General features: G+C 48.3%; 1 pseudogene across 1 annotated transcript; it reads left to right on the top strand.

Annotated features, from left to right (window-relative positions):
- The first annotated feature begins 14,765 nt into the window (after nucleotides 1-14,765).
- LOC309361239 (inositol polyphosphate 5-phosphatase OCRL-like) lies at nucleotides 14,766-29,484 on the top strand (annotated as a pseudogene). Its single transcript has 8 exons — nucleotides 14,766-14,810; nucleotides 16,643-16,746; nucleotides 18,157-18,291; nucleotides 18,790-18,900; nucleotides 19,366-19,531; nucleotides 20,351-20,559; nucleotides 20,939-20,962; nucleotides 29,428-29,484. The product of its transcript is annotated as an inositol polyphosphate 5-phosphatase OCRL-like (transcript).
- Nucleotides 29,485-71,375: the final 41,891 nt, after the last annotated feature.

A 71,375-nucleotide genomic window follows, 5' to 3' on the forward strand; every position in this document is an offset into this window, starting at 1 on the left:
TTTCCTTAATCTGAGCGTAGTGTAACCAGTCTCGCACTTTATCCTTCATTTTCTCCATACTCTGCAATTTCCAATTATCTCCGTCTTTTTCTAACAGTTCCCAATATTTTGGCCAGTAGGCTTCCATATTGGGTCTTTTCCAGGCCTTAGCTTCCAAAGGTGAGAGCCACCTTGGAGTTTTATTTTCCAGTAAGTCTTTGTATTTTGTCCAGACATTAAACACTGCTTTTCTGACAATATGGTTCTTAAAGGCCTTATTGATCTTAACTTTATCATACCACAAATATGCATGCCAACCAAAAGCATTGTTATAACCTTCCAGATCTAACACATCAGTGTCTTCAAGAAGTAGCCAATCTTTTAACCAGCAGAAAGCTGCGGCTTCATAATACAACCTTAAGTCTGGCAGGGCAAAGCCCCCTCTTTCCTTTGCGTCTGTTAGTATCTTAAACTTGATTCTGGGCTTTTTGCCCTGCCAGACAAATTTAGAAATATCTCTCTGCCACCTCCGGAAACACTCTGTTTTGTCCACAATTTGCAATGTTTGAAACAAGAACAACATCTTTGGCAGCACATTCATCTTAATTGCAGCAATTCGGCCTAACAAAGAAAGCTTCAGTTTTGCCCAACTTTCCAAGTCTCTCTTAATTTCAGACCAACATTTTTCATAATTATCCTTAAATAGACTCAGATTTTTGGCTGTTATATTAACCCCTAGGTATTTTACCCTTTTCACCAATGATAATTCTGTTTCTCTCTGAAACCGTTCTGACTCTGTGTCTGTCATGTTTTTCCCTAACACCTTCGTTTTTTGCTTATTTAGCTTAAATCCTGCCACCTGACCAAAATCATGTATCAGTTGTAATACTCTTTTCGTACTAGATTCTGGCTCCTGCAATGTCAAAACTAGGTCATCTGCGAAAGCTTTAAGTTTATATTGTTTCGCTCCGACCTGAATCCCCTGCACCAGCCGGTCACCTCTAATCAAGTTCAGGAGCACCTCCAGAACTGAGATAAATAACAGAGGGGAAATCGGGCAGCCTTGTCGTGTTCCTTTTTCAATTTTAAATTCTTCCGTTACCACATTGTTAACTATCAATTTAGCTTTTTGTTCTGAATATATTGCATCAATCCCATTTTCAAAACCCCGCCCCGCTCCCATTTCTTTTAAATTTCCCTTCATAAATTTCCAAGAGATGTTGTCAAAGGCCTTCTCCGCGTCTATAAATATCAGCACTGCTTTAGTGTTTATATCTGTTTGCAAAAGTTCCAAAATGTCAATAATGTTCCTTGTGTTTGCAAACATATGTCTACCTGGGAGAAAGCCAGCCTGGTCCTTATGAATTTCTTCATTCAGAACTTTTTTAAGTCTGCCTGCTAAAACATCAGCAAATATTTTGTAATCCACATTTAAAAGGGAGATGGGGCGATAGTTCTTAAGTTGTGTCTTTTCAGTTTCTGATTTTGGTATCAACGTGATAAAAGCTTCCTTCCACGATTCCGGCGCCTTCTTTCCCTCCAGAATTTCATTGCTGACCTCCATCAAAGGTTGAATCAAATAATCACTCATTGTCTTGTAATACTTGGAGGTCAGACCATCTGGTCCTGGAGATTTGCCCAACTTCATGTTCTGAATGGCATGTTCAATTTCTTGTCGTGTTATTTGACTGTTCAGGAGTAGTCTATTTTCTTGTGTAAATTTTTTAAGACTGTTTTTTTTCAAAAATTGTTCAATCTCAACCTCATTTTGCGGCCCTTGAGTATATAGTTTCTTGAAATATTTCTGAAAAGATTTCCTGATTTCCACAGGGTTCTGAATATTTCTTCCTTCAATTTCTAAATTTGTTACTGTATTCAACTTTTGTCTCTTCTTCAACTGCCAGGCCAGCAGTTTCCCACATTTATTTGCCGATTCAAACGTTTTTTGTTTCATTGACTTAATCTTCCATTCTATTTCCTGATTTATCAGTTTAGAATATTGTGCCTGATGGAGTTTAATTTCTCTCAGAATCGGCTGCGACTTCGGGTTTCCTCTTAGCTTCTTTTCTAATTCTTTTATTTTTCCCAAAATCTTATCTTTCTTTTCATTTTGTTTCCTTTTCTTGATAGCATTCTGTTGTATTAAGAACCCTCTCATCACAGCTTTGCTTGCGTCCCAAATTGTTCTTTTTTCCACCGTTGTGTTCAAATTTATTTCAAAATAGTCTTTCAAAACTTTTTGGGCCTTTTTAATAATCTCCTGATCTCTAAATAAATTGTCATTCATCTTCCATCGAAAGGTGCCGGTTGGTAGTAATGTCAAATCCATTTTCAAAGCGTTATGGTCGGAGCAGGTCTTTGGGCAGATTTCCACTTTTCTGACCTTAGGTGCCAGACATCTAGTAATCCATATTTGGTCGATTCTTGTCCAAGTCAGATGGGCTTCAGAGAAGAATGTTCCTTCCTTTTCCAAGGGGTTTCTCGTTCTCCAAATGTCAATCCAGTCCATGTTGTCTGTCATTTCAAAAAAGGTCTTTGGTAGTCTGCCATCTTTGGTAACTTTTTGACTTTGCGACTTATCCATGTTAGTTGATACAATCCCGTTCATATCTCCCATCATGATGATGTTGTCAAAGTCCAGATATTCCAGCATGCTCTCATGCAACTTCTTATAAAATTCCGATTTCCCTTCATTTGGTGCATAAATTCCTAATAACAAGATTTTTTCTCCATTTCGACTGCCAAAATTCTGCCTTGTTCATCTTTAAATAATAATTTGGGTGAAAGGCTCTCCTTTGCATATATCACCACCCCTCTCTTCTTTACTCTGTCTGAAGATATAAATTCCTGGCCGAGTCTTTTATTTACCAGAATTTTTCTGTGGAGCCTAGTCACATGTGTTTCTTGCAAGCAAATAATGTCCAATTGTTCCTTTTTTAATATGTGAAAGATTTTCTTCCTTTTCTCGGGAATGTTGCAGCCATTTATGTTCCAGCTCAGAAGTTGCAGAGACATCCTGTATAAATCTGGTTATTTTTCAGGGGGTGGTACTTTGTCATCCAAGGGTGCCGGTTCCTTTGGTGCTCCAGGCTCCGGCAATGATCCAAGTCCTTTATGAAGGTCTTCTCCGTACTGGTTCAGAAATTTGTCTCTGTCTTCCAATGTTCTGATTTTAATCTTCCTCCCTCTAAAAGTAAACGATAATCCTTGAGGGAAATCCCACCTAAAGATGATTGAGTTGCTCCTCAATAGTTTTGCTAATTCCGAGTATTCGGATCTCAAATCCAACAGCTGTCTAGGAATATCCTTATAAATTTCAATTCTTTTACCCAGAATGTCCAGTGAATTTCTGTAATGTAGGCCCAAAATCTTGTCCCTTTCCTCCTTTGATCTCAATGTTATCAAGCAATCTCTGGGTTTGTCTTTTCTTATCAATCTTCCCAGCCTAAAAGCTGATGTAATTTTAAAGTCTTTTTCCTCAAGTTTCCACTGCACAGAAAATATTTTGGTCAGGAACTCAGCCAGTTTGTCTTCTTCTACTTCAGATACAGATCTTATCCTTAAATTAGTCTCCCTATTCTTCAATTCAATCATCGAAAGATAGGTCTGGTGTTCACCTACTTGTTTGTTGAGTGGTCTTACCTCTTTTTCCAACTGTCCAAGTCTTTGGCTAGTGTCTTCAACCAGTTTCCTGTTTTCCCCTGCAGCCTCCTCCAATTTTGCAATCGATTGAGTGTTCTGTGCCACTTGCCCAGTTATTCTATTTAGACATTCTGTGTTCTGATCTATTTTCGCAGTTTGCTCATCAGCCTTTTTGTCCAAAGATTCCACTCTCTTGTCCAAAGATTCCAATTTTTCATAGATTTTTTCTAGAATGGAAGAGGCTGATCCTGAAGCCATATCCTCCAATTGTAAATCCTCTGTCTCTCCTCCCCCTGCCTGTGGCAAGGAGGCAGCTTCTTCCTCAGAGTGTAAGATAGGCACAGACGATCTACGTTGCTGTAAAGTTGAGGCTAAAGTTGTTTGTCTCGTTCTTGGTCTTTGTTCTTTTTCCTTAGTCTCCTTTTTCTTTGCGCCACTCATTCCAAACTTATCTAATAGTCAAGGTCAAGCTGAGTTGTTCCCATGAGAAAAAGACGGCCCAGGTGCAGCACTCAGCCAGCAGGCCAAGAAATGGAAAGTAAAACAATATCACTGCCGTTAAGTCCAAAAACCTCTAGGGGGAGCCTAAAATGTCTTCTCAGGAAGGATTACCCAGAAATAAAAGTTAAAGTCCAAAAACCTTCCAATGTTAAGTTTTTAGCAGAGTTGGTATTATAAAAACACAATGTCTCAAAACAGTGCTTGCTGGTACTTCAATTGATGTTATAAAGTAACAAAGTCCAAACCTCTCAGGTTTTCCCAGTTTGTGTATCAAAATGCTTGGGTCTGCAAACTGATTGCTACTGTTACCAGGCAGTTCCAGCCCTGGTTTCCTTCTTTAAATTGTAACTTCAGCAGAAAAAGATTTCAAAGTCCATGCTAACACATAATCCAATGCTTAAACTCCTTTTCTGTCTTTAAATACAGCTCAGTAAATGCTCAGATCCAGTCAATAAAAAAATTACTCACAGCCTCCACTCCTCCAGCTCTTTGCGTTCAAGTTCAATGGCGGCGGAAGACGGACTTCCTTTTTCTTTTTCGTCCTCCGCTTTCAGCCAAATTCAATTACTTTGGTCTCAAATTGGTCTCCAATTGATTGAAAGTCTCTATTACTCACGGATTGCTGTCTTTTAAAAGCCAAATCCAGGAAGAAAGGTCGGTGCTCACCGGCAACGGCTTCGCGGCTTCTCTCCGCCGATTGCGGAACGACCCTCAACACCGCTGCCTCCTCCGCGATCCGGAGCCCCTTACGGGGTTCCTTCAACGTTTCGGGGGCAGCTTCTGGCGCCCGCCGGGTCCCAAGGCTGCAGGCTTCTGCCGCCTGCAGTTTTCCGGTGTGGGTATCCGCTTCGCCGTAGCGGACGACCCGTTCTCGGACGGAGCACCCTTCCCAGTTAGGAAAGGGCAGCCATTACCCTTCGCGCCACCTCCGGAAGTGACTACCACTACAGTTTAGAGCAGCTACCGGCAGCAATGGACACAATGGTTTTAAATGTTTTAATCGCTTTTAATTTGCAGCACTTTAAATAGTGGTTGTTGTTTTTTTTTTTATAATATTATATTATTTCATTACTTTATTTTTGCTTGGGGTGGGATAAGCATTTAGTCAGGGCTATTGTTTCTTGCTTTGTTTTGTTTTGTTCTGTTCTGTTTTGTTTTATTATTATTATTATTCTGTTAAATTATTATATAGTTTGTATTTTGCCTTTTAAGGGGAAGGGTCATGGCTGCCTGGGAGTGGGCCTCAGCCAATAGATTGGGTGGGGCAGGTTCCACAGGGGGAGATGTATTGGGACACCCGATCTCAGTGATCACGGGCAGGAGGAGGAGTTATGCTAAGACCAGACCATGTCATTACCGAGGAGGCAGGTTTAGTCGTTGTTTGAGGACTATCCCTGCCTCCAGGTCTGGTCCTGACCGGAAGGATACAGTAATCAGCAAGGGAAACCCACATGACCTGAAAGTGTTGCTGTGCAATGCCAGGTCAATGATGAATAAAACCACTGCCATCCACGACCTGATTGTGGATGGAGGATTTGATCTGGCATGTGTGACAGAGACCTGGTTGGATGAAGCAGATGGGCCTGTCCTTGCCGCTGCTTGCCCACCAGGTTTCTCTTACGCACAGCAACCCAGGTCATGTGGGCGGCGGGGGGGGGGGGGGGGTTGCAGTGATTTTTAGGAAGTCATTAGTCTGCACCAGGCGTCCTATTGGGAAGACCCAGTTTTCTGAGTGCATGTTCTGGAAGTTGGGCAATAGGGGCAGTACAGGATTCCTACTGGTGTACCGACCTCCCCGCTGCACCAAGGATTCCCTGCCCGAGCTGCTTCAGGTCATGGCGGATATGCTCCTGGAGACACCTAGCTTGGTTGTCCTGGGGGATTTTAACATCCATGCCGACACGACCTTACAAGGGGCAGCTCGGGACTTCGTGGAAAGCATGGCCTCCATGGGGCTGTCCCTGAATAAGTCTGGCCCAACTCATAGCCACGGACATGCCTTAGACTTGGTGTTTACCTCTACGGATGTTGGTGATCTGACATTAACTAAAAGCGAAACAAAAGAAGTGCCATGGTCAGATCACTTCCTGGTGCAACTGGACTTCTCCGCAACCCTTCCCCTACGCAGGGAGGTGGGACCGATTCGGATGGTCCGCCCCCGCCACTTAAGGGATCCAATTGGCTTCCAGAGAGTGGTAGGGGATGCTTTATCCCAAGTTGATGGCCTTTCAGCTGATTCCCTGGTGGCACGCTGGAATGCGGAGTTAACCAGGGCTATTGACTGTCTGGCTCCGAAGCGCCCTCTCCGATTGCATGGAGCCCGGACAGCCCCGTGGTTTTCCCCGGAGCTGAGGGTGATGAAACAATCGTTGAGACGGCTAGAGCGCCGGTGGCGGAAAACTCATTCTGAATCAGACCGGACACGGGTTAGAGCTCAACGTCGAGCCTACCAAGTGGCAATGGCGACGGCGAAGAGGGCCTTCTTCGCCGCCTCCATTGCATCTGCAGAAAACAGCAGCAGGAGACTTTTTCAGGTGGTTCGCAATCTATCAGAACCACCTGTACCACCGGGGCCTGGTAGGGACCCCAAGACCTCCTGCAATGCTTTTGCAAAGTTTTTTGCGAATAAAATCGCTCAGATTCAGAAGGAGCTAGACTCCACCGTGGGAGCAGGGCCAGGGCGGGAGAGTGCTAGAGTTCTGTCTGGTCCTGTTACATGGGATCAATTCCAATCTGTTACCTCTGAGGATGTGGACAGGCTGCTTGGACGAGTGAAACCGACCACCTGTCTCCCTGATCCTTGCCCATCCTGGCTGATAAAAGCGAGCCGGGAAGGGCTGGGCGATGGGCTCTGCGGGGTGGTGAATGGCCAACTATCGCCCAGTCTCAAATCTGCCATTCTTGGGCAAGGTGATTGAGCGGGTGGTTGCTGAACAACTCCAAGCACGCCTGGAGGAAACGGACCATTTGGATCCCTTCCAATCGGGATTCAGGCCTCACCATGGGACTGAAACTGCCTTGGTCGCGCTGGTTGATGATCTCCGGCGGGCTAGGGACAAAGGTGAGAGCTGTTTCCTAGTTCTGCTGGATCTCTCAGCGGCGTTTGACACCATCGACCATAACATCCTTCTGGACCGTCTAGAGGGGCTGGGAGCTGGGGGCACTGTCATACAGTGATTCCGCTCCTTCCTCCTGGGCCGTGTTCAGAAAGTGGTGGTGGGGGGTGAGTGTTCAGACCCCTGGGCTCTCACTTGTGGGGTGCCTCAGGGTTCTGTCCTCTCCCCCATGCTTTTTAATATCTATATGAAGCCGCTGGGAGAGATCATCAGGGGGTTTGGACTGGGTGTTCATCAGTATGCAGATGACACCCAGCTCTACCTCTCCTTTAAATCAGAACCAGTGAAGGCGGTGAAGGTCCTGTGTGAGTGCCTGGAGGCGGTTGGAGGTTGGATGGCGGCTAACAGATTGAGGTTGAATCCTGACAAGACAGAAGTACTGTTTTTGGGGGACAGGAGGTGGGCAGGTGTGGAGGATTCCCTGGTCCTGAATGGGGTAACTGTGCCCCTGAAGGACCAGGTGCGCAGCCTGGGAGTCATTTTGGACTCACAGCTGTCCATGGAGGCGCAGATTAACTCTGTGTCCAGGGCAGCTGTCTACCAGCTCCAACTGGTACGCAGGCTAAGACCCTACCTCCCCGCGGACTGTCTCGCCAGAGTGGTGCATGCTCTAGTTATCTCACGCTTGGACTACTGCAACGCGCTCTACGTGGGGCTACCTTTGAAGGTGACCCGGAAACTGCAATTAATCCAGAATGCGGCAGCTAGACTGGTGACTGGGAGTGGCCACCGGGACCACATAACACCGGTTCTGAGAGATCTGCATTGGCTCCCAGTACGTTTCCGAGCACGATTCAAAGTGTTGGTGCTGACCTTTAAAGCCCTAAACGGCCTCGGTCCTGTATACCTGAAGGAGCGTCTCCACCCCCATCGTTCAGCCCGGACACTGAGATCCAGCGCCGAGGGCCTTCTGGCGGTTCCCTCATTGCGAGAAGTGAGGCTACAGGGAACCAGACAGAGGGCCTTCTCGGTAGTGGCGCCCGCCCTGTGGAACGCCCTCCCATCAGATGTCAAAGAGATAAAGAATTACCTGACGTTCAGAAGACATCTTAAGGCAGCCCTGTTCAGGGAAGTTTTTAATATGTAATGCTGTACTGTTTTTAACACTGATTGGGAGCCGCCCAGAGTGGCTGGGGAAACTCAGCCAGATGGGCGGGGTATAAATAATAAATTATTATTATTATTATTATTATTATTATTATTATTATTATTATTATTATAACCTGTATCAGAGTTGGGGCTGGAGAAAGCGACATCTACATGACAGCTTTATTGTTGGGTGCCAGGCAAAGTCTGTCCTGTTCACTCAGGCCACATGGGTGGGTAATTGAAAGTATTAGTTGTGGTGGGCAATTTCCCTTGGTGCCACATACTGAACCGTGGCTTCATATTATGAGCAGGACGGCAGCCTCTCCTCCAGGTTTGCACACCTCTCCCCCACCCCAAGCCTATTGGGAAGCTTCCACTTGGATTTTAAATTAACCACAGTTTGGTGTGTCCAGATCCTAAGGTGGTTCATTTGACCAGCTTTGTAAACCCACGATTGGAAATGGGCTTGTTTCAAGGAGCCATGGTTCAAATGAAGCGGTTTGTGCAGCTTCAGACATTGTGACAAGATGCAGTTAATCCAAAACTGAAGCAAAACCTTTGGAACTCCTCCTAAAAGCTGTGCTGGAGGAAAGGGAGGTGTGACACCCCCCCCAACACTTGGTGTGGGTCATCCTTATAATGCTAAGCTTACTACTTCAAACAAAGTTTTTGAGTTTTTGCTTTGGTTATTTCCTCGTACTGTTAGTAGTAAGGTAAAGTTAAAGGGACCCCTGACCATTAGGTCCAGTCGTGACCGACTCTGGGGTTGCGGCGCTCATCTCGCTTTACTGGCCGAGGGAGCTGGTGTGCAGCTTCTGGGTCATGTGGCCAGCAGGACTAAGCCGCTTCTGGTGAACCAGAGCAGCACACGGAAATGCCGTTTACCTTCCCGCCGGAGCGGCACCTATTGATCTACTTGCACTTGGACGTGCTTTTGAACTGCTAGGTTGGCAGGAGCAGGGACCGAGCAACGGGAGCTCACCCCGTCACGGAGATTCGAACCGCCGGCCTTCTGATCTGCAAGTGCTAGGCTCTGTGGTTTAACCCACAGCGCCACCCGTGTCCCACTGTTAGTAGTACCCAGTGGCCATTTGTTTTTCATGTCTCCTTTTATGATATGTTTATCAGTATGTGGTTAGCAGCTTCAGATGCTACTGTTTTACAGAGGCTGTTTAGCTTGCTCTTTTTACCCCTTTACTAGACAGGCTGTATTTCTGTGCTGTTTTCAGAGTCGGGAATGCCCATTCCTTCATGGCCAGCATGGAAACACAGAAGGCTAGCCTTTTAGGAGGTTTGCAAAGAGGACAAGGGTGTTACGGGGTAATCTTCTAGCAAACAAGCTTGGCACAACAGATCTGAGAGGTGGTTTTCTGCTCCCGGAAAGCCAGCCTGGAAACCAGGTTGCCAGGTGAAGGAAGAATGGAGAGATCAACCAACTCACTTGCCTTCAAAGAATTTCTGGTTGCCTGTGGCTACTGGGATAGTGCTTAGATATCAGGCTGGCTGACACATCTTAAAAAATACAAGGGAAAAGCTTTTTTTCTTTCATTAGCAAAGCTCCTTTGGCGCCCCGAATAGCTAAGCTGAGGAAGAAGTGGCTGGTATTACTTGTTTGTTCTTGGTCCTGATCTTGCCTGCCCTTGCACACTCCTGTTGTCTTTGCATATTTGACCAGCACGTCTGTTCCGATTGGAGTCCTATTCCTGCACTTCCACATCCTTCTCTTTGGCACTTGGGCATTCGGTTCCAGGAGCTGGACCTGAGCACAGAGGCTTTCTTCTACTTGGACTCGACAAAGGAGCAAGAGTGGCTGACAGCTGTGGAAAAGGCTTTGCGTTCCAAATCCAAGTACAAGAAAGTAAGTCCAACCCCACCCATTTCTTCAGCAGCCAGACAGCTGTCAGGAGCTGGAGTGAGGAGGAGGAGGAGGAGGAGGAGGAGGAGGAGGTCAGCAAGAAAAAAACACCTGGTGTCAGTGGTGTTTTATTCAAAAGAAGCCAACATTCTCTATTCAAAGAAACCCAAACCGTGCAGGCCTCGTGATCACAGAAACCTTTCCCAACAGGTCTTGCCCCAGTGAGGTAGTTGTGAAGGCTGAAGGTTGCTACCCACCCACCACTCTCTGAAGTCTCCTCCTCCCCCTGGTCCTTCCCAAGCATCCTGAGACTCTGACACCTTGCCTGTCTTTGCTCCCTCCTCTTAATTTCTCTGTGTTCTGGGAGACCAGCAGGGAGGGGAGCTGATCGCAGCAGGATGGGGAGACCCCCTGGCTTCTTCAGCAGCCTGCCTGATCTCTGCCTCTTGACCCCCGCCTCCAGCCTCCACTTCTGCCTCGGATTCTGGGCTGCTGTTTGCCACAGAATCTTCCTGCCCTCCTGCCTCTTCAGTTTCCAACACCTCCTCTTGCTCACAGTCTGCTCCCTCTTCTCCCTCGGACGACCCCCCACCAGTTCCCTGGCTCTGAGCCTTCTTCCCTTGGGGGATCCCCAGTTGGTGCCACCTGCCACTCCTATCTGCATCCAGCCGGCCCAGGACAGCAAGCAATGAACAGAGCTGGTAGACATCCCAGTACCTTGCATCTTCTAGGTGCAGCTGGTGCTCATCTTTGTCAGGAAGGACCAGCTCAGGCGCATCAAGGAAGTGATGAGGGAGACAGTGGCCACAGGCATCATGGGGAAGATGGGGAGTAGACCCTGACAGCGGAATTCCCTACGTCGATCTTTCTGTCTGTCTGTCTGTCTGTCTGTCTGTTTTTCTAATCTCTGCCAACCAGTTCCCCCTCTTTCCTGCTTGCTCACTAACAGCCATCTTTGCTCCGCCCCTGCAGGGTAACAAGGGGTGTGTGGCCGTGAGGCTTGTCTGCAACAATACCAGCTTCTGCATGGTCAATTCCCACCTTGCTGCCCACGTGGAAGACTTCGGGCGCCGAAACCAGGATTACAAGGATATCGGTGCCCAGATGAGCTTCCTGCCCCCTGACCAGGGTCTGCCGCAGCTGACAATCATGAAACACGAGTGCGTTTCGAGGGCTTGGAGGGAGAGAGCCTTGGCTGATGTAACTTGCTGGTCTCCGCTATCTGGAGAAGCAAATTGAGTCACGTTTCTGTAACTTTCCTGCCTGTGTGTAGCTCAGGGTAGGCAGCATTTGTTGTTGTTTAGTCGTTTAGTCGTGTCCGCCTCTTCGTGACCCCCTGGACCAGAGCACGCCAGGCCCTCCTGTCTTCCACTGCCTCCCGCAGTTTGGTCAAACTCATGCTGGTAGCTTCGAGAACACTGTCCCACCATCTCGTCCTCTGTCGTCCCCTTCTCCTTGTGCCCTCCATCTTTCCCAACATCAGAGTCTTTTCTCTTTTTAAAAGAAATAATTATTAAAGTTTTACAAAAACATAAGTACAAAAATACATGAAAAAATAAAAATAAAAATACAACATACAAAAGACAAAAGACAAAAATAAAATAAGAAAAAATAAAAACAAATCTGTTTTTTTATAACTTTAAACTCATTTGCTTGTTTCCTTGACCTCCTCTCACCTCCCCTTTTTGTATCCCCTTTACATAATCAAATCAGCAAATCCTTACCCTCATTCATTGTCTTATCTCTATATCTTAACATATTATAACTCTTTATTTCCAACCATTATCAATTCATTTTTGCATATTCTTAATAACTTTGTTGCTAATGCCACTTATTTTCAATCCAACATCATTTTAACATTCGTTAATTTTACAGTGTTTCTGCAAATAGTCTTTAAATTTCTTCCAGTCTTCTTCCACCAACTCTTCTCCCAGGTCTCGGATTCTGCCAGTCATTTCCGCCAATTCCATATAGTCCATCACCTTCATCTGCCACTCTTCCAGGGTGGGTAAATCTTGTGTCTTCCAATACTTTGCAATAAGTATTCTTGCTGCTGTTGTTGCATACATGAAAAAAGCTCTATCCTTCTTTGGCACCAATTGGCCGACTATGCCCAGGAGGAAGGCCTCTGGTTTCTTCAGGAAGGTATATTTAAATACCTTTTTCATTTCATTATAGATCATCTCCCAGAAGGCCTTAATCTTTGGGCACGTCCACCAAAGGTGAAAGAATGTACCTTCATTTTCTTTACATTTCCAACATTTATTGTCGGGCAAATGATATATTTTTGCAAGCTTGACTGGTGTCATGTACCACCTGTATATCATTTTCATAATATTCTCTCTCAATGCATTACATGCCATGCCATAAATTTCATACCGGTGGTCCACAATTGTTCCCAGTCAGCAAACATAATGTTATGACCAATGTCTTGTGCCCATTTAATCATAGCAGATTTAACCATTTCATCCTGCGTATTCCATTTTAACAGCAAGTTATACATTCTTGAAAGTATCTTAGTTTTGGGATCTAACAGTTCTGTTTCCAATTTTGATTTTTCCACCTGGAAGCCATTTTTTTTGTCCAAATTATAGGCCTCTCTTATTTGGTAATAATGAAGCCAGTCTCGCACTTTATCTTTTAATTTCTCAAAACTCTGCAATTTCAATTTGTCTCCTTCTTGTTCCAATATTTCCCAATATTGCGGCCATTTGGCCTCCATATTGAGTTTTTTCTGAGCCTTTGCTTCCATTGGTGACAACCACCTTGGGGTTTTATTTTCCAGTAAGTCTTTGTATCTTATCCAGACATTAAACAATGCTTTCCTGACAATATGGTTTTTAAATGCTTTATGTGCTTTAACCTTGTCGTACCACAAATATGCATGCCACCCAAAAACATTGTTGAAACCTTCTAAGTCCAAAATGTCTGTGTTCTCAAGAAGCAGCCAATCTCTCAACCAGCAGAATGCTGCTGATTCATAGTAAAGTTTAAGGTCTGGCAGGGCAAATCCACCTCTTTCCTTTGCGTCAGTTAGTATTTTAAATTTTATTCTGGGCTTCTTGCCCTGCCAGACAAATCTAGAAATGTCTTTCTGCCACTTCTTGAAACAGTCCATTTTGTCCAGAATTTGCAATGACTGAAACAAAAATAACATTTTTGGCAATACATTCATCCATCAGAGTCTTTTCCAGGGAGTCTTCTCTTCTCATAGAATCATAGAGTTGGAAGAGACCACAAGGGCCATCGAGTCCAACCCCCTGCCAAGCAGGAAAGACCATCAGAGCACTCCTGACATATGGTTGTCAAGCCTCTGCTTAAAGACCTCCAAAGAAGGAGACTCCACCACACTCCTTGGCAGCAAATTCCACTGTCGAACAGCTCTTACTGTCAGGAAGTTCTTCCTAATGTTTAGGTGGAATCTTCTTTCTTGTAGTTTGGATCCATTGGCCACTCATGAGGTGGCCAAAGTCTTGGAGCCTCAGCTTCAGGATCTGTCCTTCCAGTGAGCACTCAGGGCTGATTTCCTTCAGAATGGAGAGGTTTGATCTTCTTGCAGTCCTTGGGACTCTCAAGAGTCTCCTCCGGCACCAGAATTCAAAAGCATCAATTCTTCGGTGATCAGCCTTCTTTATGGCAGGCAGCATTGTGCTCTCCAAATGTTGATTGACCAAAATTCCCATAATTGCTAAGAATTGGCCTTGCTGACGGGCTCATGAGAGTTCCACTTCAGCAACACCAGGAGGGTGCAGTGTCGGCGATCCCTGCTGCTGCAGCTGCACCACTAAGGTTTCTACTAGAGCAGCCAGGAGAGAGCAACATAAACCGAGTGGCAGAGATGTATTAGATGAGATTATAGCAAATGTGGGCAACTTCTCCAGTGATCGGGGTGGGAGTTGCAGTTTGTTAAGGGCAGTAACGCGAAAGCAGAGCGGCCATTTTGCATGGAGAAGGTTCCCGGCTCAGTCACCAGTGTGTGCAGCTAGGGCTGGGCATGATCTCTGCCTGAAAGCTGCTGCCAGTCCATGTAGTCCGTCCTGAGCTTGATGGGTCAATGGTCTGCCTCAATATAAGGTCGCTTCCCATGTTCCTGTGTACTACAGCAGGGTTTGGAGGGCCACAAGCGCCCTGCCCATGAATTCAAGAACCAGGGGAAATTCTAAAAGTCTTTGCTGAAAGGACATCAAAGCAGGGGCCAGGTGAACCTCTTTGGGAGATTATTCTGAAAGGTCGGGTGCCATGACTGAAAAGGCCCTGCCATGCTTGAAAGAGCAGGAGTTCCCTGGGAAAGGGATTCTAGTCAGTGGAGAGGCAGTGCAAACATAAGTGGGCCTTCTTCTGGTACCCTTTCCCCAAACCTTGAAACACTTGAAAGGCCAAAAGGGATGCTCTGAATTGGGCCTGGAAGCAGTTCAAGAGCCAGTCTAGTTCACAGAGCACTAGCCTAATATGATCATACTGCCCAATCCTAGTTATCAGTCTTACTACATATTGCAGGAAGTGGCAGCAGGCTGCCTCCCGACCCCCGACCCCGTGAGCTAGCCTGTAGCTGTGGTTGCTTTGCTTTTTTCCAGCATTGTCATCTGATCACTAAAAATGAGCTTCAGAGACTTCTGACCTACGACCAGGTGAGAGACATCTTTGTGTTATATGTGGTGGTTTAGGATATTGCCCTGTTTATTTCCTTTGTCTGGGATACCCCAGCCTAGGCTAGAGAAACCACTTTCAGGCAGTTAGGAGCAAAGTGTAGCTATAACATAGGATGACTGCGACTTCTACAAATGCTTTTTAAGGTTGCCGGTTTGTGCAACCTGAATTAGAAGCAAGTCCCAATTAAGTTGGAGGGTTGCCTTGGAATAAGTAGGACTGCTCTGCCGTTTCCCAGTTAGAGGGCTTTCCTAGCTCAGCACACGCTCCAGATGTTGTTGGACTCCCATCAGCCCCAGCATAGCTGCTGTCCAGCAATATCGAAAGGTCTAAGGTTTCCTGCTCTAGGTTTTGCATCTGTCTGGAAAATCTGCGTTGCTCACATGTTCTTATCAGCAGAGACTTCCATTAAGTCCAATTAAATTGCTGGTGCTTTTTGTTTTACATTTTTCTCTCCAAGGTTTGTGTGTTCATCATGTTGACGACCTTTCTCCCACTTGGCATAAGGAGCATTGGTATTTTGTGTTGAAACAGGCCTGATTGCTGCACCTTACGGTGGATTTAAACTCTGTGAGCGTAGTCGTGCCTTAGCCCTTTGAGAAGGATGCTGCAAGGAAGGCAAGGGGGGGACTTCCAACATATGCAAAACCATCATAAAACATTAAAAACTTCCCTAAAGGCTGTATAGTTACTTATCTCCTTGACATCTGACGGGAGGGTGTCCCACAGGGCAGGTGCCACTACTCAGAAGGCCCTCTGCCTGGTTCCCTGTAACTTCGCTTCTCACAGTGAGGAAAAGGCCAGAAGGCCCTCGGTGCTGGACCCTGATGCCTGGGCTGAACAATGGGGATGGAGACACTCTTTCAGGGCTGAGGCCATTTAGGGCTTTAAAGGTTGGCGCCAACACTGAGAATTGTGCTCAGAAACGTCCTGGGAGCCAACGTAGGATGCAAAAGGGTGGTTTTGCAGTTGCTCATAGTGTCGGGGGTGTATTCTGGTGGTTGTTAACAGTTTGTATGGATTATTGGTACATATAAGATTGTCTATTGGAGGTATAGCTAACCTGTGGTCTGCCGGATGTTACTGAGCTGCAATTCCTGTTGGCTCCAGCCATCATGGCCAGTAATCAGGGATGATGGGAATTGTAGTTCTGCAGCATTGTGAGGGCCACGTGTCTGCTACTCCTGAGTTAGAGGATTTTCCTGTCGTGTGATGCAGCAAAGTAATTTAAGATGACATGGGGCAAAAATGCACAAGCATCCTGTACCTTTAAGAATTGGGTATAAGATAGGATCTCAGCAGGTATACCCCTTTTTTGCACTTGGCTAACCTACTAGTAGGGACGCGGGTGGCGCTGTGGGTTAAACCACAGAGCCTAGGGCTTGCCGATCAGAAGGTCAGCGGTTCGAATCCCCGCGACGGGGTGAGCTCCCCTTGCTCTGTCCCTGCTCCTGCCAACCTAGCAGTTTGAAAGTACGTCCAAGTGCAAGTAGATCAATAGGTACCGCTCCGGCGGGAAGGTAAACGCTGTTTCTGTGTGCTGTTCTGGTTCACCAGAAGCGGCTTAGTCATGCTGGCCACATGACCCGGAAGCTGTACGCCGGCTCCCTCGGCCAATAACGCGAGATGAGCGCCGCAACCCCAGTCGGTCACGACTGGACCTAATGGTCAGGGGTCCTTTTACCTTTACCTTTAACCTACTAGTACTTCACCTTGGTCTTCCAGCACAACAGTGGCTGTTAATAGACTCCATTGTCAGGCAACAGGGGGTCTTCTGCTTCTCTGCTGATAAGCGATTTCTTTTTGGCTTTAGCTAAACATTCAGCGTACCCAAAAGACAGCTTTTGCTGATTTCACAGAGGGAGAGATCAAGTTCATCCCGACGTACAAATTCGACTCTAAAACAGATCCTGCTTGATAGTTGAGCCTTTGTAAGTAAGTCCTCTCAATCATTCTTCTGCAAGGCTTGTTTGTTTTTCCTAGTCTGCTGAGATGCTAGTAGTGTCCTGCCTTTCCATCCTCCTGAGCAGGCTAGTAAAACATATATTTTAAACATGGCTTTCTGCTAAGCAAGCTGTTGGAGGAGGGCTAGAGTTGAGGGCTGGACGGACTTCCTTTCCTCTGCAGCCAGAATGGACACCAAGCCACGGAGGAAGAGAGAGATCCAGCTCTCCTTCACCTGCTCACTTTGCTTGCATGGAATTCCCGGTTGCCAAAGGCTGCTAGGCGAGTTGTGAAATGCAAGGCTGTGATATGTTGTCTTCCTCAAGCCATCCCTGCTCAAAGTCTCTGGAAATGTTTTGGCTCCTTTTCCACAAGCAGCCTTTCCCCCACATTTGTCCTGATAATCAGCATCCTGTTTCATGGCGTGTTTAAGCAGAGAATCCTGTTTGTGTCAAGGAAGTCTGGGAATGAGACTTGGTGCTCTCTCAAGATGAGTCTGCCAGGGCATAAGAGCATGAGAGCAGCCCTGCTGGATCAGGCCATTGGTCCATCTGGCCCAGCATCCTGTTCTCACATTGGCCAATGAGATGCCTCTCAGGGAGCCCACAAACAGGACCTGGGTGCAACAGCACGCTCCCCTCCTCCAAGCCATACTGCTTCTCTTGGTGGAGTATGTTCTCTGGCCATTATGGCTAGTAGCCATTGAGCCTCACCATCCAGGATGTGGCATATTCTTGTGGTTCTTGACAACTGTCAGAAGCCACCTAGGCCTGCTAGTTTCATTGCTCTTGCTGTGGTAATGGGGAAATCAAAAGGACAGGCGGAACATGTAGTGACGAAGCCGGAAAACGGCAGGCTCCTTTGGGCAGCATTTCAGGTGCCAGAAAGGGTCTTTTGGATCACTGAAAAAATAGTGTCTGAACAAGAATAACGGGGCCCCTTGCTTTGGGGAAGGATCATCATTTGGTGGTGTGCCATATGCTTTGTATGCAGAGTCTCAAGTTGAAAGGCACCTCCACCTGAAAAAGGATTGGGCCACAGAGAGCTGCTGCCAGCCAGAGGAGACTTAATTAATGAATTGTGGGGTTGGAAGGGATCACGAGGGTCATCTCGTCCAACCCCCTGCAATGTAGGAATCCAAACTGGGGGAGGTCAGAAAATCATTCTGACCTGGTAGAAGGCAGCTTTTGATTTCCTGACAACTCTCTCCATGAGGCAAAATGCCTGCACACCTGCAAGGTCCGCCCCTTCAGAAGTTGGACTCCCAAGCCCCATCATCTCCAGCTCTTGACCGTGGTCAAGATCACAGGCCGTGTGTGGAGCCAAAGTTTGACTGTGTGAGCCTTGTGTGTTGCCTCAGCCAGTCCAACTGTCTCCTTGCAGTGGGAAGTGCTGTGTGCCAGCATGGTGTGAGCCAATCCTCTGGCGAGGAGGCAGCGTGAATCAGCTCAGCTACCGAAGCCACATGGAATTGAAAAGGAGCGACCACAAGCCCGCCAGCTCCCTCTTCCTCACAGGGTAACACCTGCCCTGGCCAGGGCTATCGTCTATTCAGGCTTTTTAGTTGCCTGCTATGTGGCACCTCCTCGAATCTGGGCAGGCCCTGACCAACAACCAGGCCCCTTTCCACAGAGCTCCTCCTTGGCCAATGACTTCCGGTGCAAGGAGTGGGCAGGTTTTGGCTCTGTTAAATCCCTAGGCTTCCATTCTCCACTGTTCTGAGTACACGCTGCTCCTGCAGGCATGGCAGACCACATGGGCTGAACTGTATACCTTAACCGTTGGCTCCATTCATGCAATGGAGCTTCTGTGGTACTTGGCTTGGAGCATTGGGCTTCAGCCCATTGGCTCTGGAAGTCACAGCCGCTGCCATCCTGGGGAAGCTCTCAGAGTTACAGTACTTGCCTCTTTCAGGGCTGGGAACAGGGGGTGCATCAGGCCTTTCTGCTCTTAACTCATGCCCCCCCTTTTTAGTCCATAGCCCCAACAAATGTGCTCTGCCCCCCCCCCCGATAGGTGAAGGTTGTGGATGACCGACGGTACCGGAAAGTGATTGAGGATATTGTTCAGTTGATGGACAGGATGGAGAACGAATTCCTTCCCTCCCTGGAGGGAGGTAAGGACGAATAGGATCCTCTCCAACCCCTTAAAGAGGGTTTGCTGCAAAAAGACCAGGGGGGAAAGAAGGCCTTGGCCCATCTAGCTCAGTCTTGAGCGGTTCCCCAGGATTTCCGGGGGATCTCTCCCAGCCCTACCTGAAGATGCTGGGGATAGAACCTGGGACCTTTGCATGCAAGGCAGATGCCCTTCCACTGAGTGGCAGCCTCTTCCTCTTCCTTGCAGGCAAAGACTCCAGGGGTCGCCAGCGTGGTGCCCTCCAGATGCTGGACTACAACTCCCATCATCCCCAGCCAACATGGCCAGTGGCAAGTGCAGCAATATCTGGAGAGCCCCACGTGGACCTGTTGCATGTGCAGTCCCCTAAATGAGAGGCCAGGGCCAAGGACAAACTTCCCCCTGGAGCATGTTTCCTTGCCTCTGCTGAAGGCAAACACTCTCTTTCCTCCCCCCCCCCCCCGTTTTGCTCTGCAGTTTCCGTTTGAGAATGTGAAGTTCCGGCAGCTGCAGAAGGAGAGGTTCCAGATCACAAACAACGGGCAGGTCACCCTCCACTTCTCCTTTATCCCCAAGCTCAGTGACAGCCAGTATTGGAAGCCATGGCTTCGCGCTGAGCCCTGCGAGGGATACTTGGAGCCCTGCGCGTCTCTCTCTGGAATCAGAGAACTGTAGAGTTGGAAAGGGACCCCAAGGCTCATCTAGGGAAGGCCTTCCTTTTCCCCTCCTCTTCCCAACCCTCCTCCCTCAAACCTTGGGAGTTTGGTAGAGCAGGGGAGGCTTAACATTTGTGGGCTGCATTGCCCCATGCTCAAGCCTCCAAGGGCCACACGTCAAAGCAGCTGAGCCCAAAGTGTAAAAGTGTGTGTGACCAGCTTTAAACAAAGACACACAGACAAATGAATTGAAGCCAAGCAATGCTGGAGGGTCCCCAAACACCTTTTGGCATCGCAGGGAACCAGTGAGAGCAGTCCGTCCAAAAATTACTTTTTTAAAAAAATAATCGTATTTTTATGTTGTGGAGGCACAAAAATATCTTGGGGAACATATAGAACTAGCCAAACCTTTAAAAATTCGATGAAATGTAAACTAAAAAAGAAAGTTACATTGGGGGCGCAAAAATCCTTTCCCTTTTGATATTCTTTTGTTAGGATCACTTTCTCTCACCCCCCAGTATCCTGTCACCATCTTCTGTGCAGCTGCTGCTTTGGAGGACTAGAGAGGAAAGTGGGGTGGGGGTGGGGGTGGGAACTGAGTCGCTTCTTCTCCTAATTCTTGAAGTTAAGGTTTGCCCCATACACCTGTGAGAACAGGATGCTGTACTAGATGGGCCGTTGGCCTGATCCAGCAGCCTCCTATTGTGTCCTTCTGTTCAATTCTTCACCGTCTTCACTTTTAATTTACAGACAAGCCAACTTGGCTGTGCCCAAGAGTGTATCTACCTGACCTCCTCCCGTTTTAGGTGAGACGGTGGACATTTCCCTGGATGTGTACGTCAGCAAGGAAGAGAAGATTGAGGCTATCTTTGTCCTTCACCTTGACCCTGGCAAGGACTATTTCCTCATCATCGGTGGGAGCTACCTACCAAGCTGCTTCGGGACCTCCTTGGAAGCCTTGTGCTGGATGAGGCAGCCGCTTGGCGGAGTTCCCGTCACCAGACTTATTGACCTGGTAGGGAAAGGGGTTGATTTACCTGGCAGGTTCATGTGCTGGATGTCTACCCTTCCCACTCTGCTTGCCTGCTTGGAAAACAGCTGCTCTTCCACTCAGCAATGTGGGGGCTGGGGGTCCTCCGCTGCATTCAGCTTCAGCTTCTGTAGCTGTGCATCCGCTTCCTGTGTGCTGTTCATGCCCTTTGTTTGCCTTGACTGAGTCATCCCAGGTTCTGGTCCTCCCACCTGCCCTTTCGCAGGGCCACTGAACCGTGTGCATTTCCCTGCCATCTGCCCAGATTCTGTTCAGCCAACGGGCTGTTTCTTTCTCTTCTCAGGGCCTGTGCCATTAACACCCTTGGTTGTCTGTTGCTCTTGCCTTCCTCCTCTGATCTCAGGGAGAAGACGGCTTCCTAGAAAAGGTAACAGTTGGTTTGCTATCCTCTAGATGTTCTTGTAGCGGGCTCAAAGCAGGTTTACACGGGGGTTGCGTTCCGAGGTGCCGTGCGTTTAAATGAAATTGCGTATATTGGGGGCAGCATTGGAAAAGCCTGCAAACACCCTCTAAACTCCCGGAAGCCCTTTTGAAAGGCCTTTTGAAAACCAGCAGCCTCCCTGCAAAACTCCTTGCTCCAACTCTCCACAGGTCTGAAAGGTCGGTGCCAAAGCTCCTGGGAGGGAGTCGAGATGCTGTTTCCATGCCACTTTGCCGCTTTTGTGCTCTTGGGGGGGGGGACATTTTTGCCCCTTCCAGTGCCCCTTCCAGCTCTGCGGCAGTGTGCATGTGCCTCGAAGGCACGTAAATGGAGTTGCCCTTGTCAACGATCAGCAGCTGCTCCATGCAGTGGCAGCTGGTCCCTTAGGGCAAACCAGGCACTACCCCACCAACCGGACTTTCCTCTCAGGTACCCACACCTGCCTGCCTTCTGACTCAAATCCAGTCCAGGTGGTGGCTCTAGCTCTCTGCTTTGGTCTCTCCCCTAGTCTCAACGTGGCCCTTGTAGAACTCGGCAGAGGAGAACGGAGACGAAACCAGAATTTGCCATCGCTGCTTGACTCTGGGTCCGCTTGCGATTGGCAGCACGGGAGGCAGAAAGCCCAGTCTCATGATGCAGGCGCCAGCCCCCTCTGGCCCCAAGAGCCAGTTTTCTCCTTGTCTCTGTGCTCAGCAACTGCTGCACAGGCTGTGCCACTCTGGCTTACTCTCACCACCTGAGCACTGGCATTTGGGAAGCGGTAGTGGCTGCTTTGGGGTGGCTCAGGGAAATGTCACTCCTCTCGAAATCAGATCAACTTGGGTGTATTATCCTAGCCACAAGGAGACCGTGGTGACTGTCAATTTGGACAGCTGTAGACATTTAGAATCATGGAGGATATGTTGATCAGTGGCTCCGGTCAGGGCTATTTCTTGCCACTATTATCACAAACCACATGCTTTTGATTACCAGTTTCTGGGGAACATGATGGACAGAGTGCTCTTGTCCCCGTGTCCCTATGGACTCCCAAGGGCATGTGGTTGGCCATTGTGGGAACAGAATGCTGATCTAACCCAGCAAGGCTCCTGTGTTCTTTAGCATGCACCAGCTACTCTTGCACTAAGACTCTGATACAGCATGTGTCATTCCCCACACCAATACTCTCTCTCTCTCTCTCTCTCTCTCTCTCTCTCTCTCTCTCTCTCCAGGGGCGGGGAGTATTGGCGGGGGGGGGGGAGGGGGGATGAACTGGGTCCTAATCAACAGCTGCCCTGGGGATGAGGGGATCAAATTCTCCATCCTTGCCAACTCCTTTCAGTGATGGGCTGCTTGCCACTGCTGTGCTCCTAAAGCTCTCTTGCTCCCCCTCCTCTCTTTCTCTTTCTCTTGAATGTGGTAGCTTGAGATAGAAATAACCACCCTGAACATTCCTGGAGAGGAAGATGGGAAGGAGGCCAGAGGCATTGTTCACCAGCTGCTGTGTGCTGCATTGCCCAGACAAAGTCGTGGGCTGGGGCTCCAGCTGTTGCTCAGTTTCTACCCCTGCCTCTGCAACGTGCTCTAGACAAGGGGTGGTGAACATGTGACCCCCTCATCTCATCATGCTGGCTGGGGCTGCAGCCCATCAACCTATGAAGGCCCATCCATGTTCTGTTGCTGTTTTTGTTACTTATTTCCTGCCCTTCACCCTAAGGTCCCAGGGCAGGTTCCAACAATTTAAATAAAATGTTAGCCAAACCTCATGTCCACAGCTGCATATTCAGTAAGCTTTTGGGTGAACTGCACATCCGGAGTGGGAGGATTACTAGCTGCATATTAATAGGGGGAGGGGGAGCTTGGATTTGGGGTGCGAGCAATTAGTTTTTTGTTTCCCCACTTGAGATGCTTGCTGTGGCTAGGGCCGGGCGATATATTTTCAAATCAGCTTGAAGTCTAGATAGTGAGACTGGTTTCATAATTTCTGACCTGGCAATATATTGCGAATCATGATGTGTGTGTGTGTACTATGCAAAAAACACCATGTGGGGGGAAACTGTGAAGCCAGACAATGCTTCTTTAGATTCCTGCAGCCCCTGTGGACTCTGCCGGTTCAGCTTTCCCCTGCCCTCCTGCAGGGGGCAGCCGAAATCACAATGCGGGGGAAACCGTGAAGCCAGCCAATGCCTCTACATAGCTCCATCTTATTTCAGACATCGTGATATATTGGTGTATTGCAATGTTTAGCTAGTGATATATCACCGTGTTGAAAGCCAGCTATCGCCCAGCCCTAGTTCTGGCCTCAGAGGGCAAGACTTGTCCACCCAGCTGGAGCAAGGAAAGAATGCATACAGGCACACATTCTGTCAGGCTCTCATGCCAGTCCCCCTTGTCATTGGACCTCCAGGAGAAGCAGTTTCTGGATATCGTACCCCAGGATGGTGATGACTCCACTGAGCGGCCAAGGAGATCTGGCTTTTGGTGGACCACCTCTTCAAGAATGCCTGCCACCAGGTGAGCTGAGGGGGAGGGTACCATTGAAAGGATGGGTGTGGGCTGGAATCCCGTACCAGTTTTGGGGTGTGCAGGTTCCAAACGTCCCAATTGATTTATATCTTAGCTACCGACTCGCTCTTACGAGCTCCTGCTGTGAGTATAGTGGCACCTTGGTGGAGCGCAGCGGGTGGGACATCCAGCATACGGTCTTCCTTAGAGCGGCTCAGAAGAACCCAAGTGTTCCCAACCATTGTCTGTCTATCCCTAGCAAAGCGGCTCTCTGAGACTCGCCACTAGAAGACGCGGGGAATGATTTGACTCTCCCATTGCCCCAAATCAGGAGAAGGGTAGTAGGAATGCTACTGTGGAAAGCAGGCGGGATACAATTCTCAGCCCTTGTGCCAGCTCTCTTGGTGAGGGGCTTCTCTCCATTGTGGCATTCCTCGACCTCACGTTATGCACCCCAGGGCTGGATTGTTCTTCATGCTATCCAGGATGTACCTCATCCCATTTGGAATGGCCCTTGAGAAAGGATGGTCTGCCTATAGTCAGCAGCTTACCATCTTGTTGTTTGTTAAACACTTGAATAAAAAGCATGCTTAAAATAAAACAGGAAAGATGAAATTTTGCTGGCTTCTTGAGAAAAGAATAATGCCTCATTATTTGTATCTGCTTTTAAATGTTGTTTCTCTTCTCTTTGTAATGAGTTTTACTGGGTCTGGGGTCATTTTAAGTTGCTTACCTTCACTAAAATATATAAATCTACTCGACTGGAAACTTTTATTATCCAAATTCAAACCCACTTTTCTTTCTTGGAATGTCCTCCATGGAAATGAGATGAGCAACTGGATAGCAAAATTCCTGGAGTGGGGAGGAGGGTTCAGTGTTCTAATAGATTAGATATGGACAGTCCTTCAGTACAGCAAAACTTGACACTTTGAAACCTTTGAGTCCTTTCCAAAAGGACTTCACCCACTATTTAGGGGGGAAGTATGTCAGAACTGACCTTCTGCAGTACTGATTCCACATTCTTGGACTCCTAATCTTACACGTAAATTAGAGCTGGAACCATCTCAGGCCCTATGGCTCTTGAAATGACCATGACCTATTGAGCAAAACCACAGACTCCACCTCTCTGGTGACTAAACCCTACTTGCTTTTACAAAATAAATTAACAAGAGAGGAAAATCATGGAAGAAATAAAATGGCTTTTGAAATTAACAAAGGCGATTCCTTTTATCCACATGTATTACGGGACATGTTCAAAGCGCCCCTCAGGAGAAATTCTGTAAGCAAAGGTAGCAGGCTTTGAAAAGCTTGTGCAGATACACAAGGGCACATTGCTAAAAGAAACAAAGGGATTTGGAGGGACCATGAGTGAACAGGTAGTACCAGAATGTACAGAATTGTACCTAGAAAAGGGTTACAACTGGACTACCTTTTTGTAAACAAAAACAACAACAACCCCCAAAATAAAACTCGGAAGCAGCAGGACTCCTTAGCAACTCTTCAAAAAACAAAACACAAAACTGCATATCCCTACCTAGTCACCAAATGTGAGGGGAAACGTAAACCAGCGTCTTACACTGCTTTAAATGATAGCCAGATTCTGCCATTTTTTACCACACCAGAAGTAAAAGCACGGGGCATTAATAAGTTTTTGAAAAATCATGCACTTCATTTGTAGGCAAGGGGAAGCTTTCTGAAATGTACACACAATCTGTTGAAATGACCAGGCAGCGGACGAGATTCGGGGACAGTGGTGTGCCGCCTGGGGAAATGTTCCTTTCCATTCACCTTAAGCAAAGATGTGGTGACCTTGTGCATCCATAAATAACTTTCAGAAATGTATTTCATTACTTCCCAAAGCTTCTCACTGGGCCACCAAATGGCATTTCTTTCTATTTTGGATGAAACTGGGGAAGCAGCTTGAGAAGAAGGGGTTGCTGACATTCACTGGCCTGGAGAACACCTGATGCCAATATGATGGCAAATTGTGGGTGGTGCATTGATGGAGAAACTAAGGCAACAAATGGGGACATGACGCCACCGGTGTTCTAAAGATACATTTCATGTAAAGATTATGATGGGCTTCTTCAAATGCCCATAGCCTCTTACAAGCAGAGGGTTTAGATCAATTTTCTGTAAACCTCTGTCATAAATAGTTGTCACTGGAAATACGACCCAACAATGCAATGCTGGACTCATCCCTCCCGTCAGCGTGCCTGGAAAGCACGGGTCCCAGTAGGTTCCGCCTTACTCTGCTCCTTTCTCTGTGAAAGCCTGCTCTTTCGCTTTCACATGGGAGCAAACCTCAACCCACCCCCTCCCAAAGAAACCTTTTTTATGAGCTCCCCTACTCTGCGTGTGCTTTCTTTGGCTCCTGTCTCAATGAGCAGAAATTGAGCACATGAATTTTCCAGCATCAGGAGTTTCCCCCAAGACAGTGTCGAGATCAGGCGTGTTTGTGTGGCTCCACGCTTGCAATTCTTGGGGCTTTGGCTAAGAGGAGTGCATGCTAGCTAGACAGTTTACCTCCCTTTGCTACAGTTTAAATTTCTGCATGCCATCTGCTGTTGTGGAACAAGTCATCCCCATGATCCCTCTAGCCCAGTGGTCTCTAGGGCGGCCCACAGAAGCTCTCAAGGGTTTCAGACAAAACATTTGTTCACTTCAGCATATAGCAGTCCAAAGAAATGTATGCTCTAGAAGGTCACAGGCTCCCCCGTCTTTGGGGTAGAGCTTTGACGTCTGAGACTAGATCTGCAGGACTCATAAACATTTCACTCTGTAGAGATGAGTAGTCGGCACCGTCCGAGTATAGGAGGAGGGGGGTGGGGGTGGAATACAGGGCTGAGAACTAGAAGAATGCGTTCAATCTCCTACACGAAGCCAGAGCCAATTATGAAGATTGACCAGTTGCTTATAGATCAAATGCATGGATCATGCAGCTGCAAAGAGGTCTACCCAGCCGCTCCCACAGGCAACATGGAATTCTTCTGTGCAATTTACTGTGTTGTTGTTGTTGTTGTTAAAGATGTAAGACAAGCCTATATTGCACTTCATTAAAAATGCCAGGTCACTTCACAACAATCTACTGATGGACTCAGTAGAATCAGCAAGGGCCAGAGGTCAGCACCCTTTTTCAGCCGTGGGCTGGTCCACCGTCCCTCACAGCATGTGGGGGGCTGGACTATATTTTGGAGAGAGAAAATGAACGAATTCCTATGCCCCACCAAGAACCCAGAGATGCATTTTAAATGAAAGGACACATTCTGCTCATGGAAAAACACATTGATTCCCGGACTGTCCGGCCCCCGGGCCTTCGCTTGCCTACCCCTGCTCAAGGCAATCACTTCCTGCACTTCACGTTAACGCAGAAGACGGCCCAGTTGTGCTCAGATGCTCAAAATTCCCTTTTCACCTTTGGAGGGTCTGTTTCAGTTGGCATCGGGACAGCTCACCTAGCAGTGCAGCTGCCTTTATTGCAGAGGCAGGAGGTTTCCTTCCTTTCATATTCAGGATTTCTGTACTCACATAGAAATAATAAAATGGTTTCTGCTGTTTGTTAAAAGTCATGAATGAACTCTCACAACTCGTTGATAAGGTAGCTTGCTTGTGTCTCGAGAAATCGTATAAGAGGAGCATTCATAGGAAGTTGCACTTGACAGAGTCAATCTAGCCTAGCACTGCCTACACTGACTGGCAGCAGCGCTGCAGGGTTTTCAGACGGGGGCAGTCCCAGCCCTGTCTAGTGGAGATCCTGGACTGAACCTGGGATCTCCTGCATGCAAAGCAAGGCCTCCCTCAACTCGGGAGGCGTGAGTTCTCTACTGTATTTCAGCAAATGCTTTCACTTTATCATTTCATTTTCCTCTGTATATTTTGTGCACCTATTTTCCTGTATACTTTAGACAGAGAGGAGTCGCAATAGGGTTGGAGGCAAGGTTCACAGTTAGTGTTGTGTGAGCATTTTAAAGCAGTTGAGTTTAAACAGGAGGGGATTTCAGCTGAAGAGATGGCCAGCATCGTGAATCTGTAAGTAGGATGTCTTCTGCTTCTTTCTTTTAATCTTCTGGGGCGAGGGCTTGGGGTTCCCCACACGGCCAGCATCCCCATGGAATTTAACCCCTTCCTGAACAGCTTAACTTCTCTTCCCACCCGCCTTCCCATTCTCCCTCCAATCTCATTGCAGCTCAGCTGGTTAGAGGGAGCTGCAGATAGCACCAAGGTTGCAGGCCCGATTCCCAGAAGGTACAGCTGCAGATTCCTGCATTGCAGGGGGTTGGACTAGACCTTCCATGATCATTATTTGGGGATGCTTTTTATTACATTCGTAGCCCACTTTTCATCCAAGCAGTTCAAGGTGGCATTGATGGCTTGCCTTTCCCCCTGTTTCTCCCCTCACAACAAACCTGTTAGGCAGGCTAGGATGAGAGTGACTGGACCCAACATCAAACAGTGCACTTCATGACTGAGTGGGGATTTGCGCTCGGATCTCCCAGGTCCTCCTAGTCCAGAATTCTAGCCACTATACACCCCCCTCTCTCTACCCCTTCTCCGTTTCTCAACTCTTCAGCCATCAACTGCAACAGACAGGGGTTCTGTCAGTCTTCCTGTCAGTCACTCTGACTCCAAGAGAGTTTTCATTGCATTCTTTGGCTCATCTATGCCTTGATGCTTTGACGACCTTCCTAGCAGCCCCCTTCGCTCTCCAGGCAGGGCTGCTGTCCTAACAGCATTGTGCTGAGGGCTCTTTTAAATGCTGGAAATGCTTCCCTTATCTTTCCTTTGCTGGGGATGGGGGTGGGGGGAGTGTTGGAATCCCCCCCCACATACATGAGATGCACCACTGTGTTCCTGTGGAGAGCCGTTTGGGGTCTGTGGGTGCATAAAAAAACAAAAAGAGCCCTATTGCGTGGCGAGTTCCCGCCCCCCCCAGGGGAAATAAAGACACACGACACAATTATTTCAGGTTAATGGGCTAAATATGGCCACAACTTTATTGGTTACAGGTGATGAGTGGCATTGGCTTAGGCATTGGTCCTAACCGACTATCCGGCTTCAGCCCGTCCGCTTGAGGTCCGGGAAGGGTTAACCACCAGTAGGGGGAGTCCTGCTGATGCACGTCAACTCGCACCCCCCTCCCTGGGGTCACCACTCAGGGGCGTGCCTTAGGCCCTCACCTCCATAGGCTTCGGACAGGGCCACGCCCCCGGAATCCTTTATCGGACTACCCTTCAATATGCGGGGCAGGTGATGGCGCTTCCTCCCCTCTTCCATCTACAGAACAATACCAATACCAATGCCTAACCGCCAATACCCAGAAAGTTGTGACGATTTGCTACGAGGTAGGCGGCGATAAATAGGGCTGGTCACGCCCCCTGAGCCAGCCGATTGGCTGTCCAGGGGCTGACGCGGCCGGGGATTCCCTCAGTCGCCCGCAACTCCACCTCCTTTGTAGGCGGAAGTGGCTTTGCTGGATCAGAGGAAAAGCCCATCTAGTCCAAACTCACAAGCAGTAGCCCACTCCTGCTGCTTCTCCTCTAGCTGTTGGCTTCAGAGGTAGAGTGCCTCTGTTCCTGGAAGCTCTATATTGCTATGTTGAGTGATAATAAGAGACGCTGTTGTTCTCCTCCAACGGAATCGTGGGTGACCCCAAGGCTCCACAGGCAGCAGTACCGCCTCAGGCAGAGTCCTTGGAGTTGAGGCTTTCGGGGTTCCGGGGTCATAAGGAGGCACTGGAACCCGAAGATCAAGTTCTTGGAGGGGTGGTTTGAGTCCGTGTACACATTTGTGGCCCCTCCTACCTCGATCTCGGTCCAATTCGGGCTCCTTGAGACTTTGCCGTTGCCATAAAGAAGGTAGGTCCCATTATAGCACTTCAGCCAGTAGTAGGGGTGATCAAGGGTGAGGGCAGCTGACCCAATGCGTTGCAGGTTCTTGTCTCGAATAAAAAGTTCCCAGTATTCGTTATCGGTGAGCCGGGGTACTAGCGAGTGGCGCAGCAGGGTTCAGGACTCTGGAAGGCAGAAGTCAAAGTCTCCCATTCGGTCGGGGTTGGACTTTCCGCCGGTCTCGATCCTGTGGTAATCCAAGAAGTGGTAGTCTGTTTGTAGTCCTGTACAATGGTCCGACGGAAAAGCGGAGATCTCAGTCAGGGTGGTGAGGATAGGAAAGGTGGGGATCAGGTTCGTGGTCGGCGGTTGTGAGAGGCTGAAGGAAGGGAAGAAGAGGCGAGCTGTCAAATGTGGAAACGGAGTGGTGAGCATAGAAGTCAATGGAGCTGTCAAAGGAACTGTCAAACTAGCTGTCAAACACGCTGTCAGGGAAGCGGGGAGGAAGGCAGTCTATGGAGCTGTCAAACGAGCTGTCAAACGAGCTGTCAAACCCGTTTAAAGCGTAATTTGATGGCGTTGGTGTCTGGGATGATTTCGGAGGTCCAGTTGGGTGATGTGGTTTCTGGTCTGGTCTGTTGAGCCCGATTCTGGCCCTGATCTGGTCCGGTCTGTTGAGCCCGATTCTGGCCCCGATCTGGTCCGGTCTGTTCCTCGTCCTCGTCGATGTAGGAGGTCCCCGAAAGAGGTGGGGTTTCGAAGGTGTAATCCTCTCCGAGGCTCTCCTGCGTCTCCTGGGGTGGTGGTGCCGCCTTGCACCTCGTGTGATGTATCCACGTGGTTTTCTCCCCCACTTTCACAGCAGTTGGTGAGGTCAGAAGTACTTGGTAGGGACCTTCCCAGGCAGGCTGGAGGGTTAGCTTCTGATAGACCTTGACCAGGACCCAGTCACCTGGATGCAAGGAGTGGGCTTGGACGTCAATGGGCAGGTTCTGTCCCTCGATAGCCGCGTACTGGTGGAGGCGCTGCAGCTGTTTCTGAAGCTGAATAATATAGTTAGTAAGTTCTGCTTCCCCCACCTCGAGTTCTGAGAGGGGGAATAAGGTGTTATAAACGGGAGGGGGTCTCCCAAATAGGAGTTCAAACGGGGACAGTTTCAAAGGTCCAGTTGGGGCACTCCGTATGTTATGGAGGACCAGTGGGAGTGCATTTACCCATTTCAGTCCAGTGAGCCTGCAAAGTTTTCCCAGTTGTGTTTTTATCTCTTGGTTCATACGTTCTACTTGGCCAGAGGATTGTGGATGGTATGGCGTATGGAGATCCCACTTTATTTGGAGGGCCCTGGTCACCTGTTGTACTACATCGGCAGTGAAATGGGTTCCCCTGTCACTGTCCAACCGGCGGGGCACTCCATATCGGGGAATAATGTCCTGTAGGAGGGCCCTAGCAACTACTGATGCGGTGGCTTTTCGGCAGGGAAATCCCTCCACCCAGGAGGAGAATTGGTCTACTATGTAGCACCTTAAAGACCAACTAGGTTAGTTCTTGGTATGAGCTTTCGTGTGCATGCACACTTCTTCACATGCACACGAAAGCTCATACCAAGAACTAACTTAGTTGGTCTTTAAGGTGCTACTGGAAGGAATTTTTTTATTTTGTTTTGACTATGGCAGACCAACACGGCTACCTATCTGTAACTGGTCTACTATGATTAGGGCATGTTTGAAGCCCTGACATTGGGGCAAATCAATAAAGTCCAGTTGTAAACTTTCAAAGGGTACAAAGGCCCATGGTCTAGCCCCTGGCGGTTTTCTGGGCTCACGCTTGGGGTTGAAGTTGTGACAGGTGATGCAGTTCTTTGAGGCTGCTGTAGCTGTGGCTGCTCTCCCTGGAGCGTACCAAGACCTCTTAACATGCTCTATTAACCTCTCTTTTCCCCAGTGTGTTTGTTGGTGAAGGATCCTCACCAATTTTGGAGTCCAGGCTTTTGGCAGGACGGTTCTGCCGTCCTGGGAGAATCCAGATGCCATTTTGTTCAGTAGCACCCATAGATTCCCACATGGTTTTTTCCTCCTCTAGGGCCAATTTGTATATTTGTGTAGGGTCAATGTCGACAGGAAACTGTAAGGCTTGGAATTCGGACTCATTGTTTGGGGGCGAAGCGCGGCCATCTGGGCTGCTTTATCAGCCCGTCTGTTACCCCTTGAGACTGAATCCCTTCCCTTGGTGTGTGCCTTGCAATGGACGACAGCTATGGCGGTGGGTAAGTGGATAGCTGTTAGCAGTCTCTCCACTAGGGCGGCATGTGAAATTTGAGAGCTGGCTGCAGTTAAGAAGCCTCTTTGGAGCCAGATTTGGCCGGTCGTGTGTACCAGCCCGAAGCAGTATTTGCTGTCTGTGTAAATGGTGGTCCTTTTGCCTTCCGCGGCTTGGGCACTATACTGTGGGTTAATTGGGTTTGATTCTAAAACTTCAAAGTCAGAGACAACGGCATATCCGGTCTTTCTTTCCCCATCAATGACCTTAGAGCTGCCATCAGTGTAAAGTATTAGGTCCGGATTTTCTAGGGAAAGGTGATCTAGATCCTCTCGGGGCTTCTCGGCTTGGCGGACTATTGTGGTGCAGTCATGGTGTGGGGTGCCATCATCGGGGGGGGGGGAGGGTAACAAGGTAGCCGGGTTGAGGGAGTTGACTCGTTTAATGGTGACGTTAGATGGAGTTAGCAGGAGGGCTTTGTATCGGTTTAGGCGGGAGTTTGAGAAGTGGTGACAGCCTCTCAGGGTTAGAAGGGTGGAGACGGAATGGGGAACATGGATGGTGATTTCATGTCCCAACACTGTTTCCTGAGCCTTTTCAAGGAGGATCGCAGCAGCGGCAATAGCTCTCAGGCAACTCACTGCTCCCTTTGCGGTGTTGTCTAGCTGTAAGCTGTAATAGGCTACTGGCCTTTCTTGATCTCGGAAGGGTTGAGTTAGGACCCCTGAGGCTACCCCCATTTGTTCGTGAATGAACAGATTGAAGGGAATCCGGTAGTCTGGCAGGCCCAAGGCGGGGGCAGATCTTAATTCTCGTTTTAAGCGTTCAAAAGATTTATAGGCTTCCTCCTCCCAAACCAGTGTATCTGGGTGGTCTTGGCGGGTCATAGCAGATAAAGGTTTCATTATTTCACTATAACCAGCAATCCAAGCCCGGCAGAAGCCGGCCATTCCGAGGAAGCCGCGCATTTGCCGCTTTGTCTTGGGGAGGGGAATTTTGGTGACAGCTTCGATTCTATCGGTTGCTAGGCTTCAGGTACCCACTCCTAGGATGTGCCCGAGGTACTTTACTTCCTGTTTACAGTATTGCAACTTTTGGGGGGACACCTTGTGTCCCTTGCGTGCTAGTTCTGAAAGGAGGTGTTTGGTGTCTAATTTGCATGCCTCCTCACTGGTAGAACATAAAAGCAAATCATCTACGTAGAGCAAGAGGGCGGAGCCAGCAGGTAGGTGTATATCCTGTAAATCTTGATGTAATGTCGCAGAAAAGATTGCAGGTGATTCCACGTAAGCCTGGGGCAGCCTGGTCCAAGTTAATTGGCTGGGTCCCCAGGTGAACGCAAAAATGAACTGGCTGGCGGGGTCTAAAGGTATACTGAAAAAGGCGGAGCATAAGTCCGCAGCGGTGTACCACATTGTCCCCGCCGAGATGGCGTTTAGAAGAGAGTTTGGGTTGCCCACCACTGGGTGGCAGGGTATTACAAATTGGTTTACCAGTCTCAGATCTTGGACGAAACGATACCGGACTAGGGCTCCCTCTGCTGAAGGTTTCTTTACGGGGAGCACTGGGGTGTTACAGGGTGACGCACAGGGGACCAGGATCCCCTTTTCGAGGAAGTTCTCTATCATAGGCGTTAGTCCCTCAATGGCTTCCTTGGGTAGAGGGTACTGTTTGGTGCAAGGGAAGGGCAGGTCGGTTCTGTAAGTGATCTTTACTGGAATGGCTGATATTAAGAGTCCTACGGAGGTTGATTCTGTGCCCCATAATGAAGGAGGTAGTTCACTCTCTAGTTCAGGGGGGAGCTCGGGAAATTGGCGGTCTGATTTTGCTTCTTGTATCATGCCCTGGAATGCGGGGACAGAGTCTTCAGGCATATATAAGTAGATGCCATCCCCAGAACATTTTATTGTAGCATTTAATTTACAGAGTAGATCTCTGCCGAGGAGGTTTACGGGACCGCTGGTCAGGAGGAAAGTATGTTCCGCCAGTAAGGGTCCGAGAGTGACTTTAGCCGGTTGTGAGAGCGGGCAAGTGTGGGGTATCCCATCCAGTCCCATGACCTTTCTGGTTTCCGACCCTGGTTCCAGGTGGCTGTTGGTTAAGGTGGAGTATGTGGCTCCTGTGTCTAATAAGCATTGGTAGGGATGGCCATCGATCTCGATAGTGCAAACAGGGTCTTCTGGTGATAATGCCAGGACGGGACAAATGGCCTGGGTTGGGTCGGGATCCCCTTTTAGTTGTCAATATGTCTCCTGATCGTCGGGGGGTGGTTGATTTGGTGGGTGTAGGGGAGGAGTGGTGGCGTTAGTCCAAGGGTGAGTGGGTGGATTTATGGCGGGCATTTGAGTCCTTGGACCTGGTTGAGGTCGTTGGTTCTGGGGTAGTGAATTCGGGGGCACTTGCGAGCTGTAGGGCGCAGAGGGTACTTGTGGAGGATAGGTTGTAGGTGGCTGGTTCCCATATCCCTGGCTGGGGTTAAGTTCCATGCTCAGGGCTAAGATCTGTTCAATTTCAGGCTTGGTTTCCTTTCGCTTCCTCTCATCCCGGGAATTGTAAACCGATTTGACTAAAGACAAGATCTCGCTAATACTTTTCCTGTCATATCTAATTTGGAGGTTTAGGGCTTTTCTGATGTCTGGGCTGGCTTGGTCCTTAAAGAAGCCCTTTACGATAACTTCATGCTGGGAGTTTTCCGGGTCTATCCCCCCCCCCCCCATGTCTTAATAGCTGATACCAGCCTGGTGTAATAATCCGATGGGTGCTCATTTGGTCCTTGCAATACTGTTTGGACCTTCGTCCAGTTGACGGTACGCTGTCCAGCAGCCTTTATGCCGTCTAATATTGCCTTCTTAAATAAATCTAAGCACCAGATCCCGTTGGTGGTATTGTAGTCCCAGGTTGGTTCAATACGTAGGCATTGAGCTGTGAAAGCCGCTACCCCTTGGGGTCGTCCCGCCTGGTAGTCCGGGAGTTCTATCGCCTCTCCAGCCTTGGCCAGAATGTCCGCCTTCTCGGCTTCGTTAAAGAGGGCGTTCAAAAGGACATGGATGTCTGGCCAAGTGGGCTTGTGAGTGGAGAAAATAGCACTGACGTGACGGTGGCACTTATCCGGATCGTCCCTCAGGGAAGGCATTTAATTTGACCAGGTTACTAGGTCAGCCGTATAAAAGGGTTGGTGCATGTATACCATCCAGGGGGGGGGGGTGTCCGTCGGGTTGAAGGGGTGGAATTGGCAATGCCCTTAGGGGCATCTGGTTTGCTGTAGGACTTATTTGGCTAGAAGTCCCCGGGGTTTCTATGGGTTTTTCTGCAGGACTAGGGTCCTCTGGGGTGGCGCTCTTCTTTGCTTTGGCTTGCAATCGTGTGAGTCTTTGGTTCGTGCCCCCCCCGTGCTCCTTCTCCCCCCGTTTCCTCGTCGCTATCCAAATTGTCGTTAGGGGCGGGTGGCGTGGGCTCTCTATAGTAGAAAGGGATCAGGGCTTGTTCCATAGAGTCGTCTGCAGGGTGTCCCTCGTAGGGAGGGGGCAGAGGCTGCCTTCCGGGATTTAATATGGGCAGCTGGAAGGATGGGGCTCCTCTCGGAGCTTGGAGCAGTCCTTTGACCGCCTCGAAGGTGGCTAAATATTCTAAGTGACAGGGCTTCTCCATCAGGTATTTTCTTAGGTGTTTCAGGCGGTCTTCATTAAAAGAGCCTCCTGTTGGCCAACGTAGTTCTGGTTTTGCAGAGGCGGTACTGGCGGGCCAGGTCTCTCTGCAGAGGTCCTCTAGTTTTTGTTTTGACAGCAACTTATGGCCAGGAATCAACTTCCAATAGGTGATAACAAATTCAAGAGGGGAGTCGGGGTCTCTCTGGGACTGGGATGGCTTTCTAGAAGCCTTCCTCCCAGAGGGAGCCCGCTCATGCTTGGAAGCCTGGGTACCCATGTTATGATTCACGCGTGTCTGGGTAGAAAGGGGAGAAAGAGAGGGGTCGGTGAGGATTTGGGTAACTTGTACAGGGGTTTATTTAGGGTTTTCCTATCTCTTGTTGCTTGGCAACTTCCTAGTGATTTTAGTGAGCTCTATGGCGGAAATGACTGGCAGAATCCGAGACCAGGGAGAAGAGTCGGTAGAAGAAGATTGGAAGAAATTTAAAGATTATTTACAGAAACATTGTAAAATCAAAGAATGTTAGAAGGATGCTGGAATTCAGCTATGTGGTTTTAGTAGTAATGCTATAAAGGATTAAGTAAAAGTGGATTGTTAACAGGTCAGAATGTAAAGCTATAATATATTAAGATAAATTATTAAGATAAAAACAAGGTGGAAAGGATTTGCTGAAATAACTAATGTAACTAGAATACAAAAAAGGGAGGTGTGAGGAGGTCAAGGAAACAAGCAAATGAAAATAAGACATGGAAAGTTGGATGTGTTTTTAACTGTTTTTTATATTTTTCTTTTTTTGTATTATGTATTTTTTCTGTTTTTTTTTCTCTTTTTTATTTCTGTAAACCTTTTTGAAACCCCAATAATTTTTTGTTTTTTTAAAAAATATTTAGTGAGCTCTAACTATCCGGTTTCCTTTTGTTCCTTTCCTTACTTCCTATTCCACAACCTGGGGTTCCTTTCCACTCTGCCAAATCCTGCCCAATTCCTCCTGGGCTATCCCTCCTGGCAACCTCCTACCTATCGTCACAATCTCAGGAAAAGGGGCCCTACTGAACGCCCGCGCCGTGCGGTGCCAGATCGGGTGATCCCGGGATAGAGTTTTGAACGGAAAATCCCCCTTGCTTTCAGAAGCGGGCTCACTTACGTGGCACCGACCGGTGCGGCTGGGATTAATGATAGAAAGCGAGACCCCTTCCTGCCCCCTTGCCGGGCGCTAGGGAAGTTCAGAAAGAGAGCTCCAACCCCTTGCTTTCAAATGGGATGCCCGTTGCGGTGAGTCGGCTGTCTTTCAAGCCGGTTCTCTCTGTCTTACTTTCGGGCTCCCAGTTGGTGCGGCTGGCTGGAGATTTTAAGAGAAAGAGATAGAGCTCAGAACCCCCCCTTTCGGGTTGAGCAGCGGTCCATGGTCTCTCTCACTAAGCGGACCAAGAGAAAGGTAAGAAGGAGCGATAGAGAGGAGGGCAGAGAATTCAGTTGCCAGGAGATTACCACCCCCTTCCAACCAGTGCACTGGATTTCCCTTTTTCCTTATACTCACGCGTCTTCAACTTTGATCCCGGGATCGATGAATAAGCCGGCTGGATCCCTCTTTGCTCCCCGGCTGAACTCCTGGGGCGTTTGATTACCGCCCGGAAGATGGCCGGAGGTCCAAAAGGATCTTCCCAGGCAAAATGGCCCACAGCCGGCTGAAGATTTCAGGGCCCCCGGTCAGCAACGCAGGCGAACCGCACGTCCCTGTTCAGGCGCCAAATGTTACCGTAAAATCTGGGTGCGAGGCTGCTCTGCCACCCAGCTCGTCGGACTAAGTCCGCGGGTCCCTGCGGAGGAAAATGAGCTCAGCCGGAGACAGGAGCAAGCTGCAGAAGATCCAAGTTTATTGCGCAACAGGTTCAAGGCGAGATTGAACAGCGGGAAAGGGGTGACATGAACTTTTAAAACTTCCCTCCATGTCCCAGAATACAGTGCAAAATACATCACAGTTACATCATGAATACATTAAGAAGAGGTTGGGTTACACCGGATTAACATATGGAGGAGGGAGGGGGGAATATGCAGAGCTGGAGATATGCGCAGATAAGCACATCCTGAGTACCGGTGATGAGAAGACAATGGTCCATGTATGCATAGTCTGCCACCTGGCATTGCCCGGAGGAAAGGCTTGGCAGAGTGATTTGACAGGATTAGGGTCTTCCTGAGTACGTGACACCTCGCTTGAGGGATCTTGGAGGGCAGGGGAGGTGTCATGGAGTCCTGGAGAGACTGAGCCGATTGGCACCAAAAGCAAGAAAATCGGAGTTGTGGTTGATTTTATACGAATTTTTAAAGATTTTAGTCCATTTTATATTGATAATTGAGGTCGGAAACAAAATGGATACATTGTAGCAAGATTTGACACTTTTATGAGTTCACAAGTTTCGGTTCCATTGTTCTCCCAGCGGGGAGCCGTCAGCAGCTTGTCAAGAGGTTAAATGAGGCGTGCAGGAGCTCGCTGAGCTAGCTCTGCAAGGCGAATGCATGGTTCTGATTGGGTAGAACGCACCCATTGAAAGGATAGGGAATACAGCTTCATGCGGTCGACCCATAGTAAAGATAGAGCGGGAGGGAAGGCATAAGATTTTGGGCTTATTTCGCCCGTAATAGCGGATCAGTGTAGGAAAGGGAAAAAGGCACTTTATTTATGGGGCTTGGGGTAGAGTGTGGTGCTTGTGCAACGGTGTGGGGGCTGAGGGGTCCACGTGGGGCTGGGTACCCTTGAGGTCATCGCCTCAGACCCTCTGGTGACCGGCGGAAGGGTGAAGAAAGGCATGCCCCCCTTCCGTATCAGTAGTTGTGTTTTCTACAGATCAGTTTCATTTGTTGTGAGACATTAGTGTTGCATGCAGTGTTGGGTTAGGAAGAACAGAGGGGGAAAGAGGGGGAGGGTGGGGCCGGGTGGCAATGCTTCTCTTCTACTTAGTGTACAGGGGAAACCTGGAAATTAGAATATCGTGGAAAAGTTCATTTATTCAAGTAATTCAACTTAAAAGGTGAAACTAATATATGAGATCGACTCATGACATGCAAAGCGAGATATGTCAAGCCTTTATTTGTTATGATTGTGATATTATGGCATACAGCTGATGAAAACCCCAAATTAACAATGTCAAAAAATTAGAATACGAAATGAAATCAGCAAAACAAGGATTTCAAATAGAGCAATATTTGACCTCTGTGAAGTAGAAGCATGCATATGTACTCACTACTTGGTTTGGGCCCTTTTTGCATCAATTACTGCCTCAATGTGGCGTGGCATGGATGCTGTCAGCCTGTGGCACTGCTGAGGTGTTATGGAAGACCAGGATGCTTCAACAGCAGCCTTCAGCTCTTCTGCATTGCTCGGTCTCATGTGTCTCATCTTTCTCTTGGCAATGCCCCATAGATTCTCTATGGGGTTCAGGTCAGGCGAGTCTTCTGGCCAATCAAGTAATCCCATGGGCATTGAACCAGGTTTTGGTACTTTTGGCAGTGTGGGCAGGTGCCAAGTCCTGCTGGAAAATGAAATCAGCATCCCCATAAAGCTCGTCTTTGGAAGGAAGCATGAAGTGCTCCAAAATCTCCTGGTGGACTGCTGCGTTGACCCTGGACTTAATGAAGCACAGTGGACCAACAGCAGCTGATGGCATGGCTCCCCAAATCAACACTTCACACTGAACTTCCAGCATCTGGCATTGTGTGCCTCCCCATTCTTCCTCCAGACTCTGGGTCCTTAGTTTCCAAATGAGATGCAAAAGTTGCTCTCATCAGAAAAGAGGACTTGGGACCACTGAGCAACAGACCAGTTCTTTTTTTTCCCCCCTTTAGCCCAGGCAAGATGCTTCTGACGTTGTTTCTTGTTCAGGAGCGGCTTGACAAGAAGAATATGACATTTGAAGCCCAGCTCCAGGATCCTTCTGTGTGTGGTGGCTCTTGATGCACTAACTCCAGCCTCAGTCCACTCCTTGTGAAAGTCCCCAACACGTTTGAATGGTCTTTTCCTGACAATCCTGTCCAGGCTGTGGTCATCCCTGCTGCTTGTGCAGCTTTTTCTTCCACACTTTCCCCTTCCGCATAACTTTCCATTCATGTGCTTCGATACAGCACTTTGGGAACATCCAACTTCTTCTGCAATTACCCTTTGAGGCTTTCCCTCCTTATGGAGGGTCTCAATGATGGCTTCCTGCACAACTGTCAGGTCAGCAGCCTTCCCCATGATTGTGCTTCCTACTGAACCCATTGCAGGTGTTATGGATTGAATAGCTACTGCACCTTTTCACAATATTCTAATTTTCTGGGATTGTTAATTTGAATTTTTTATCAGCTGTACCCCATATTCATCACAATTATAACAAATAAAGGCTTGACATATCTCGCTTTGCATGTCATGAGTCTATCTCATATATTAGTTTCACCTTTTTTAAGTTGAATTACTGAAATAAATGAACTTTTCCACGATATTCTAATTTCCCGAGTTTCCCCTGTATGTGTGGGGTTTTGTGTCAGCATCACTTGTGTGGGTTCACTTACTATTCCCTTGTTGCATTTCCTTGGTGGTGAGAGAGGTTGGGGGTGACCTAGGGTGTGGTTGGTGGTCTTTGGTTGGCTGCAGGGAGATTTGTTTTTGTGTGTGAATGGGCACCTAGGGTACAAATAACCAGAAACCTCATCAAACTATACCTCCACAACTACAACCCCTCGTGGCGACAAATCAACAAATACCCGAGGAGATGCAACAACACCAAATGCTCCTTTCCTTGTTGATACGATGTCCCGCAGCCAAAGTAGTGTGTGAAATGACACGGCTCTGCCTGCAACTGTTAGGCCACCCGTATTTGTGTTATGGCTATGCTGCAAAGACTCCCTGCCTTCTCTTACACACACACACACCATTTTGGTTGTAGGCTTCTGTCTCAGGTTTTGAAATGTGTTGGGGAGGGGGCTTTACTGGGTTGTTTTTCACCTTTATTATGCATTTTGTGTTTCTATATTGCAATTTTTATGTTGGAACCAGTGCTTTTTTCTATTAAAAAAAATGTTTGGGGTACTCTCATTTTGACTCAAGAAAATCACCATTTTATAGTCCAAATTGGGGAAAATAAATGCAGTACAGTAAATGGACAAAAGTGCAAAGATTCACAAAATGTTTCGGGGTGTGCGTACCCCTGCATCCCCCCAGAAAAAAGCACTGGTTGTAACTGAGACCTGTGGGCATAGGGCAGTATAACAACAACAACAACAACAACAACGACAAGGTCTGCCCCTCTCCTTCTCTTCTAGGTTCAGGCGACTGAGGGACATGGCAGCCCGCAAGAAGAAGGGGACCCGCAAAGTCCCCAAGAAGTCCGGGGTGGCGCCATCGGCAAATGGCTGATTCCCCTTAATCGGAGGGGACTGGCTCCGCGGAAACTGGGTCTTTACCGCTACGGCGCAGCGGGGACCCTCCAAAAATCACAGGCGGGTGAAGCCTGTGACCGTGGGACTCGGCGGGCACCTTTTGCGCCCCCCCCATCGGCGAAGGAGTTCAGTTCTGGGCTCCAGAGCGGAGCGGCGGAAGTGGCGCTGTGCTGTGAGTCGTCTGCTCCTTCCGTGGAGTGAAGCCGCGAAGCCGTTGCCGGAGAGTGCTGCCTTCTTCTTGGAACATTCGGACTTGAAAAGTAACTACCCGTGAGTAGGCTTATTGACTTAATTGGAGAAATTTAGAGAAATTTTGAGCAAATTGGCTGCCGAAACGGAAGGTATAAACAGGAAGTCTGCCTTCCGGACTTGTAAATAGATCAAAGCAAAGAGACTGTAAAGTGGAAGCCTTGAAACTTTAATAAGACTGTTTAAAAAGATGTTATCCTGTCATCAGAAGGTGGATTCCCCTCCAGTTTGCAGGAGTGGAGGGGAAAAAGATTTTAAGAACATTGTCTGCAAGAGAAGGGGGAAGGAAAGTTAACATCCGCTGCCAGTGTGGTGGCAGTGGTTAAGAGCGGTAGTCACGTAATCTGGGGAACCGGGTTCGCGTCTCCGCTCCTCCACATGCAACTGCTGGGTGACCTTGGGCCAGTCACACTTCTCTGAAGTCTCTCAGCCCCACTCACCTCACAGAGTGTTTGTTGTGGGGGAGGAAGGGAAAGGAGATTGTTAGCCGCTTTGAGACTCCTGAAGGGGAGTGAAAGGCGGGATATCAAATCCAAACTACTACTACTACTACTACTACTCTTCTTCTTCTTCTTCTTCTTCTTCTTCTTCTTCTTCTTCTTCTTCTTCTTCTTCTTCTTCTTCTTCTTCTTCCTCTTCTTCCTCTTCTTCCTCTTCTTCCTCTTCTTCCTCTTCTTCCTCTTCCTCTTCCTCCTCCCTGGGAACGGCTTGCCCCCAGACAGGAAAAGCCGGCTAGTAGAGAGCCTCTTGGCAATTTGAGAACTTGAAAAGTGACTCTGTGAAAAGATACAGTGTACCTGGATTCTTCCCGAGTGTAAAGTAACATGGAACTGAAACTGTTTGTCTTTTAAGGGAGTTGGGGACTTTAAAGAGCTAAATTTGTTTCAAGAAAGTTGCAACTTTTTACTGTGTCCCCCTAGAGGAATACTGCTCTTGTTGCAACAACAAGGGATAGGAAATTTTCCATCCAAAACAATCTCTATCAGTCGTGGGAGCGACCTTGGACTCTCATGAGAGTGTTATGGCAAATGATAAAGGAAAAATAGAGTTGACACAGGAAAAGACAAGGTCTGGCAGACCATACCGAGTTGACACTACACATCAGCGTAGGGCTTCAACATCTGGAGCATCCGGTACTCTAGGGGTTCCACCTTCACAGGCTAAAGTTAAAGTTATGTCTGAAGACGTATTGGCACAGGCACTTGGAAAAATTAATGCATCTTTGGAAAATTTGGCTAAGCAAATAGCTGAGACAAATAAACAAGTGATTGAAGCATCTGCTAAAATTGATGTGAATACTACAAGTATAAATAATTTGGGGCAGAAGGTGAACTCTAATACACAGTCTATCGAAAAATTATTAGAAGAATCTGCCTCGACCCGAAAAGTAGCGGAGGAAGCAAGGGAAATTGCAACGGCTACTCAAGAGAAGATACCACCAGTATATAAAAAATTGGAGGACCATGACCTGACATTTTCTATGATTGCATTACGAGATAAAGAAAGGAATTTAAGAATCAGGGCGGTACCAGAAAGTGAGAAAGATAATTTGGCTGATTTTTTAACACAAGAATTTACAGATTTTTGGCAACAGGAACTAGAGAAAGAAGAATTTAAGATAGTGACTGCATTTAGACTTGGCAAAAGACAAAGGAAGAATAGAGTAAGAGATTGTTTGATCATCTTTCGAACAAAAGAGGAGAGAGATAAAATTTTGAATTTGCACTATCAAAGAGCTTTGGAAATTGAAGATTCAAGAGTGGAGATTTTTAAGGATATACCAAAGCAACTTTTGGACTTAAGAATAAGATACGGAGACCTAGTTGCCCTGCTGAGAAGAAACGGAATACCCTTTAGGTGGGAATTTCCTCAAGGCCTATCGTTTAAATATAAAGGAAGAAAAACAAGAATAAGAACAGTCGGGGATAAAGACCGATTTTTGAAAGACTACGGAGAAGATTTACAAAAAGAAGCAGAATCCGGAGAGGAGCCAGGAGCACTGGAAAAAGAAACAATTGACATAGCAAACTTATCTTTTGGATTGTACAGTCCAGGGAAAGAGACACCACCGACAGAACAAGAACAGCTACTTGGAGCAGTAGGAGGTAAAGTGAAATAACCCCAACACCATGGCTCTGCAACTTCTAAGTTGGAATTGTAACGGTTTGAATTCACCTCAAAAGAGAAAAAATGTTTTTCACATATTGAAAAAAGAACAATTGGATTTGATTTGTCTACAAGAAACACATGTAATGAGGCTACACAGGAAAATACTTATTAATAAGAGACTGGGACAAGAATTCATCTCATCTGACAAAGTTAAAAAGAGAGGAGTTGTGATATATGCAAAGGAGAGATTATCACCGAAATTAATTTTTAAAGATGAACAAGGAAGATTTCTAGCAATTGAAATACAAATACAAGGAGAGAAATTTTTGATTGTAGGAATTTATGCACCAAACGAGGGAAAATCTGACTTTTATAAGAAGTTGCATGTGATTTTGTTGGATTACTTGGACTGTAATATAATTCTGATGGGTGATATGAATGGAGTAGTATCTACAAATATGGACAAAGCACAAAAACAGGTAGTCACCAAAGATGGTAGACTACCAAAAACCTTTTTTGAATTGACTGACAATATGGACCTGATTGATATCTGGAGAACTAAGAACCCCCTGGCGAGAGAGGGAACCTTTTTCTCTGAAGCCAAGATGACATGTGTAATGGTTGTGAGGGGTTACTTGTGCGTAACCTTACTTCAGTTCAGTTAGTTTGCTTGCCCCAACCATGCCTAGGGTCGGAGCTCGCCCTCCGTGACCTGTTAGTCACTTGCAGAATCCGAGAGTGGGCGTCTCTTGAACCTCTTCAAGCATAGAAGCTGTTTGACCCCGAGTCTCCTCCTATGTTCTCTGCGCGGAACGCGTCTGCGCAAGTAAGGGGAAGGCAGGGGCGTCCCAGCGTTCTCTCCACTAGTGTCGGGGGAAGGGTCTTGGAGCCCTGTCACCAATTCCTCCATTTCCCTCTCTTCTCTATGGGTGTTACGCTGAAATCCTTCCCCCCTGCTCGTCCCCTCTCCGGCATCGCTGGGTGGCCCTGCCTCCGTTTCTCGCCCTGATGGCAGTTCCCTGACATCCACCTCCTCCCCAGGACCCCCTTCACCCCCGGCCTGACCCTGTGACGGGACCTTGTCCCCTTCTTCAGCCGACGATGCCGGGAACCCCTGAAAGGAGCTGCTGTCGTCGTCCGTGGACTCAAACCCCGCTTCCCACCTGCTCCAATTTCTCACGGGCGGGACTTCCCAATCTGACTCCTCCTCTCCTGACGATTCTCCTCCTTCCTCCTGGGAAGCCGGAAAACCCACGAAATCCTCCTCCTCCTCATCGGTGGTGGCAAATTGATCCTCCCAGAATCTCTCCAGGGGTTTGGGCTTCCTCGGATACCTGTTGTGGAACTCTTCCACCAGATATCCATCATCTATTTCCCCTGCAGGCACCCACGTGTTTTCTGACTTGGGTTCCCCCTCCCAAGCCACTAGGTACTCCACCTACCGCCCTCGCCAGCGCGAATCCAGGATCTCCATTACCTCGTGGTGGCGTTCCCTCTCTTCCATTAGTGGGTGGGTGAGCCCTTCCCCTCCTGCCTCCCGGACCCTCCGCTCCCCTCTGTACGGTGAGAGCAGCGACCTATGAAATACCGGGTGGATCTTCATGCTGTCTGGCAACTTGAGCCGGAACGCCACCGGGTTCACTTGGTGGGTCACCTCAAATGGTCCCAGCCGTTTTGGCCTCAGTTTCTTACACCCGCCCTTGAAGGGTAAGCCTTGTGTGGATAACCACACCCGGTCCCCCACGCTAATGGTCTCCCCTTCCCGGCGACGTTTGTCTGCTTGTCTCTTGTACACTTCCTTGGCCCTATCCAGGTTCATCTTAAGCTGCTGGTGCAGAGCTTCCATTTCTTCCACAAACTGCTCTGTGGCGGGCACGCTCCACCCTTCCTCCCCTCTCCCAGGAAAAGCCCTGGGGTGCAACCCATAATTAGCCATGAACGGGCTCATCCCCGTGGACACATGCTCAGCGTTGTTATACGCAAACTCTGCTAGTGCTAGCTTCTCTACCCAATTGTTCTGTCTCTCGTTGACGTAGCAGCGTAGATATTGCTGTAAAATGCTGTTCGCCCTCTCTGCTTGCCCGTTGGTCTCCGGGTGTCTAGCCGTCGAGAATCCCACTTCCACCTGCAATAAGCTCATGAGTTTCCTCCAGAACCTCGAGGTAAATTGTTTCCCCCGGTCGGAGATAACCCTCGACAGAGCCCCATGCAACCTGAAGATGTGATCCACAAACAACCGGGCAGTTTCCTCGGCCGTTACTGCATGTGAGCACGCTATAAAATGGCACATTTTGGTTATCAGATCTACTACTACCATGACTGCTGTCTTCCCTCTAGATTTAGGTAAATCGGTCATGAAATCGATAGACACCTCCCCCCATGGTCTTCCCGGTGTGGGTAAGGGCTCCAGTAACCCTGCCGGGGCCGCCCTCTCTCCCTTGGCCCGTTGGCAGCGGTCACACCCCCGTACATACTCTCGTACATCTTCCCTCACCCTTGGCCACCAGAATTGCCTCGTAACCAGTAACATGGTTTTGTGTTGCCCAAAGTGCCCCGCTGTTGGGTTGTCATGAAGCTGTCTGAGAACCCTTTCTCGCAGGGCTTCCCCGGGCACATACATTGCTCCCCTGTAATACAGCAGTCCTTCCCTCTCCTCAAAGCCTCCCTGATCTCCCCCCGTTCCCCTGAGTTCCCTGATTCTGGTTTGGGCGAATTCGTCCTGGCGAATCAGCTCGGTTAGTTCTCGTTTCCCAACCAACGCTCCCCCACAAACCCATCGTTCCTCAGGGAACACGTGTCGAGCTTCCGGCGGTCCTTCTCCTTCCGTATACTCGGGCTTCCGTGAAAGCGCGTCTGCCCTCACGTACTTGATCTCAAAGTTGAACTTGGAGAACTCCTGTGCCCATCGAATCTGTCTCTGGTTGAGCACTCAAGCTGTCACCAAAGATGGTAGACTACCAAAAACCTTTTTTGAATTGACTGACAATATGGACCTGATTGATATCTGGAGAACTAAGAACCCCCTGGCGAGAGAGGGAACCTTTTTCTCTGAAGCCAAGATGACATGTGTAATGGTTGTGAGGGGTTACTTGTGCGTAACCTTACTTCAGTTCAGTTAGTTTGCTTGCCCCAACCATGCCTAGGGTCGGAGCTCGCCCTCCGTGACCTGTTAGTCACTTGCAGAATCCGAGAGTGGGCGTCTCTTGAACCTCTTCAAGCATAGAAGCTGTTTGACCCCGAGTCTCCTCCTATGTTCTCTGCGCGGAACGCGTCTGCGCAAGTAAGGGGAAGGCAGGGGCGTCCCAGCGTTCTCTCCACTAGTGTCGGGGGAAGGGTCTTGGAGCCCTGTCACCAATTCCTCCATCTCCCTCTCTTCTCTATGGGTGTTACGCTGAAATCCTTCCCCCCTGCTCGTCCCCTCTCCGGCATCGCTGGGTGGCCCTGCCTCCGTTTCTCGCCCTGATGGCAGTTCCCTGACAACATGGACTAGAATTGACCAAATATGGATTACTAGAGGAATGGCACCAAAAATAAAGAAAGTGGAAATCTGCCCGAAAACTTGCTCCAACCATAACGCTGTAAAGATGGAGATGAAGCAAATAACAACCGGTTCCTTCAGATAGAGGATGAATGATACCTTATTTAGAGATGAAGAAGTATATAAAAAGGCCCAAAAAACTTTGAGAGATTATTTTGAAATAAATTTGACTACGAATGTTGAAAAAAGAGTAATTTGGGACGCAAGTAAAGCTGTGATGAGAGGGTTCTTGATACAACAAAATGCAATAAAGAAGAGAAGCCAAAATGAGAAAAAAGATAAAATTTTGGAGAAAATAAAAGAAGGAGAGAAAAAACTGAGAGCAAAGCCAAAGTCGCAGGAGATCCTGAGAGAAATAAAACTATACCAAGTCCAATATATGGAACTGATGAATCAGGAAATAGAATGGAAAATTAAACAAATGAGACAAAAAACATTTGAATCAGCGAACAAATGTGGGAAATTACTGGCTTGGCAATTGAAAAAAAGTCAAAAGTTGAATACTATTACAAATTTGGAAGTAGAAGGGAAAAATATATATAATCCAATTGAGATTAGAAATTGCTTCCAGAAGTATTTTAAACAATTATATTCACAAGGGCCACAGAAAGAAATGGACATAGACCGATTTTTGAAGATAAATGGATTACAAAAAATCTCTCAAGAAAGTAAATTAATGCTGAACTGTAAAATATCTGATCATGAGGTAGAAGGTGCCATCCAAAATATGCAACTAGGCAAATCTCCAGGACCGGATGGGCTGACTTCCAGATATTATAGATCTTTGAAGGAGTGGCTATTCCAACCTTTGAAGGAAGTCTGCAATGAAATTTTGGAAGGGAAAAGGGCGCCAGAGTCGTGGAAAGAGGCCTATATTACACTTATACCGAAAACAGAGACTGAAAAGACTCAACTTAAGAACTACCGTCCCATATCGTTATTAAATGTGGATTACAAAATTTTTGCTGACATTTTGACCAAGAGATTGAAAAAAGTATTGATGGAAGAGATCCACAAGGACCAAGCGGGCTTTCTCCCGGGAAGACATTTGTCTGGCAATTTGAGGAACATAATTGACATTCTGGAAAAGTTAGAAGTGAATATAAACACTAAAGCAGTTCTGATATTTGTGGACGCGGAGAAAGCTTTTGACAACATCTCTTGGAGCTTCATGAAAAAGAACCTACAGGGTATGGGGGTAGGTCAAGGTTTTGAAAATGGTATAGGTGCAATATACTCTGAACAAAAGGCTAAATTAATTGTAAATAACATGGTTACGGAAGAATTTTAGATAGAAAAAGGGACACGACAGGGGTGGCCAATTTCCCCATTGCTTTTTATATCGGTCCTGGAGGTCCTGTTGAACATGATTAGAAGGGACCAGTTGGTTAAAGGTATACAGGTTGGAGCCAAACAGTACAAATTGAGGGCATTTGCAGATGACTTAGTTTTGACGTTACAGGAGCCAGAATCTAGTACTAAAAGGGTTTTAGAATTAATTCAAGAGTTTGGTCAGGTGGCAGGATTTAAACTGAACAAGTTAAAAACTAAGGTTTTAGAGAAAAACTTAACATTGACTGAAAAAGAGAGGTTTCAGAATGAAACAGGTTTAATTGTGGTTAAGAAAGTGAAATACCTGGGGATTAATATGACAGCAAAAAATGGGAATTTGTTTAAAGATAACTATAAAATATGCTGGACAGAAGTGAAAAAAGATTTAGAAATCTGGTCAAATTTGAAGCTTTCCTTGTTGGGTCGAATTGCAGCTATAAAGATGAATGTATTGCCTAGAATGTTGTTTTTGTTTCAAACATTGCAAATTGTGGACAAGATGGACTGTTTCAAGAAGTGGCAGAAAGACATTTCTAGATTTGTCTGGCAGGGCAAGAAGCCCAGAATAAAATTTAAGATATTAACTGATGTAAAGGAAAGGGGTGGATTTGCCCTGCCAGACTTTAAACTTTACTATGAATCAGCAGCATTCTGCTGGTTGAAAGACTGGCTGCTTCTTGAGAACACAGACATTTTGGACTTAGAAGGTTTTAACAACGTTTTTGGGTGGTATGCATATTTGTGGTATGACAAGGTTAAAGCGCATAAAGCATTTAAAAATCATATTGTCAGGAAAGCATTGTTTAATGTCTGGATTAGATATAAGGATCTATTGGAAAATAAAACCCCAAGGTGGTTGTCACCAATGGAAGCGAAAGCTCAGAAAAAGCTCAATATGGAGGCCAAATGGCCGAAATATTGGGAAATTTTGGAACAAGAAGGAGATAGACTGAAACTGCAGAGTTATGAGAAATTAAAAAACAAAGTGCGAGATTGGCTTCATTATTATCAGATAATGGAGGCATATAATTTGGACAAGAAAATTGGCTTCCAGGTGGAAAAAATTAAAATTAGAAACAGAACTGTTAGTACCTGTCAGGGAACTGCCATCGGAGAGTCAGGTGGTGGAAGGGCTCAAGGAGGCTAGGAGACCTTCGGATGCGGAGGAAGGAACCAGTAGGGGGAGAGGGAGAGTTCCTGCAGAAACTCAATCGGAGGAATGGCTCCAAGATGTTTCCAGTGAGAACAGCGGGGAGGGCTCAGGACCTCCGCTGGGGACGCCCACTCCGCGGAGGAAACTGTCACGCAGAGAATCCAGAAGGAGAGTTTCCGTCAAGGAACTCTTATGTTGGCGTTAATTCCGGAAGCGCCCACTGACGGATTCTGCCAGCGATTGAAGTAGCCATGCACCCATGGCTCCGCGGACTGGGAAAGTTTAGGAACTGATGGTAAAGCTTGGAGGGCTTAAACGCTTACGCACGAGCAGCCCCCTTTCCCCATTACAGTACCTAAAACTAAGATTTTGTCAAAGATGTATAATTTGCTGTTGAAATGGAACACTCAGGATGAAACTGTGAAATCTGCTATGATTAAATGGGCACAAGATGTTGGACATAACATTATGTTTGCAGACTGGGAACAGTTATGGACCACAGGTATGAAGTTTACAGCATGTAATGCCTTAAGAGAGAATATTATGAAAATGATTTACAGGTGGTACATAACACCAGTCAAGCTTGCAAAAATTTATCATTTGCCCGATAATAAATGTTGGAAATGCAAAGAAAATGAAGGTACATTCTTTCACCTTTGGTGGACGTGCCCAAGGATTAAGGCTTTCTGGGAGATGATCTATAATGAAATGAAAAAGGTATTTAAATATACCTTCCTGAAGAAACCAGAGGCCTTTCTCCTGGGCATGGGCGGCCAATCGGTGCCAAAGAAGGATAGAACTTTTTTATGTATGCTACAACAGCAGCAAGAATACTTATTGCAAAGTAATAATAATATAATAATAATAATTTATTATTTATACCCCGCCCATCTGGCTGGGCCCCCCCAGCCACTCTGGGCGGCTTCCATAGAAACCAGGAAACACTAAAATATCATACATTAAAAACTTCCCTGAACAGGGCTGCCTTAAGATGTTTTCTGAATGTCAAGTAGTTGTTTATCGTTTTGACATCTGCTGGGAGGGCGTTCCACAGGGCGGGCGCCACTACCGAAAAGGCCCTCTGCCTGGTTCCCTGTAGCTTTGCTTCTCGCAATGAGGGAACCGCCAGAAGGCCCTCGGCACTGGACCTCAGCGTCCGGGCAGAACGATGGGGGTGGAGACGCTCCTTCAGGTATACTGGGCCGAGGCCGTTTAGGGCTTTAAAGGTCAACACCAACACTTTGAATTGTGCTCGGAAACGTACTGGGAGCCAATGTAGGTCTTTCAAGACCGGTGTTATGTGGTCTTGGCGGCCGCCCCCAGTCACCAGTCTAGCTGCCGCATTCTGGATTAGCTGTAGTTTCCGAGTCACCTTCAAAGGTAGCCCCACGTAGAGCGCATTGCAGTAGTCCAAGCGGGAGATAACCAGAGCCTGCACTACTCTGGCGAGACAGTCTGCGGGCAGGTAGGGTCTCAGCCTGCGTACCAGGTGGAGTTGGTAGACAGCTGCCCTGGATACAGAATTGACCTGTGCCTCCATGGACAGCTGTGAGTCCAAAATGACTCCCAGGCTACGCACCTGGTCCTTCAGGGGCACAGTTACCCTATTCAGGACCAGGGAGTCCTCCACACCAGCCCGCCCCCTGTCCCCCAAAAACAGTACTTCTGTCTTGTCAGGATTCAGCCTCAATCCATTAGCCACCATCCATCCTCCAACCGCCTCCAGGCACTCACACAGGACCTTCACCGCCTTCACTGGTTCTGATTTGAAAGAGAGGTAGAGCTGGGTATCATCTGCATATTGATGGACACCCAGTCCAAACCCCCTGATGATCTCTCCCAGCGGCTTCATATAGATGTTAAAAAGCATGGGGGAGAGGACGGAACCCTGAGGTACCCCACAAGTGAGGGCCCAAGGGTCTGAACACTCATCCCCCACCACCACTTTCTGAACACGGCCCAGGAGGAAGGAGCGAAACCACTGTATAACAGTGCCCCCAGCTCCCAGCCCCTCTAGACGGTCCAGAGGGATGTTATGGTCGATTGTATCAAAGGCCGCTGAGAGATCCAGCAGAACTAGGAAACAACTCTCACCTTTGTCCCTAGCTCGCCGGAGATCATCAACCAGTGCGACCAAGGCAGTTTCGGTCCCATGATGAGGCCTGAACCCCGATTGGAAGGGATCCAAATGGTCCGCATCCTCCAGGCGTGCCTGGAGTTGTTCAGCAACCACACGCTCAATCACCTTGCCCAAGAATGGAAGATTTGAGACTGGGCGATAGTTGGCCATACTGGCCGGGTCTAAAGATGGTTTTTTAAGAAGCGGTTTAACGACCGCCTCTTTCAGCGGATCTGGGAATGTTCCCTCACAGAGGGAAGCATTCACCACCCCGCAGAGCCCATCGCCCAGCCCTTCCCGGCTTGCTTTTATTAGCCAGGATGGGCAAGGATCAAGGAGACAGGTGGTTGGTTTCACGCGTCCAAGCAGCCTGTCCACATCCTCGGGGGTAACGGATTGAAACTGATTCCATGCAACTTGACCAGACAGGGCTCTAGCACTCTCCCGCCCCAGCCCTGCTCCCACGGTGGTGTCTAGCTCCTTCTGAATATGAGTGATTTTATCTGCAAAAAACTTTGCAAAATCGTTGCAGGAGATCTTGGGGTCTTTACAAGGCCCCGGTGGTAAAGGTGGTTCCGTTAAATTGCGGACCACCTGAAAGAGTCTCCTGCTACTATTTTCTGCAGATGCAATAGAGGCGGTGAAGAAAGTCTATCGCCTGTTGGTAGGCTCGACGTTGAGCTCTAACCTGTGTCCGGTCAGATTTGGAGTGAGTTTTCTGCCACCGACGCTCTAGCCGTCTCAGCGATTGTTTCATCGCCCTCAGCTCCGAAGAAAACCACGGGGCTGTCCGGGCTCCATGCAATCGGAGAGGGCGCTTCGGAGCCAGACAGTCAATAGCCCTGGTTAACTCCGCATTCCAGCGGGCCACCAGGGAATCAGCTGAAAGGCCATCAACATGGGATAAAGCATCCCCTACCACTCTCTGGAAGCCAATTGGATCCATTAAGTGGCGGGGGCGGACTATCCGAATTGGTCCCACCTCCCTGCAGAGGGGAAGGGTCGCGGAGAAGTCCAGTTGCACCAGGAAGTGATCTGACCATGGCACTTCTTTGGTTTCACTTTTACTTAGTGTCAGATCACCCACGTCACTAGAGGTGAATACCAGGTCTAAGGCATGTCCATGACTATGAGTTGGGCCCAACTTATTCAGGGACAGCCCCATGGAGGCCATGCTTTCCACGAAGTCCCGAGCGGCCCCTTGTAAGGTCATGTCGGCATGGATGTTAAAATCTCCTAGGACAACCAAGCTAGGTGTCTCCAGGAGAACATCCGCCACGACCTGAAGCAGCTCGGACAGGGAATCCTTGGTGCAGAGGGGAGGTCGGTACACCAAAAGGAATCCTGTACTGCCCCTATTGCCCAACTTCCAGAACATGCACTCAGAAAACTGGGTCTTCCCAGTAGGACGCCTGATGCAAACTAGTGACTTCCTAAAAATCACTGCAACCCCCCCTCCCCGCCCACATGACCTGGGTTGCTGTGCGTAAGAGAAACCCAGTGGGCAAGCGGCAGCAAGGACAGGCCCATCTGCTTCCTCCAACCAGGTCTCTGTCACACATGCCAGGTCAAATCCTCCATCCACAATCAGGTCGTGGATGGCAGTGGTTTTATTCATCATTGACCTGGCATTACACAGCAACACCTTCAGGTCATGTGGGTTTCCCCTGTTGATTCCAGTATCCATCCGGTCAAGGCCAGACCCGGAGGCAGGGATAGTCTTCAAACAGCGACTAAACCTGCCTCCTCGGTAATGACATGGTCTGGTCTTAGCGTAACTCCGCCTCCTGCCCATGATCACCGAGATCGGATGTCCCAGTGCTTCCGCCCCTGTGGAACTTGTCCCAGCCATCGTGTTGGCTGGGGCCCCACTCCCAGGCAGCCCTGATCCCGCCCCTTAAAAACAAAATACAAACTATACAGAACCAATAAAACAACAGAAAACAAAACAGAACAATAATACTAAAATTAATCCCCAACCAAATATCCATCCCACCCACCCACCCCAACAGAAGAAAAAAGGAAAAAGAGAAATACAAATTTAAATTGCCACCGACTGCTTGAGGACATTTTAAAACACATTAACCACTTGGAATAAGGGCCTTGGCCGCGCCCCCTGGGCCAGTTGGAAAAAGCCCTGGAAGGGAGCAGGCCCTGCAGTTCTCACCCAGCCGATGGTCCGAGGCTTCCCAGCAGCAGGAGTCCCTTTATAGCTGGGAGAGAGGGCTTGGGCCACGCCCCCTGGGCCAGTTGGAAAAGGCCCTGGAAGGGAGCAGGCCCTGCAGTCCTCACCCAGCCGATGGTCCGAGGCTTCCCAGCAGCAGGAGTCCCTTTATAGCTGGGAGAGAGGGCTTGGGCCACGCCCCCTGGGCCAGTTGGAAAAGGCCCTGGAAGGGAGCAGGCCCTGCAGTCCTCACCCAGCCGATGGTCCGAGGCTTCCCAGCAGCAGGAGTCCCTTTATAGCTGGGAGAGAGGGCTTGGGCCATGCCCCCTGGGCCAGTTGGAAAAGGCCCTGGGAGGGAGCAGGCCCTGCAGTCCTCACCCAGCCGATGGTCCGAGGCTTCCCAGCAGCAGGAGTCCCTTTATAGCTGGGAGAGAGGGCTTGGGCCACGCCCCCTGGGCCAGTTGGAAAAGGCCCTGGAAGGGAGCAGGCCCTGCAGTCCTCACCCAGCCGAAGGTCCCTGGAAGACACAAGATCTACCCACCCGGGAAGAATGGCAGATGAAGATGATGGAGTACATGGAACTGGTGGAAATGACTGGAAGAATCTGAGAGCAGGGAGAAGAGTTGGTGGAAGAAGATTGGAAGAAATTTATTTACAGAAACATTGTAAAATTAAGGAATGTTAGAAGGATGTTGGAATGAAGTTATGTGGTTTTAGCAGAAATGTTATAAAGAAATAAGTAAAAATAGATGGTTAATTGGTGAGTGTCAGGGAACTGCCATCGGAGCCAGAGGCCGGCAGAGACGGAGCAAGCAGCTGGAGTGCAAAGTCTGGTAGAGAGGAACCGAGACTTGGAACAGCATGTAGCTCTCCTGACGGCGCGGCTGGACGAAAGACGGACTCAGGATGCACAGGTCAAACCCACCCCCATCGCAAGGAAGGTACCGGGACTGGTACACAAGTTTGGGGGGAAACCCCAGGACTACAATGCGTTCCGAACGGAAATAGGGTATGCTTTGGAACTGCAGCATAATGACTTTGCTGATGATGGGGAGAGGGTAGTCTACATTGTGGGGCATCTGGAGGATGGGGCGCGCAAATGGATCAGGCCCCTAATGGCGACGCAAAATGATGCCTTGAAGGACCTTAAGAAATTCTTCCAGGCAATGAATGCGATGTATTCCAGTGAAGTGGAGCAAAGTGTGACTTGGCGGGAACTGGTGGGGTGCAAGCAGGGGAGCCAGTCTCTTAGAGACTACTGGTTGCGCTTTGCGATGTTGATCCACCGGCTCGGCTGGAATCTGGACTCTGAACCAATTCAAATGTTGTTTGAGGAGGGGTTGTCCCCAACCGTGAAGGACGAGTTGTCCCGCGCGCCCCGCCCACAGTCGATGGATCAGCTGACCAAGGCTGTGCTTGCGATAGGAGTATGGCAGGAAGCGCGGGCTCAGGAGAAACGCGAAGTGAGAGGGGAACGTTGCCATGACTACCGCATTCCTGAAATACCGAGACAGCTTTCCCAGGTGGCTGAGCCAATGGAAAAGTGAGAGACTAAAAGGGAAAGTGAGAGACTGGTTGCATTACTATCAGATAATGGAAGCTTTTAAACTTGACAGGAAAGTTGGCTTCCAGGTGGAAAAATCAAAACTAGAAACTGAATTGTTAGAATCTAGTACTAAGAACCTATCAAAAATGTATAACTTGCTGTTGAAATGGAATACACAAGATGAAATGGTTAAATCTGCAATGATTAAATGGGCGCAGGATATTGGTCATGACATAATGTTTGTTGACTGGGAAAAGTTATGGACCACCGGGATTAAATTTACGGCATGTAGTGCCTTGAGAGAAAATATTATGAAAATGATTTATAGGTGGTACATGACTCCAGTCAAGCTTGCGAAAATCTATCATTCGCCCGAGAATAAATGTTGGAAGTGTAAAGAAAGGGAAGGAACATTCTTTCACCTTTGGTGGACGTGCCCAAGGATTAAGGCTTTCTGGGAACTGATCTATAATGAACTGAAAAAGGTACTTAGGTACACTTTCCCTAAGAAACCAGAGGCCTTTCTCCTGGGCATAGTCGGCCAATCGGTTGTAAAGAAGGATAGAACCTTTTCATGTATGCTACAACAGCAGCAAGAATTCTCATAGCAAAGTACTGGAAGACACAAGATTTACCCACCGTGGAAGAATGGCAGATGAAAGAGATGGACTACATGGGCCTGGCAGAGATGACGAGCAGAATCCGAGACCAGGGAAGAGCGACGGCGGAAGAAGATTGGAAAAAATTCAAAGACTATTTAAATAAATATTCAAAAATTAGTGAATGTTAGATTGATGTTGAATGAGAAAAAATAGGGGTTAATAGCGATAATGGTTAAGTGAAAGAAATTGAATGTTTTTATAACTAACTTGAAAATAAGGGAGGGATTTGTTAATTAATTAATTCGACACGAGAATGCAGAAAGGGGAGGTATGAGGAAGTCGGGAGAGTAAGGAACATGAAATTAAGAGTCTGAAATTATACGTGTTGTATGTTCTTTATTGTTTTATTTTTGTGCTATGGATGGAAAATTGAATAAAAATTATTTGGGGGGGGAAAAGGAAATAGATGGCGCGCACGCGCGCGAGGTTTCAAACTCCAGTGAAGGTCGCAAGAGGGAGGGGAAGGATTGGAAAACCACCAAGAAGTGTTTCCTCTGCCAGAGGCCAGGACATTTTGCCAGGGTCTGCCCTCAAAGAAAGACCTGGCAAGGGATGGTGGGAGCCGCTGGCGGTGAGGAGAAGGGGGAGGAAGGGCAGGCGCAGGGAAACGACAATGCCTGGCTGCCAAACAGCAGGGGCAGCAGCCAGGCCAGCAACCAATAGAAGTGCCCCAGCCTGACCCTCCCAAGGCAGCTATAGCCATAGAAGTGGTGCTAGAACTCCCGAATGGGCACCCCGTCAAAGTTGAGGGGCTACTGGATTCGGGCAGCTCCTGCAATTTCTTCAGCAGGGACTTCGCTCTGGAGCACCAACTCCACCTGCTGCCCCTAGATTTTCCCTTGCAAGTGACCACCATCGATGGCAGGGAACTTCTGGGGGGGGGGGAGTGACACACCAGACCCCGCCAATGCGAATGAGGGTTTCCAGGCACACAGAGACCATTGCCTTTCACGTGGCCACACTGGCAGGACCCCCAATAATACAGGGGATGAGCTGGCTGGCACTGCATGATCCAGTAGTGTCATGGCATCAGCGGTCAGTCACCTTTGGGTCAGCTTACTGCTTGGAACACTGTCTGGGGGGGGGGAACCCAAGAAGGACAGTGGCCAGGGTGGCTGGGCTGGCTGTGGAACCAAAAGTGGAGGTGCCACCACAATATGCTGAACTGATGGAAGTCTTCAGCGAGAAGGAGGCGGATAGACTACCCCCCCCCACAGGCCCTTTGACTGCCAAATCAACTTACTCCCAGGGGCTCAGCTGCCGGTGGGTAAGCTGTATGCCATGTCTGACCGGGAGATGCAGGAGTTGCGGCAATTTATTGACAAGAACCTGAAGAGGGGGTTCATAAGGGAATCAAAGGCGGTGGGGGGCAGTCCGGTGTTCTTTGTGGACGAAAAAGAGACTAATCAGCCCAGGCTAGTCGTGGATTACAGGGGGTTAAACCTGGTGTCAGAACCCGTGACCTTCCCAATGCCCAGGATTGACGACATTTTAACACGGGTGAGGCAGGGGCAATTTTTTTACCAAGCTGGACCTCAGGGGAGCATACAATCTGATTAGGATAAGGGAGGGGAACGAATGGAAAACTACCATGTTCACCCCCCTGGGGGCTTTTGAGTACTTAGAAGAGTTTGAAGAAGAGTTTGGATTTGATATCCCGCCTTTCACTCCCCTTCAGGAGTCTCAAAGCGGCTAACATTCTCCTTTCCCTTCCTCCCCCACAACAAACACTCTGTGAGGTGAGTGAGGCTGAGAGACTTCAAAGAAGTGAGACTGGCCCAAGGTCACCCAGCAGCTGCATGTGGAGGAGCGGGGAAGCGAACCTGGTTCACCAGATTATGAGACTACCGCTCTTAACCACTACACCACACTTAGTCATGCCATTTGGATTACAATCGGGCTCCGCCTGCTTTCAAGCATTCATGCACCACGTGTTGGGGCCCCTGGTGTACAAGAATTGCGTAGCCTTTTTGGATGACGTCTTAATCTATTCGGACAATGGGAAACTGTTAGGGTGTGAAACCTAAGACACTGGCAAGTTAGCAATGTCATGTGACTTTAAGTAGTCAAGCTTGTTAAGTTGTTAAGTTGCTCAGTATATAAAGAGTGTTTGTTTTCTCTGTCTGTGGGGCGTGAAGCAAAAATGTCTGAAAGCTCCGGAGGTGTTTCTGTTATCTTTCTGCAATAAACCTGTCTTTGGAAAGACAGACTTCCCTGTGTCGTTATTTCTTTGCTGCTGAGACTCTGAAGCTTGTACTGCAACAAGAATCTCTGCACTGGACTTAATTAATGCTCTGCAAAAGAGAACTGTTGCTGGTTGCGCAGTGGAAGCGTTTACTGGACCAGTACACAGGCTCTCTTAGGTTATGGCTCCTTCTACGTTTCTACAGCTGTATTGTGTGCAGAGAAAGTGAAAGCAGCTTTCGGATGAGAGAAGACTGGCTTGGTTGTAAATCCAGCTCTTAAAGGAACTGAGAGGCTGCAGAAAGTTGAGAGAGCTGCTTAAGTGAAGATTTACAGCTTCATTAGCTGCAAAAGGCTAGCTTGACCTCCCGTTGTGTTTTTGTTTTGTTAATAAAAACAGAGGGCGGTGGTAGGTTGCTAGTGAAGAGACGGAGGGAAAAAGTTTAAAAGGCTTCACAGGAGGCTGGAGGCGTCTGAAAAGTGAGTAAAACAAATCCCAAGGGGAAAGAGAAGCAAGGGCACACAGAGGGAGTAGCAGCAGACCCCAAGAATGGCAGTGGAAAATTTCCAGGTTCCCTTTACAAAGTTGAACTCTGCTAATTACGTGCAGTGGTCTAAGAGGGCTCAAGTCTGGTTGGAAGCCAAAGAAGTGTGGGCTGACTATGTCCAGAGGCGAAAGCCGTTTGTGGCTGTTGCAGCAGATGCCACAGCAGAGCAACAGGCTGCTGCACATGCTCAGAACAGGGAACATGATAAAATGGACACTAAAGCTAGATGCATGTTGATGGTATCGATAGATGATTCCCAATTACCTCATGTGGAAAATTTAAGGTCTGCATTTGAAATTTGGGAAGCTCTTAGGCGAATTCACCATAGAGCCACGCCCGGAGAGAAGGTGAACATTATACGTGCTTTGTATGAGTTGAAACTGAAGCCAGGGGATAGTGTGGTTGAACACACGTCACAGATGACTGAGTATTTCAACCGACTGTCATCTCTAGGTGTGAATTTTCCTGAAAATATTAAAGTTTATACTCTGCTTAGCAGCCTGCATGCAGGGTTTGAAAACTTAGTACTAACTTTACAAGTTTTGCCAGAGGACCAGCTGAATATGGATTATGTGACTGGTAGATTGTGTGAGCAAGAATATCAACATCATCAAAAACGTATTGATAATTCAAATACCCCAAGGGTTGGATGTTCAGATAATTCCCAGCGTGGGGGAACTAGCAGGCAGAGCTGTAAGGAAGCCTCACAAGTGTCTGCTATGGCCAGCAAGTCATGTTTTCGATGTGGCAGCAGGTTTCATTTGATAGCAAAGTGTCCAGAAAAGCAACAGGAATTTCAACAGTCCAAGGCCAGTTTCTGGAGCTACAGGGGAAGACGACGTGAGAACTACAAGAATCAACGATCCAGAGGGGGAGCAGGTGCTGATAAGGGACTATTTGCAATGTCAGCACAACAACAAAGTCCTAAAAGGAGCCAACAAACCTTGAAGTGGATAATTGACAGTGGAGCAAGTCACAGTTTAGTTCCAGCGACATCTAGTGGCAGCTTGATGAACTGCAAGACATTGCCAGTTGCAAAAACTGTGACTATAGCAGACAATAGTAAACGAGAAATGAACCTTAAAGGCACAATTTATGTTAACTGTTTGCAAACTAACCTTCCTGTTTTTGTTCTTCCAGGAATGAAGAATGGACTTTTGAGTGTGTCATGCCTGGTAAAAAGTGGTTTTAAGGTTGAGTTTGAAAATGATGTGTGCACCATTTCAAAACAGGGGAAGGAGCTAGTTAAAATTCTCTGTGAGAATGGGCTTTTTGTTTTGGATGAAGAGCAGTTAGCAGCAGGTAGATGTTCAACAGGTGAAGCACAAGCTAAGTGTGTAAATAAGGCTCCTCATACAGGTTGTGCACATCTACTACACAGAAGGTTAGCTCATATATGCTTTAAGTATGTAAGCAAGATGCCAGATTTAGCTGAGGAGTGTAACATTCAACCCTGTCCAAATTTTCTGGATTGTTGTGCTTGTAAACATGCTAAGGTTAAGACATGTAACTATCCTAGATCTGATAGAGTAAGCAAGAAACCCTTTGAACTTGTGCACACAGACGTGTGTGGCCCTATGCCAGTCAAATCGCTTGGAGGTGCGAGATTTATGCAAATTTTGGCGGATGATTTTTCAAGGGCTAGTTGGGTTTTCTTTCTGAAAGAAAAATCACAAGCAGCTTCCATCCTGATGGATTGGATTGAAGAAGTCGAATGTAAATTTGACACCAGGGTGCGTAAAATACAATCAGATTGTGGTGGGGAATATGTGAACCACACGCTGGAGACGTGGTTAAAAAGGAAAGGTATAGTTCATAGACTTACCAATCCCTATTCACCACAGGAGAATGCACTTGCCGAAAGAAAATTTCGAACATTACAGGAAGCCATTGATGCTTTGCTGTTTGATTCTGGACTTCCACAGCGTTTTTGGGCTGAGGCTGCACTGTATGCGAATTATACTTTTAACAGAGTGTACAATAGCACAGTAGGCAACACTCCTTACTTCATGCTATTTGGGAAAAAACCAAAAATTGATCATCTAAGAGTTTTTGGATGTCGTGCTGATGCCTAGGGCACAACGTAGGAAAGGCAATCCTAGATCTAAAGAAATGCTTTTCTGTGGTTATCAAGCAAACACAAAAGGTTGGAGATTTGTGAATGTAGAAGGCAATCAAACGAAAATCACAATCAGCAGAAGTGCGGAATTTTGTGAACAGGATGGTTGGAATAAAATTCATGGAAATCCTGACATACTATTTGATGTGGTGAACAGTAACAATGAAACTCAGGCCCCAGGGCAGGTATTAGTTCCAGAACAGGCTGAGGAATTTGAGTCTGAGGACGAGGGTGAGAAATCGTCTAGTTCACCCAAGTCTGTAAAGTCAGAATCTTCTAGCTCTAAAAGTTCACCTGTACAGCAAGAGAGACGTGTAAAGTCAGAATCAGAAAGTTCTTCAACTACTAGTGACAAACAGGTGACGACTAGTGATTCTGGGTCAGAGGGGGAAACTGAAGGAACATCGCAGGAACTGTTAAGGCGTTCCAAGCGTGCCAACAAAGGTAAACCTCCTGAAAGGTACCAAGCTATTAGTGTTTGGGCTGGTTTGGCAAATTGCGAACCTGAAAGTTTTGAGGAGGTTGAGCAATTACCCCAGGAGGAGTCCAGTAGGTGGCGTGAGGCCATGCAAAAAGAGTTGAATTCTATGAAAGAACTGGGTGTGTTTTCCATCACCAAACTGCCAGAAGGTACCAAGGCAGTAAGTTGTAGGTGGGTGTACAGGATAAAGACAACAGCGATGGGGAAACCAGAGTACAAAGCAAGGCTTGTAGCTCGAGGTTTTACGCAAAGAAAGGGGTTACATTATTCCGAAGTCTATGCACCCACTTCAAGGAGTGAAACCCTACGGGCACTATTAGCAGTTGCTGCTCAGAAAGGGTTCAAAGTGAATCAATTTGATGTCTCTACAGCTTATCTTCATTCAGACTTGGCTGAAGAGCTCTATATGGAGCTACCGCCAGGATTGAAAGTTGGTAAATCAAATCAGGTATGGAAACTACATAAATCTATTTATGGACTCAAGCAATCTGCTCATAATTGGAATGAGTGTTTGAATGACGTTTTGGTAGGCATTGGTTTTAGCAGGAGCAAGGCTGACAATTGCTTATATTTCAGAGGTTCAGGAGATGCTCAAGAATCTTTGCTTGTTTATGTAGATGACCTGATTTATACTTCAAAGACACAAGAACAAGTAAAAAAAACTAGCCAAAGAGTTAAATAAACACTTCAAAGTTAAGAATCTTGGTGATGTGAAGGTCTATCTTGGTGTTCAGATAGATAGGACCAAAAATGGCAGTTTTCTACTGAATCAAAAAGGCAAGGTATTGCAAATGTTGAAAAAGTTTGGCATGACGGAGTGTGCAGGTGTTAGAACACCAATGGAAATGGGTTTTGTAAAAGACAATGAGTTCAAGGATAGTGCTGAATTCAAGCGTGCTGAAATCTTTCAGTCAGCACTGGGAAGCTTACTTCATGTTTCGCAATGGAGTAGACCAGATATTGCTTATGCTGTTAACTTACTCAGCAGAGAAGCTTCAAAACCTAGTGTAAATGCATGGAAAGGAATTCAAAGAGTGTTAAGATATTTACAATACACCAAAGTTTTTTGCCTTGACTTATCTTCTGAAGGACAAGCACAGATTACTTGTTGGGCAGATAGTGATTGGGCAAATTTAAAGGATAGAAAATCAGTGTCTGGCTGTGTAATAAAATTTGGTAACTCTCTGATTGGGTGGAGATCCAAGAAACAGAACCTGATTGCTTTGTCGTCAACAGAAGCTGAGTTCTGTGCCTTATCTGAGTTATGTAGAGATCTAGAATTTTACAAATGCTTGGCACAAGAGATGTATGAAAAGGCCATCACTCCAATCACTGTATGGGGTGATAATCAACCGTGTCTTAAGTTAGCACAAAATGGGCAGTTTAAAGGTCGTACAAAACATTTGGATATCCGCTTTCAAAATGTTTGTCAAACTGTAAAAGCAGGAATTGTTAAATTAAATTACTGTCCCAGTCATGAAAATCAAGCTGATGGTTTTACAAAACCGCTTGGGTTTCAGCGGCATGAAAACTTTTGTGAAGAAATGGGTCTGAAGTAATTTTGTTTTTGTATTGCCAGCGAGAGGGGGTGTTAGGGTGTGAAACCTAAGACGCTGGCAAGTTAGCAATGTCATGTGGTCAAGCTCGTTAAGTTGTTAAGTTGCTCAGTATATAAAGAGTGTTTGTTTTCTCTGTCTGTGGGGCGTGAAGCAAAAATGTCTGAAAGCTCCGGAGGTGTTTCTGTTATCTTTCTGCAATAAACCTGTCTTTGGAAAGACAGGCTTCCCTGTGTCGTTATTTCTTTGCTGCTGAGACTCTGAAGCTTGTACTGCAACAAGAATCTCTGCACTGGACTTAATTAATGCTCTGCAAAAGAGAACTGTTGCTGGTTGCGCAGTGGAAGCGTTTACTGGACCAGTACACAGGGTCTTTTAGAAACAACACGTCAGAGACGTCAAGGAGGTGCTACAGAGATTGAAGAAGCATCAGTTGTGGGTCAAGCTGGAAAAATGTCAATTTCACGCCAGAGAGGTCGAGTTTCTGGGGTACAAGTTGTCAGACAAGGGCCTAGCTATGGACCCAAGCAAAGTGCAGGCAGTGCTGGAATGGAAGGGCCCCAAAACCCGGAAGGATGTGCAGAGGTTCCTAGGGTTCAGCAACTTCTACAGGAAGTTCATCAAGAACTTCGCCCACTTGACAGTACCCCGGTCTCCCACCCATATGGGGGAGGCCATACGGGTGGGAGACCGGGTGTGGTTGTCATCCCAAGGGTTACCCCTAAAGGGAGGGTGCAAAAAGTTGCAGCCGAGGCGGCTGGGGCCTTTTGAGGTAACACAGCAGGTGAACCCCGTGGCATTCAAGCTCAAGTTGCCTGACAGCATGAAGATACATCCGGTGTTCCATAGGTCCCTACTTTCACCGTACAGGGAGGGGCGGGAATTTCCGGGGCGGGAGGGAGGAGCCACCACCCACCCGCTGGTAGAGGAGAGGGAACACCGCAACCAAGCCACAGAGATACTCGATTCAAGGTGGCGAGGTCGCCAGGTGGAGTACTTGGTAGCTTGGGAGGGAGAACCCAGGTCAGAAAACACATGGGTCCCTGCTGAATCAATCAATGACGGCTATCTGGTGGGAGAATTCCACAGTTTGTTCCCGGATAAACCAAAACCACTAACGAGATTCTGGGAGGAAGAATTTGGGACCACAGACGACGAAGGGGACTTTGTGGGTTTTCCTGCCTCCGAAGCGGAGGAAGGGGAGATGTCAGAGGGAGAAGAATCAGACTGGGAGGCCCACTCGGCGGGAAGAGATCGGAGCGGGTGGGAAGCGGGTTTTGAATCCTCAGAGGATGGTGGGATGGTGACAGCTCCTTCAGGGGACTCCCCGCATCGTCTGCCGAGGAAAGGGACAAGGTTGAATCGGAAAATTGGGCCGGGGGTGGAGGGGGTCCTGGGGGGAGGTGGATGTCAGGGAACTGCCATCGGAGCCAGAGACGGAGCGAAGGCTCCAGAGGGATGCCGGAGAGGGTCCCAGTAGGGAGAGAGGCAGCCCATCTGCTGGGGAAGGAAATCAGCATAGCACCAGTGGAGAAGGGGGGCAGAAGGAGGAATCGGCGAGGGGGCTCTAGGACTCCTCGCCGGAGACCAGTGGGGAGGGCACAGGTCATCCGCTGCCCACACCCTCCCTGCACAGAAGACTTCCGCGCAGGGAGAGTAGGAGGAGACTAGGCATCAAAGAACTTCTTTGCTGGAAGAAGTTCAAGAAACGCCCGCTGACGGATTCTGCCAGCGACTGAGACAGCCACGGGTGAGAGGCTGTCCAGACAGAAAGGGTTCACCCAGGTAACCTAGCCAGGAGTGGCGACAACTTACGCACGAGCAACCCCTAGAACCATTACAGTGAGAATGTAAAGTTACAATATATTAAGATAAATTATTAGGACAAAAACAAAGATGGAAAGGATTTGCTGAAATAGCTAATTGAACTAGAATACAAAAAAAGGGAGGTGTGAGGAGGTCAAGGAAACAAGCAAATGAAAGATAAGTTATGGAAGGATTGATTTGTTTTTTAATTGTTTTTATTTTTCTTTTTTTTTCTTTTTTTTCTTTATTTTTGTAATCTTTCAAAAAAAGAAAAGAAAAGCTGAAGAAGGCGTTCGCCTCGGAGGAGCAGCTCCTGCACGTGGATCCGGAGAAGCCCATGAGACTGGAGACGGACGCGTCTGACCGCGCGGTTGGGGCGGTACTTTTGCAGCCCGGGGCCAAGCAGAACTGGAGGCCGTGTGCCTTTTTCTCAAGGAAGCTGAGCAAGTCGGAGCAAAACTTCACGGTGTATGACCGAGAATTGCTTGCGATCTATGCGGCATTTCGGCAATGGAGACATCTGTTGATAGGGGCGTGGCACAAAATCCAGGTCCAAACGGACCACAAGAACTTGGAATACTGGCGGACCGCGCGAGTGCTCAACCAGAGACAGATCAGATGGTCCCAGGAGTTCGCCAAGTTCTTCTTCGAGATTCGATACGTGCCGGGAGAGGAAAACGTAAGGGCAGATGCTCTCTCCCGGAAACCGGAGTACATGGAAGGGGAGGGGCCACCAGAGACCAGGCACGTGTTCCCCGAGGACTGGTGGGTGTGGGGGGGAACATTGGTTGGGAAACGAGAACTGGCCGGGCTTACTAGAAACGACGCGTTCGCCCAAACGAAAATCAGGGAACTCAGGGACGGAAGGGAAGACCATGGAGGGTTTGAGGAAAAGGAAGGGCTACTGTACTATAAGGGAGCGCTGTATGTACCAGGGGAGACTTTGAGGGGGAAGGTACTTAGGCAACTCCACGACAACCCAACAGCTGGGCACTTTGGACAGCACAAGACCATGCTGCTCGTCACCAGGCAGTTCTGGTGGCCAAAGGTGAGGAAGGACGTACGGGAATATGTACGGGGGTGCGACCGATGCCAGAGGGCAAAGGGGGAGAGAGCTGCCCCCGCAGGGTTACTGGAACCCTTACCTACACTGGGAAGGCCCTGGGAGGTGGTGTCCATTGATTTTATGACAGATTTGCCCATGTCAAGGGGGAAGACAGCAGTCATGGTAGTAGTCGAGCTACTGACAAAAAAGTGCCATTTCGTAGCTTGCTCACATGCAGCAATGGCAGAGGAGACAGCCAGGCCGTTTGTGGATCACATTTTTAGACTACATGGGGATCCCTTGAGGGTTATCTCGGATTGCGGGAAACAATTTACTTCCAGGTTCTGGAGGAAGCTCATGAGCTTGCTGCAGGTCGAGGTGAGCTTCTCAATGGCGAGGCACCCAGAAACAAACGGACAAGCCGAAAGAGCGAACGGTATACTCCAGCAATACCTACGCTGCTACGTCAGCGAGAGACAGAGCGACTGGGTAGAGAAACTAGCGTTGGCTGAATTTGCATACAATAATGCTGAACACGTGTCCACGGGAATGAGCCCTTTCATGGCCAATTATGGGTGTCGCCCCAGGGCCTTCCCGGGGAGGGGGGGAGGAAGCATGGAGTGTACCCGCGGCAGAGCAGTTTGTAGAAGAAATGGAGGCCTTACACCAGCAACTCAGGATGAACCTGGAGCGGGCCAAGGAAGTTTGCAAGAGGCAGGTGGACAATCACCGTCAGGAGTGGGAGGCCATACGGGTGGGAGACCGGGTGTGGTTGTCATCCCAAGGGTTACCCCTAAAGGGAGGGTGCAAGAAGTTGCAGCCGAGGTGGCTGGGAGCTTTTGAGGTAATACAGCAGATAAACCCAGTGGCATTTAAACTCAAGTTGCCTGACAGCATGAAGATACATCCGGTGTTCCATAGGTCCCTACTTTCACCTTACAGGGAGGGGTGGGAATTCCCGGGACGGGAGGGAGGGGTTACTGTAACCAGGCCACGGAGATACTCGATTCAAGGTGGCGAGGTCGCCAGGTAGAGTACTTGGTAGCCTGGGAGGGGGAACCTAGGTCGGAAAACACGTGGGTCCCTGCTGAATCTATCACTGACGGGTATATTGTGGAAGAATTCCACAGTTTGTTCCCAAATAAGCCAAAACCACTAGCTAGATTCTGGGAAGAAGAATTTGGACCCACGGACGACGAAGGGGACTTTGTGGGTTTTCCTGCCTCCGAAGAGGAGGGAGGGGAGGTGTCCGAGGGAGAGGAATCAGATTGGGAGGTTCAAACAGCGGGAAGAGATCCGAGTGGATGGGAGGCTGGTTTTGAATCCTGAGGAGATGATGACAGCTCCTTCAGGGGGTTCCCCGCATCGTCGGCCGAGGAGAGAGAGGAGGTGGTATCGGAAAATCATGCCGGGGGCGGGGGGGGGGTCCTGGGGAGGAGGTGGATGTCAGGGAACTGCCATCAGGGCCGGAGGGAGAGGGAGGGCTCCAGAGGGGTCCCAGAGAGCGTCCCGGGATGGGGAGAGGCAGCCCATCTTCTGGGGAAGAGAATCAGCGTAGCACCAGTGGAGAAGAGGGGCAGATGGGGGAATCGGCGAGGCAGTCCCATGACTCCTTGCCAGGGACCAGCGGGGAGAGTAAGGGTCCTCCGCTGCCTATGCCCTCCTTGCGCAGAAGGCTTCCGAGCAGGGAGAGTAGGAGGAGACTAGACATCAAAGAGCTTCTTTTCTGGAAGAAGTTCAAGAAACGCCCGCTGACGGATTCTGCCAACGATTGAGACAGCCACAGGTGAGTGGCTGTCCGGACAGAAAAGGTTCACTCAGGCAACCCAGCCAGGTGTTGCACCGGTTTACACACGAGCAACCCCTAGAACCATTACAATTTAGAAAAGTACAGCATTTTGAGGAAAAATACATTCAGATCCATTCTTAAAGTCAATGAGAAAGATACAGCAAAAAGGATACAATTTGATACAGCGAAAAAGGATCCATTCCCCAAGGCACCGTTGACCTTCTTGTAGGGTGTCAAGGCAGAATACGATCTATTTGATATTGGTAGGGTCCTTCTCCTTCATTCCCCTCTCTGACCCTGACTCTCTTACGACACAGGGACCATCCCAGAGTGTGGGCACAACTTCTGCCGGTCCGGCCTGATGCAGTGCAAAAAGGAGGCTGGCTTCCTGTCCTCAAGGCCGAGTTGGAGTCCAGAGAAGGAGCCTCGTCCGCAATGGGCGAAGTAGCCAAGACTCTCAGTCTTCCAGAGGGAAAGGATGTGGAGTTTGGAACAAACAGGGTTAAAACTCCGTGGTGCCCTGCATCTGGGAGGGGCCGGAAGCAGGACCCTACGTCACAGGCTTTGTCTGTGAGAGTTAGTTTCAGTTCTCACTGAGAGACGCTGAGAGAGACAGCTCAACGGAGCTGTCTGTGTGCTTTTTTAAAAGCACGGAGGAATGCCTTTGGAATGGCGGAGGTTTCTGATGGAGAGACTGACTTATGACTTGTAAATAAACGCTTCTAGAGATAAGAACCGATCTGTCTCTTGGACTTAATTTATCCCTTTCTCACATGGACTCAGGACCGCTGCATTTACTCTGCCAGGCCAGCTCAGTGCTTCCAGGGATACGGAGCTAAACTGGGAAGCTTGCTGGACCCAATATCAGCAAAGGTTATGGAGGCCACGTGTTTCCTGACAAGTGTGTGAAGGGAGGAGAACGCCAGCTTTGAGTTGCTGTGATCTCCTGCCAAGGAAGGGCAGTGGGAGATGCTGGTGATCGGAGCCAAGAGCCAAGAGAGAGGCTGCTGCTTCGGAGGACCAGCTTGCTGGCAGAGTGAGTACGTTTGAAGCCCTGGGGGGAGGAGAATGGCTGCTGCTCAGGCACAGCAGAGCCAAGAGAGCTACCCCGGTGAAAGGCTGCATGGAGCCAATTGGGAGGCCTGGTCAAGAGGAGCCAGGGGGTGGTTTGTGGCCACAGGGCTCTGGAGTCCAGTCCAGAAGGAGCCGGCCCCACCCACACAAGCAGATGCTCTGCTGAGGGAGAGAGAGCAGAGGCAGGCGCTGAGGAGTGTGTGTGAAAGCTCAGCGGGAGCCAGGCCAGAGGGGGCTGGAGGAAGCCCAGGAGAGGCTGAAGGTTGCCCAGAAAGCCCAGTGGGGGCTGGGACACTGTTGGGGAGCTGTTGCAATGCTTCAACATGTCTGTGTGATGGACTGTGTGCTGGAGAAAAGCTGAGAGCTGAAAGGAGGAAAGCAGTGGCCAGCTGTTCCTCAGGCTGCTGTGCACCCAGGAGTGGGGGTGCAAGCCGTTCCAAGAGCTCTGAGAAAGCGAAAGTCTCCGAAAGTTGTTTGTGCTTTGCTGCGACGTCCAACAGCGCTGGGAAGCATCCGCTTGAGGCCCAGGCTGCCAAGGCCACCAGCTGCAGTGCAATGTCAATAAAGCAGTTTCCCAAGGCCGGTTCTCAGCAGAGACGTGGGAAACCGGCAGGCCAGAAAAAAAAACAAAGACGCCTCATCTTTTCATCTCACAGCTGCAACAGTGTGCCTGGGAAAAGGCAAAGGCCTTGATCGGGGGGAGGCTGTGTGCATGGCAACCAGACAGGACACTGACTTTGACACTTGCAGAGGCCCCGGTGGGGGTGCGAGCGTTGCCATGGCAGCTTTGGAAGACAGCCAGAGAGACACTTTATCTCTCATTATAGACACTGGAGCGACCCACACTTTAGTAAACTCTCGAGAGCTCCTGAGGAACTGCAAGACAGTTAAATCTGAACAAAATGTCAAAATGGCAGATGGATCTAAAAGACCACTGACTGAATCTGGGTCTTTATATTGTTCTTTCTTGGATTGTTGGGTGCAAGCTTATGTTGTCCCAGAGCTTGCGCACTCTCTTTTAAGTGTAACAGCCTTAAATGATGAAGGGTTCGATGTTCGGTTCTCTAACAAATTCTGCTCTTTTTACAGGGATGGAAAGAAGGTCTACAGCGTTGAGAGAACAGACAGGCTCTTTCTGGTGCAGATGCCTGTTGAAAATGGGGCTGGTGGAAAAATGGGACTAGTGGAAAATGGGACTGGTGGAAAAATGGGGCTGGTGGAAAATGGGGCTAGTGGAGAGTCCATTGAAGATGCCCATGTGCAGTGTGCAAATGTCCCACCACACAATGATTGTATTCACTTATGGCACAGGAAATTTGGGCACGCTGGGTGGTCGCTTGTGCGAAAGGCTGCCGAAAACACCATTGGTTGTAGGTTCAAGGCTTGTGACAAATACCTAGATTGTCAAGCCTGTAAGCAGTCGAAGGTCACAACATGCTCATATCCCAGGTCAGAGAGCAAACCCTTTGAACTTGTGCATGCAGATTTGTCAGGACCCATACCTACCCCTTCTTTAGCTGGGTCTAAGTGGGTTCTAGTTCTGATTGACGATTTTTCGAGGTTTACTTGGGTTTTTGCGCTTAAATGCAAGTCAGAAGCAGCTGCATTGATCAGGGATTGGATCACGGCGATAGAACTACAGTTCTCTACCAGGGTGATTTCCTTTCAATCTGATCGTGGGGGGGAGTTCACAGGTTCTGCGCTGCAATCGTTTTTCAGGCAGAAGGGTATCAATCATCGATTGACGGCCCCCTACTCTCCGCAACAGAACGGGGTTGCAGAGAGAAAGTTTCGCACATTAGAGCAATCCGCGCATTCTATGTTGGCAGACTCGGGTTTGCCACAGCGCTTTTGGGCAGAGAGTTATCGGACAGCATGTTTTGTACAGAATAGGGTGTACAATTCCAGTGTAGGCAACACACCGTATTTTTTGTTGCATCAGAAAAAGCCTAAAGTACACTACTTTCATGTCTTTGGGTCTCAGGCTTGGGTTCTCGTTCCAAAAGCCATGCGCAGAAAGGGTGAGCCAAGGTCTAGGAAGATGATCTTTGTGGGCTATGAGCCGGGTTCAAAGGCGTGGCGTTTCGCATACCCTACTGGCAACCAGTCTAAGCTGCTTATTAGCGGCAGTGCTGAGTTTTGCGAGCAGAGTGGGTGGAAACGTCTTCACGGGAACCCAGATGTTCTGTCAGACTCAGATGAGGAAGAGGAGGAAGGCGAAGCTGAACCTGTTGCTGATGCGCGCAATCCACAGCAACAGGGTCCAGCGCCAGGTTCTCCAAAGAGGAGTCCCAGGACCCCTCCACAGGTCACTGTCAAGTCTGAGCTAAGGAGTGCACCATCCTCACCAGCAGAACCAGCTGTGCGCCCGAAACGGCGCAGCAGGTCAGAGGGGGATGTGTCAGACACAGAGGATAGTAGGGTTGATCCAGGTGAATCAGGCGCAGTTCCAGAATTCACGCTGAGGAGATCAGCTAGATCAACAAAGGGAAAGCCACCTGAAAGGTATGAAGCAACTAGTGTCTGGGTTGGTGTGGCTAGATGTGAACCTGAATCCTTTGAGGATGTTCAGAAGTTGCCTCAGGAAGAAGCTAGCAAATGGCATGAGGCGATGCAGAAGGAGATGAACTCAATGGAGTCTCTAGGTGTGTTTTCTCTCACGAAGTTGCCGATGGGCGAAAAAGCTGTTAGCTGCAGATGGATTTACCGTTTGAAACCCACAGAAGCAGGAGAACCACAGTATAAAGCGAGATTAGTAGCCCGAGGATTCACACAGAGGAAGGGTGTCCATTTCACAGAGGTATATGCGCCAACCTCGAGAGCGGAGACTCTGAGAATGCTTTTGGCGATAGCAGCACAGAGAGGTTGGAAGGTGAACCATTTTGATGTAGATGTCGCCTACCTGAACTCAGATCTCAAGGAGGAGTTGTACATGCTTCCTCCTCCAGGGTTTGAAGTCAGTGAGCCAGGCGTTGTGTGGCGATTGCACAAATCCATCTATGGATTACGTCAATCTGCCAGGAATTGGAATATGTGCCTACATGAAGCTTTAGAGGAGCTAGGTTTTAAGAGATCTCTTGCAGACAGTTGTCTTTACATTAAAGAGTCAGGCGTAAAACAGCAATTGGTGCTTGTGTTTGTTGATGATATCTTGGCAATCGCACAGACAGGTAAACAGGTGGAAAAGTTTGCTAGAGAGCTTGGAAAGCGGTTCAAGTTGAAGCAGCTTGGAGATGTCAAATCCTATTTGGGCGTGCAGATCA

This window comes from Podarcis melisellensis, assembly GCF_964234715.1.
Source record: "Podarcis melisellensis genome assembly, chromosome: W".
Lineage (NCBI taxonomy): Eukaryota > Metazoa > Chordata > Lepidosauria > Squamata > Lacertidae > Podarcis > Podarcis melisellensis.